This window comes from Eublepharis macularius, chromosome 5 (genome assembly GCF_028583425.1).
Source record: "Eublepharis macularius isolate TG4126 chromosome 5, MPM_Emac_v1.0, whole genome shotgun sequence".
Lineage (NCBI taxonomy): Eukaryota > Metazoa > Chordata > Lepidosauria > Squamata > Eublepharidae > Eublepharis > Eublepharis macularius.
The window spans coordinates 95920342-95992430 of record NC_072794.1 but is presented as its reverse complement, the minus strand read 5'-3'; the positions used below and the strand labels follow the sequence as shown (position 1 = coordinate 95992430).

Genomic DNA, 72089 nt, shown 5'->3' with positions numbered 1-72089 from the left:
GCTCATAATTATTAAACACACTCGTAATTTCCTTTCCAAAGCCCAGAGACAAATTTGCATGCTGTCTCCTCAAAAGTCCTCTTTTTAGAAGCCTTTACCTCATGCCTCTGTGTTTTATTACTTGAATCAGTAGCACAGCTGTCCTGTTCTTAAGTTATGCTCAGTGGGCAAGGGAGAATTGCTCCTAAACCACCTTATGCTGGCACTATACACTGCTATTCTGTGAGAGGGGAGGAAAACTACACTGATGCCATTGTACCCTTGTTTTGGTGGGAGACAATTGCTAGCATAACCCTTACCAGTTCAAGGAGAGGGAAATGTGTGAAGTTTGGGGTTTAATGGAGGAGTAGAAATTAACTGGAATCCTATACATGTTCAGGGCCCATCTTTCCTGTGACTTAGGCATAACTTTATACGTGCAAAAGAGGTAGTATAAGAGGAAAATCTCACATTGGAATCAGTGCAGAACCCCAGGGAGCTAAGTCAGTCCTTCCTCTTCACTCCCATACTCTCTGGAGAGGTAGAGAGTGCCCTCAAGTCATAGCTGACTCATGGCGACCCCTGGCAGGGTTTTCATGGCAAGAGACTAACAGTGGTGGTTTGCCATTGCCTGCCTCTGCAACCCTGGTCTTCGTTGGAGGTCTCCCATTCAATTACTGACCATGGCTGACCCTGCTTAGCTTCTGAGATCTGATGAGATCAGGCTCACCTGGGCCCCATACTATATATGGAGGATTAAATTCTGATTGATTCTGTAGCTAAACAGCACACCACTGTGTGGTATGGACTACATCACTCTGATCTCCATTATTATATAACAAGGAGCACAAAAATGGTGATGATGTTGGGAACTTTGTTTTTTGTGCTAAAAGTACCTCATCACCATGGCAATGGGTGCATCATCAGAATACAAACGTCGCCATGAGAGGTGGTAGGTGATGGAGTGATGCTGAGAGTGTCTGTATGTGTTGCTATGTTATTTTCTATTTTCACACCTGTTCTTGTTAGGCTATTGATTCTGCTGCTGCTTGAGTTTAGGACTGTGGCTACTGTATGCTGGCAACTGCACTGTGACCATAGGACTGTTCTACCTTAAGATTGTACAGGAGCACAAAGCTAAAGTCCGCTTTGCTACAGCATGGTTCCTCTGTTTCTTGTTCTTCAGTCCATCACTTAGCTAACAATTTGTTCACCTCCCTTTCTCTTCCACAAGATGCCACAGAAGACCCACTTATCCTTTTCTAGCTAGATTTCCCTTCTCCCCTGCACCTCTTCCTACAGAGGAATATAATGTGATACTGGATTACTCCTTTCTTGAGTGTCTTCTTAACTTGTTCTCTGACACTGGCTCATTCCTCTAGTACAAGGAGCCTTTTTCTGACACAAGAGACTCTTCTGCCAGCCTAGTAGGTTCTTGCATTGGTGGATTGCCACTTGAGCAAAAGGAATGTGCTGGTGGAATAGATTCCTAAGATCCCATCTATGATGTTGCTCAGAAATGTAATATATCTGCCTCATTGCTAGAAAATAATCACTACAACAATTATTAGTTATGATAGCCTTAAATTTGCAGAAGACATTGCAGGGTCATCCCTTTCGGCTTTATCTCCTGTCACCTTCTCTTGAGGAATACCCTTCTAGTTAGTCAGAGGCTGCTACAGAAACAGATACTCTGTAGGAAAAGAAGCAGTTAGGTTGACTGGGCCAGGGAGCTTAGGGGCTCATATTACAATAGTTCCAAACAGCAACACATATATACTACCTATTCTACATTACCAGTTCAGACAGGATGGGCAGATACTTGAGTAGGCAATTTCTAGACTGGGCATTTACTTGCTGGTGCTTGCTAGGTTTGCATCCCAAGCAGATTAACTTTGATTTTTGTATTATCTTTCTCTTTTGAAAAGGAAATTTGGGTCAATGAAAAAGCTAAAGGCAACAACATTATCATAATATTTATTTTTAAGTGCCTGTAACAACTGGGCTCAGATCAAAATTATTAAAAATGAAGGCCAGGCCAGAAGTCTTACAGTATAATAAATAACAAAAACCAAATATAAAAAGGAAAGAGAAAAGGGGGGGAAAGAGAGAGAGAATCTGGGAAAGTCAGTTATTTGACTATCTGAAGGTGCTCTGCCATGATACAACCACAGTACAAGCATCAAGGAGGTTATCTGAAGCATGTCAGTCTGGTATGGAGAACTTTCCTACAAGGAAAGTTTGGAGAGTCTGGGATGTTTTAGTTTTGAAAAAAGGCGGATAAGGGGAGCCATGATAGAGGTTTGACAATTATACATAAACTGGAGAAAGCCAATACAGGGACATTTTCCCCATAATACTAGAACTTGGGAACACCCAATGAAGTTGATACACAATAGGTACAGGACAGGCAAAAGGAAATACTTCTTTACTCAATGAATAATTAAATTGTGGAATTTGCTCCCAGTGGATGTAGTGATGGCCATGAGTATAGATGGCTTTAGGGCTGCCAGGTCTCCAGCTACAGCGCCACTGACTACCTCTAATGTTCAGTAGGTCAGCAGTGGAAGAATGAAGGGAAAATCACCATTGCTGAGCTGGTGCAAACCTTGAAGTGATGTCATCACATTGGAGGTGATGCTCTAGTATTCCACTGAAACTCTATGGTAAAATCATAATGTTTCAGTGGAAGTCTAGAGCATCCTTCCTGACATGATGGTGTCAATTCCAGGTGCACAGTAGAAGCGCTGTCACACTGTTAGAGGGCTGGCAATTTGTATTTCTCTATCACCTCATCCTAGGGTCCTCTCTCATGGAGGCTGTGACCCTTACCTTGAGATGAGGCATGGTAAGGGCTGTGACACCAAACAAAAGCCTGCCATGGTGCAACAATCCTGCACATGAAGTTCAAATGCCCCATCAGGGACTGGAATTCTTCCTTGCTGTGGCTTCTTTCCCCACCAGTTCCCTTAAGGTAGTCAGTTTGTCGGGAGGACACTGTGATTGCTGAGCAGCTATATCTAGTCTGATGCCTAGGTAGAACAGCTTGGTTGTAGGCCCCTCCATCTTGTCTATAGCCAGTGGCATTTCAAGCTCAGTACACATGACCGGGAACATCTGCATGAGCTGTGTATACTGAAATGTTCCTGTGGGGCCTGCAAACAGGAAGCTATCCAACTACTGGTCCATGCAGAGCAACTGGGAGCATGGCCTGACTGCCCATGCTAACATAGTGTTAAACTGGACAAGATATGGAGCACCCCATTGGCAACAGATGCTGGTCAAAGAAGATGGAGCAAGCACCCACTTACCCTTATACAGCTTTCCCATGCCATACCTCTGATGCAGAGGCAACATAAAGCTCACCTGCTCTCCCCTTCTATGGCCACAGCAAATTCTGCCCCACCTACCCCCACTCTCAAAGGAGGGGTGTGTGGAATGGCATTGGTTGTGTGACAATTGCAAAGTCAGCTTGGAAGTTCTAGCTCTGGTCATGCAGCCAACTCAACCACTCTGGTTTATCCATGTATGTATCATGGGTGTAAAGGAGCTGTAAGGATTAGATTTAATGGCTAAAGTTCTTCATGGAGTTGAACGGACACCCTGGTAGTACTACTTGGGCAGCTTAACTATAGACAGCAAATTTTAGAAACATCAGTGAAGATGAAGATGACCAGAAGATCGGGCAATCAGACGATAAAGTGCAAAGCAGAAAATCTGCTTTAAAATTGTGTCACTCACTCAAAAATGGAGGTTGGTTAGAAGGTTTGACATGCGAAACAGTTCAGAGGTGTTTATGCCTGAAATGTCATGCAGAACATTATAGGGTCTTATCACTGTGGAATCTAAAACCACAGTCTCAGTTCCAATTCTGCTCAGCAGCATCAGGGTGTGCATGTTACTGAGAAATCCTGCCTTCATGAAAAAGGCTGATCCAGATAGCCTCTGTCTATGCAACATTCATGAAAGCTCCTGGAGCTCAAGGCCTAGTTGATGTAATGCTGCTTAAAGTGGGAGCAGGCAAATGTTTCCAAATGCCATCTCTGTCCCAAGGATATCATTGGTCTGGATGAAATTTGTTTCTAGAAATGTCAAGAAGAAAGTATGAGTCATGAGTGGCGTTTGGCCCCATTGTGTCTGAATGATGAGTCCAAGGCGTTTCCATTTATTTACCCTTTTCGCGACACCAAATATTACAGATGAGCTCATGATGACTCTGATGGACTCAGGCTTTATTTACATGATGAGTATAAATAAAAGACAGATAGGCATAAGGACTCCATGCATCTCATAGAGAGTTCTCCCCAGCAGACAAGCATGAAGAGTGAATAAACAACAACAGGAATGGCAAATTCAAGCTGCAATTTCCATTATCAGGAGCACTGATATATGCATTAAGAACTACTTGTAACATCATACAGACACAAGTAGGCTTTGAGCATGATCAGAAGTCTGATCTATGATGTAATTTCAACTGGAGCACATCACAAAGTCAAGCATCACTCACTGTAAGACTCTACACAGAAATTGTATTCCTTCTCACATACACCTTTGCATCCTAAAGTCTGTCAAGATGGCATTTGTGATTTGTTCACTGCATGAATGCCAAATGAGAAAGGAAGAAAGTGGACAAAGGAGGTAACTTGTAAAAATCAGATACCTCTTTCCCCCCATAATTCATTTATTTATGTTGTTTATAGTCTTCCTTTCTCACTGAGACTCAAGGGGGATTGCCCAATTCAAGTCAATACAACCAACAGGATGGGACATCCAATAAACAATGCAATGAAAACAAGAAGAAATCTGTAACAGAGTTGGAACAAAGATTAAGCAAAGCATAAGCATTAACACTACATGTTAAAACAGGCATTACATAGTATGAGCATAACTACTTCAACAGACAATACATAGTATACACAGTAGTATAGTCCACACAGCCTCTATCCTTTTACCAAAGCATCTCTGTGAACCATTTTGTTACCTTGATGTGACTACCTGAAGTGATTCTCCCTGGTAAGTAGTTCTTATGATCCACAAACCCTCTCTGTGGGTGAGAGATACAGAGGGCCTATGGTTCAGTGGCAGTGCATCTGCTATCCACACAGAAGGTTTATTTAATTTATCTATTTATTTTATTTTTAACCCGCCCTCCCCACAAGCGGGCTCAGGGCGAGGTACAACATTGATTAAAATACAACTTAAAATCAATCATAAAAACAGCAACAGATAGAATACTGTACCCCTTTCAGGGCAGCCAGCATGAGTAGACGCTCCATACCCCTTGTAGAGGGAGACCGGTGGAAGGACCAGCAATGATGGGCTAAAATTAGCCTCCATCATATGCCTGGTGGAACATCCCTGTCTTACAGACCCACCTAAATGATACAAGATCCTGGCGGGCCTGAGTGTCCTCAGACAGAGAGTTCTACCAGGTTGGGGCCAGGACCAAAAAGGCCCTGGCCCTGGTAGAGGCCAGCTGAGCCTCCCTAGGGCCAGGGACCACCAGTAGATGTTTTCCGGTTGAATGAAGTGCTCTCTGGGACACATACGGGGAGAGACGGTCCCTTAGGTATGCTGGTCCCAGTCCGTTTAGGGCTTTATAGGTCAAAACCAACACCTTGAACCAGATCTGGAATTCTACTGGAAGCCAGTGAAGCTGCTGCAAGATAGGTGTAATGTGTGTCCTACACGAAGCTCCAGTTAGGACACACGCAGCAGCATTCTGGACCCATTAAAGTCTCCAGATCAAGCCTAAGGGCAGCCCTGCATAGAGCGAGTTACAGTAGTCTAACCTGGAGGTGACCGTTGCATGGATCACTGTCATTAGGTCCTGGGCTGAGAGGTAGAGCACCAGTTGCTGGGCCTGCTGAAAGTGGAAAAAGGCTGCCCAAGTCACAGCCGCGATCTGGCCCTCCATAGACTAGGAGGAGTCCAGAATCACGCCCAAACTCCTAACCAATGGTTTGGGCACAAGTGATGCCCCCTCAAAGGTCAGGAGAAGGATCCCTGCCTCTGACAGCCCACGACCCAAGTACAGGACCTCCATCTTCGCGGCATTCAACTTCAGCCTGCTCTGTTCTACCCACCCAGGCACGGCCTCCAGAGCTCTCAACAGGATGTCAGGGGCAGAGTCAGGTCGGCCACGCATCAACAGGTAGAACTGGGTGTCATCTGCATATTGATGACAACCCAGTCCGAAACTCCGCACCAACTGGGCAAGGGGGCGCATATAAAAATTGAACAACAGGGGAGAGAGTATCGCCCCCTGTGGAACACTGCACTCCAAAGATTGGCATGCAAACGGTCGCTCCCCCAGCGCCACCCTCTGTCCCTGACTGTGGAGAAAAGAGACAAGCCACTGCAAGGCCATCCCATGAATCCCCACATTGGCGAGGCAGTGGACCAACAACTCATGGTTGACCGTGTCAAACGCTGCTGAAAGGTCTAACAAGATGAGCAGTGCCGACCCGCCCCGATCCAGGTGCCTATGGAGATTGTCCGTGAGTGCAACCAACACTGTCTCCATCCCATGACCCGAATGGAACCTGGACTGGTATGGGTCCAGGACAGAGATCTCTTCCAGGAACACCTATAGCTGATCCATCACCGACTGCTCAGTCACCTTTCCCAAGAACGAGAGGTTTGATACTGGGCGGTAACTGGACGGGTCAGTGGGGTCCATAGATGGTTTTTTTCAAGACGCTTCGCTACGGCTTCCTTTAGCACCCCAAGAAAACCCCCAGAGCTCAATGATATATTAATAATGACCTCCAATTGGGCCCCCAACCCATCGGCACTGGCTTTCACCATCCACAATGGGCAGGGGTTCAAGGAGCACGTAGTGGGCCTCACCAGCCGCAGGATCCTGGGAGACCAGGCTGAAGTGACCCAAAAATGGGCCGGAAGATGGCCAAGGGGCCTCCAGTTCCCTTACTGTATCCACGTTCAATCACGTGTATCTTCAGTTAAAAGAATCAAATAATAGGTCATATGAAAGATCTCTGCTTAAGACTCTGGAGAACTACTGCCAGTCCAAGTAGACAATACCAACCTTTATAAATACATGATCTGACTCAGTATAAAGCAGCCTGAGGATTGTTCAGACAGCCAATTGCCTTTGCTTCAATGCATAGCCACTCAGAAATTCCATATATTTCTGTGGCCATTTGGAAGGAATTAATGTATTCCAATGGCCTTCTCTATCATTCATCACATCATATGGCTAAACTTCTCTTCTGCTTTGGAAAAGATCTTTGTTCTTTTATTGCTTGTACTGATGATTATGTCTTTGGTGAACTGCCTTCCCTACTGGTGCTATACTGGCACTAGTCCCAAACTTGCATTAAGAGCTTAATAACTGTACATATGTAATGGGGAGGGGGGGTGTCTGTGGGAGACAAAGCCTAAATAAAGAGTGGTATGTGCTGATGCAGAGAAAGACATTATATATTTGGAAAATAGGTTGTAAAATTTAAAAAATTGAAATGATGGAGAATGGGGCCATATCAGTCATGTTTCCTCACAAAAATCTACATGAGTGCTCATATGGAATAGTAGTTGACTGGTTGGGCTGGAGCTACAGCTCAATGGCGCACTATGTACTTGACATGCAGAAGGTCCCAGGTTTTGTCCTGACATCTCCAGCTGAAAGGACATTCCAAGATCATCCTGCCTTCAGTTGCCAGAGGTATGTGAAAAATACACCTCAAGATATTTTGGCCTTAAGATGCCTAGAGAAGAAAAGGATCTAGTGTTAAATTAAAACAGATCCCTTAATCAAAGTAAGCACTGATTCCTGAATACTCTGGGAAAATATCAGTAAGACTTCTTTGTACCTCTAGAGCTCCTCGCACTTGTTTGTCATAAACAACTACTCAGGTTTGCAAGATAACAAACAAGTTCTTTAAATTTCCTTCACTAATACAATTCCTGGGTGGTACAACCATAAATCCAGGAAGGAACATTTGCCATTGGCAGAACTGTGTCAAGAAAGCCACTTTATTTAAATTAACCACCCTGCATCAAACCAATCTTATATTTATTCAGGTGCACCTTCTATCATAGGAGGCCTGCACCATCCTATCACTGCCTGGATCCTGGACTTGCACCAGTGAGGTTACAGATCCTAAAAGGGCACCAGTCAGAGCGCAACTCAGTGGGTAGCCAGATTGTGAGGTTTTGGCCTAATTCCATTGAGGATTCTAGTTCTGCATCAAGTTAGGGGGACTTTTTCCATTGGTACCTGGATAAATCCAGGTGCATAAGAAAACTCTCCATCTTTGTTAGTTCACCTCCAGAACTATCTTCAATTACCCTGCACATCATTATTTATTTATTTATTTATTTATATTTCGATTTATATACCGCCCATCCCCAGGGGCTTTGGGCTGTGAACAGTTAAAATCGATAAAAACAAGAACTAAAATCAATATACAAACAATAAAACAAATTAACAAAGTGCAGTGATGGGGAGAACCCTCCCCCACTCCAAAGGTGGGAGGCCGACATGGCACCGCCCCCTTCAATCATCGAATGCTTGGCAGAACAGCTCTGTCTTACAGGCCCGGTGGAACGATAATATGTCCTGCTGGGCCCGGGTTTCCATTGACAGAGCGTTCCACCAGGCTAGGGCCAGGACTGAAAAGGCCCTGGCCCTGGTTGAAGCGAGGCGGGCTTCCTTAGGGCTGGGGACCACAAGTAAACATTTATTCGCTGATCGAAGTGATCTCCGGGAAACGTACAGGGAGAGGCAGTCCCGAAGATATGCCAGTCCCAACCCGCTCAGGGCTTTAAAGGTAAGAACCAACACTTTGAACCTGATTCGGAATTCAACCAGAAGCCAGTACAGCTGGCGCAGGACAGGTGTGATGTGTGACTGGTAAGGTATACCAGTCAGGACCCGTGCCGCCGCATTCTGGACCAGTTGTAGTTTCCGGATCAGGCCCAGGGGTAGCCCAGCGTAGAGTGAGTTACAGTAATCTAGCCTGGAGGTGACCGTTGCATGGATCACTGTAGCCAGGTCCTGGGGCGTCAGGTAGGGAGCAAGTTGCCTGATCTGACGAAGATGGAAAAATGCAGACTTGGCAACCGCCGTGACCTGGGCCTCCATCAATAGGGAGGCATCCAGGAGCACACCCAGACTTTTTACCAATGGCAAAGTTGCCAGTGGTGTCCCATCCAGGGCAGGGAGCTGGATCCCAACATCTGGCAGCCCCCGTCCCAGCTGCAGGACCTCCGTCTTCACAGGGTTCAATTTCAGCCTGCTCTGTTTCAACCATGCCGTCACAGCCTCCAAAGCTCTGGCCAGATTGTCTGGGGCCGTGTCTGGCCGGCCATCCATCAACAGAAAAAGTTGGGTGTCATCCGCGTATTGATGACAACCCAGCCCAAACCTCCGCACGAACTGGGTGAGGGGGTACATATAGATGTTAAATAACATCGGGGAGAGTATCGCCCCTTGGGGAACCCCGCACACCAAAGGGTGACGGGGCGATAGATCTCCCCCGAGCGCCACCCTCTGTCCCCGACCCTGGAGAAAGGAGACCAGCCACTGTAAGGCTGTCCCCCTAATCCCCACGTCGACATGTTACTGGACTTTTCATCATCAAGGCAGGCAGACTGATTTCTTCTCTCCCATTCTACCTTCCATCCTGATATTAGCCTTATACATCTTTTTATCTATTTACCTTCTTTCACTCTCCATTTAGGACTGACTTGCCCTACTACCTGCAATTCTTCCCCATTACACCCTGGATATGGATTCCCTCCTTTCTACCATAAGTTCTGATCTTGTCTACTTTTTGTTTGTTTGTTTGTTTGTTTGTTTGTTTGTTTAAAACATCCTTTCCTAGCATGCAGGGACACAAAGTGGCTTACAATCTAGAGAAAAACAATCACAGACAAAAACAAAGTTTAAAAACAACACAGCTTAGGACTGCCAACAAACATAACAAGAGAGTTAATTAAAAGCAGTGCCAAATAAAAACATCTTCAGCGCCTTCCTGAAGATTGAGAGTGAAGGAGTCAGGTGCATAATCGTGGGACTGCCTCTGAAAAGGCCCCCTTTTGTGTACCCTCCAGGTGAGCTTCTGTAGCTGATGGGACAGTCAGGAGGGCCTCTCCCTGTGATCTTAATTCCCTGGCAGGAACATATGGGAGAAGATGGTCCTTCAGATACCCCAGTCCCAAGGATATGCAGGGTTTTAAAGGACAAAACCAACACCTTGAATTGTAGTTGGGAGTGCAAGTATAATTGCTGTAACATTGGGGTCACATGCTCCTGGCCCCAACCAGCACTCTAGCTGTAGCGTTCTGCACTACCTGCACTGCCTTCCAAACACTCTTTAAGGGTAGCCCCAAGTTGAGTGCATTGCAATAATCCAGACTTGATGTAACTGAGGCATGGATCACTGACTGAGCCAGGAATGGGTGCAGCTGATGCACCAACCAAAGAGGGGCAAAAGCACTCCAAACCACCACAGCCACCTGATTTTCCAAGGTGACTGCTGTGTCAAGCAGCATTCCCACACTGCAAACCTGACTTTTCAAGGGATGTATAACCCCTTCCAAGACAGGAGAGATGTCAGATTCCTGGTTTGTCTTTATACTAACCCAGAACCTACCTATTGTCTGGTCTCAATTCAGGCAACTCCTCATCTATCATCTCTGGACTAGCCATGTGGGAAGAACACAGTCTGGAGTAAAAATAACTTTAAACTGAGCCTCAGGCTTAAAGTAATACAGCCAAACATTAGGACTGTGCAAAGTGAAATAAAGTTACTGGTTAAGTGCTTGTCTCCCTTCCATCTTTTCTTTATTTGAGATTTATTGTGCCATGCTGGGAGACATGGATACAACAGAACTAAAAAGTCTACTGTGGCTTGTGTTTGGGGGTTTTCTTATGTAGGGGTCTCTCTCATGAGACAGGCCTGACATGGGGACTAATTTGGGTAGCAAAGTACTGTGTACTGGCATTTCAAGGTCAGGCTATGAGTACTATAAAATCCTGAAAATAATTTGGATTTTAATTTATATGCAGTGGAGGAAGAAGAAAAAGATATTTATTGACAGATGTAAGAGTCTCCCATGTCTTTAAAAAAAACCTCATGTTCTATATATAAAAATGTATATCTCAGTTCTCCAGCAGGCTGTGCAGACATGTTTAGATGTTAGACTCTGGTTATCATTTAAGTATCTGCAGGATTGATCACTTCGAAGAGACAAGGAAGAACCATAACCCTGATACTCGGGTTCTTTGTGAGAAGCTGTAACATTTAAACCAGTTTGAAACTAGGCTGTTTCAACCTAGATTAAATTTGTGCTCCTCAATAACTTTACTCAGTTTGATTGGCTTGTTAGTTCATACCTATGATCTTGCAAGAAAATCTTGCAAGGCTTTAACAAGGGCGAGAGTTAACTGCTCAGCCTGAGTCCAGCATTTTAATTCCCAACTAGCTTCTTCTTTAGCATCTATGACAACCACCGTCAAGTACAATGTCCTTAGATTAGAATCAATGCAAAATTTTGTTGCAATATGACAACCACTGTCAAGTACAATGTCCTTAGATTTTGGCCCCCACCCGGCTGGCAGCCAAGGGCTTGAGGCCGGGGGCCGCATTTGCCGCCACGGAGGAGAAGCAGCAGCGTTTCCCCAGCCTCTCAGGGTCACATGGGAAGGGGGCGGGGCTAAATGCCTTAACAGGACAGCCCTATGTCTGCATCAGCACTTGCTGCCTCGTGCTCGCACATCCCCATTGGTGGGGATATTAGGGGCCTGTCAGGATCGGCTGACATACTTGGCGGTGGCCAGTTGAGAGGGCAGGCTGCCTGGTGGGATCTCCTGGACAAGTCCTTCCCTCATGCTTCGTGGCGGAGGTGATTGGAGCTTTAAGGGGGAAACCATCCACCAGGCCGGCCAGATCCCAGCCATGCATGTGAATGGCTCGCATCCGGGGCAGCGGGTCTTGCCCAGACAGGTCAAGGCGGGGTCCAGGGGAGTGACCCCAGGGCTTGACCTGTTCCACTGGTTGGGCCCTTGCCAGGGTTTTTTTAGTTGTTGCAGTTCATGTTGTTGCCTAAATAAAAGTGGCCCTTTATTACCCAAGCCTTGTGTCTGCCTCTTATTTCGACTGGGGGGGCAATAGAATCAATGCAAAAATTTGTTACAATCCAGTTTAACAATATGAAGCATTGTACACATTTCTGATTTAGGAATATGATTCTAGCTTTGATGTCTTTACACTGAGTATGGGTGAAGTTGTGGGAACCTCAAGATCATAGCAAAGATCCTAAAACTGAGAGGAATCTCCAACATTATATAATATTCACAAAGGTAACTATGTGTTAGGATATCTCTGTAGGACGGTGTATCAGCACCAGCTGGAACTGTGCAAGGTCCTACAAGCCCAGATATGAAAGAAACAATGAGGACGCATAACTTTGCACAGAAACACTGTGAAAAATCAAAATAAAAGGCACCTATTTTGGAGAAAAGCATAATACTGAGGTTTAATTGTGGAAGGCTTGTCCAAATTAAAATGATGGACAACTCAGGACATTTGATACCCCTTTATCAACACCCTTTATCAGTAATCTAGAAGCAGAGCTCCAATCAGTGACAAGCCTTAGGAGGTGGACTTCATAATATTTTAATGTAACAAATGGGAAAAAAGCTGATGTCCTTCATAATGCTGGAGAAAAAGTGTTAGCTTTTGTAAGAATACAAACTTGTATTAGGATTGTCACATACATAAGGAGGTAAGTAAAAGCCCATCAGGCAGGGATTATGTGTTGGCTTTAATGCACAGGTTCATAAGTGCCAGAACACTCCCTCCGCCTCCCCGGCATGGAACAAATCAAACATGATTTTACTGTATTGTATTGTGGGCTTGCCTTTCCGTGTCTATCACCATATCTCTCTCACAGACTTTCTCTGCCTGGATACAGGAGCTATGTCAAAGTCAGTGGAATATCCCCTTGAAGATCAAAAGACAAAGGCCTGCCACAACCCTTCTTAATCCTTAAAGAGCTATGACCTAATTCTTGGGCATACAAGCCTGTTTCTAGGCAGACTGTTAGGTACTGCAAGAAAGAGGTCACTGTATAGATAAATAAACAGCAGATCGACTAACCTGCCTGACAATAGTCCTGATTGGCTACTTCCTATCCAGTATCAATGCTCAGCTCTGTATCTGGTGACAATATATTGGACTTTCATACTTCAGCCAGTGTTACACCAGCCATTTAAAGAATCAGTGGGTGATGCAAGTGGTTTCCGAGACACTTGGTTTTCAGTGTGAGGTCTATTACAGTTAACAAATGATCTCAGACTGGATTAAATGGGATTGTAGATTATGTTTTGTAATTATTTCTCTTTGTTGACATCTGGAAATAAACTACTAGATTGCTATGCAATGAAATATATTTGGGAGGAAAACTGATTGTCCAAAGGACAAGAGAGGAAATTGCATGCAAGCACTTTTCATCTCCTTCCTCTCCAATATTCTTTCTACAACTAGCAGAAACACAGTGATCAGCTGAACAGACATGCAGCGTTATCCAAGCATGCTCAGCGAAGGCTATGCCAGTGTCCAAGTCATGCAGCCACTCTTATCATCCACATATTTTGACAAAATTGATCATAATTAGGAATCTTAATCACAATGTAATAAAAAAATATGGAAAGCATCTTGGAGACACTACAGGGATCTTAAAATTAGATATAAAGAGACCAAACACAGAGGGCAATGGTACAACATGGGGAAGAAGAAATGCAGGATACCCTAAACAAAGTCTTAGTACTGGTCCAGAAGGCTGCAGAATATGGAAGCTGAAGGCAAGGCACAAAGCTCCTTGGTAAAATGAATAAACAAAGGGAGTTTCAACCAAGGTAAGTATAGCCAGCCAATAAGATAAGAACAACCCTCTAGAGATGTCATTCCAAAGCTTCAGCTTGGTGGGAAACCTGGCTGAGCTTCACCCTCAGTTTTTTGCAGCCAGAATGCATTCTAGAAAGGTGGAGTTGGATCCAGTGCAAAATTTCCACTTGCACAATAGCTTTAGTGTAAGTAGAAATGCAAGAATGACCTTTAAAGCCCTACACAGCCTGGGAATGAAGCATTGGTCTTCTTCTCCCATATGTTCCTGCCCAGGAATTAAGATCACAGGGAGAGGTCCTCCTGACTGGCCAGTCTTCTCACCTGGTGGGCGCATGACAGAGGGCCTTTTCAGTGGCAGTCCCGTGATTATGGAACAGCATCCCCAGGGAGGTACACTTGGCCCCCTCACTGCCAATCTTCAGGAGGCAGCTGAAGAGGTTTTTTTTAAATTTGGGACTGCTTTTTAATTAACGTTGTTTTTATTTTTTTGGCAGTCTTAAGCTGTGTTTTTAAATTTTGTTTTATTCAATTTATGATTGTTATTTTATTTATACTGTAAGCTGCTTTGAGTTCCTGCAAGGTAAAAAGGTGGTTAATAAATGTTTAAAATAAATAAATAAAAATACTTTGCTAGCTGCTTGTGCCAAGTCAAATTTCTTGTATCCCTACTTGTGTTTTTGCTTGCACAAAATCTTGGGTAACCAATTTCTGGGCACTATAATATATAGGAAGAAAAGCACTAAGTGTTGCACAAAATCTTCTGCAAGCAGAAGTGTGCCAAGTTCAGTTATTCAGGGCTTTTTCTTTTCTTTTTTTTAATTTTTATTGATGAGTATACTTTTCAAATTCAATACATACATTCCCTCAATATCTAATTAACCCTATCCCCCACCCTTTTCCTCCCCCCTCTCTATCGACTTCCAACAGCTTTCCAACCCTTAACCCCTCTTATTACTTAATAAATCTCTTACTCTAAGCACATTCTAATTTTTTTTCCAGGTGTTCTATCATATATATCAAATATCCTATCAATATAGTATACTTCTATCAATTATGCTATCAAATATTCTATCAGTATAATATACATCTATCAGTTATACTATCAATATAGTATAGATCTTATACCCCTCAATATAGCAGACCAGTATAATATAGTATAATATATAACAGAAGTCTTAATTTAAACATATTCTATTTCTTTTAAACATATATTCTATCAAATCTACTATCGTCGTTATAATATGTATTAAAACCCCTACTGTGTGCCCTGCCACCAATGTGGCACAGCATACAACACTGTACTACACATTCATTATATACAATCTGATCCACTAACATTATAGTATATATAATATGCCCCATCAGTATATTTATTTAACTATTCCCTTATTCATATACTCTAAAAAAGGTATTACTTATCCTAACCTCCCTATCTTATTCTTTACAAAATCAGTTCTAAGTTTCACCCCTTTTCTACTATATTATAATCCAAGCTTAGATTAAAATAGATATAAATTCTTAATGGTAAAGTCACTTCTCTCTTCTGTTTAAAATGTCTTATTTTAAAAGTTCCCAAACTGCCACAGTTCTCCTTTCACATCCCATTTTTTTTCCAAAAATAGTTTCAATTTCGCCCAGTCCGCCAAATACTGTCCCGGATCCAGGTCTTTGAGTTTTCTTGTCATTTTATCCATCTCTGCCATGTACAACAATTTGTAAATCCAGTCCTCTACAGTAGGTACTTCTTGCATTTTCCATTTCTGCGCATACAGTAATCTTGCTGCAGCTGTCATATAAAATAGCAATGTTCTATTTTGCACTGGAACATTCTCCATTCCCAAGTTTAGTAGCAGCAGTTCTGGGTTCTTATTTATTTGGGTTTGTAACACCTCATTAATTACTTCTATTATATCTCCCCAGTACTGCTTCGCTACTTCACAAGTCCACCACATGTGATATAATGATCCTTTGTGCTTTTTACATTTCCAGCACTTATCTGACATATTAGCATTCCCCAGCGCAATTTTCTTCGGTGTTAGGTACCATCTGTATATCATCTTGTATACATTTTCTCTAATATTCGTACATGTTGTAATCTTAATTGTATTCTTCCACAAGTGCTCCCATGCCTCCATTGCTATTTCTTTATGAAAATGTATTGCCCACTTCACCATCTGTACTTTCACTACTTCATCTTCAGTATACCATTTTAGAAGTATCTTGTAGATCTTTGAAATTTGTTTCTTATCTTCTTGTAGCATTACTTCTTCCAATTCTGAGTTTTCCATTCTTATTCCTCCTCTTGAACAGTCTGATTTGTAAAGATCTCTAATCTGTCTGTATTGAAACCAGTTATAACAAGGAGACAATTCTTCTTCTGATTTTATTTTTGGCATTAAATGTTGTATTTGTATTATCTCCTTGTAGGTTAAGCATTGCTGTTCGTTATCGACAGTTCTCAGGTCTATTACTTCATATGGGACCACCCAAGAGGGGATTTGATCTTCCAGATACATCTTATATTTCTTCCAAATTGTGAAGAGGCTTCTTCTAATATAATGATGCAGAAACAGAGAGTCCGCTTTTATTTTATCATACCATAGGTATGCATGCCATCCGAATATTTTCTTATAACCTTCCAATGCCAGAAGTTTGCGATTTTTCAACGCTATCCAATCCTTTATCCATGTCAAACAAATTGCTTCATAATACAGTCTTAAGTTGGGCAGTTGCAAGCCACCTCTTTCTTTCGCATCGTGTAACACTTTCATTTTAACACGTGGTTTCTTGCCTGCCCTCACAAAATTCGAAATTTTTCTTTGCCATTTTTCAAATTGTTTAGAGTCTCAGATAATCGGGATCGTTTGTAACAGAAACATCACACGAGGTAAAACATTCATTTTTATTGTCGCGATTCTGCCCAGCCATGATAAATTCAACTTGTTCCACTTTATCAAATCTCTCTCTATTTGTATCCACAACTTCTCATAGTTGTTCTTAAATAAGTCTATATTTTTTACAGTTAGTTCAATTCCCAAATATTTTACTTTGTTTGTTACCTCGCAGTCCGTTAATTCCATCAGTTCTTGTTGTTTCCGTTTAGTCATATTTTTGCAAAGTATCTTCGACTTCTTTTTATTTACAAAAAAACCAGCCAGATCTCCAAATTCCTTTATCTTCTTTATTACCTTTGGCATATTGTCAATTGGATCCTCTACAATCAACATTATATCATCCGCAAATGCTCTGACCTATTCAGGGCTTTTTCTGATGGTATGTGCTGGTAAACATTACTGGTATCTCTCTCTGCAGCACCTCTTTTGGAAAGCAGGCTTGGGCCCCCAAGGCAGCAAATATCATCATGAGTACTGGCACCTCTTTTTAAAGAAAAAAAGCACTGCATTTATATTTCCATTTGCACATTGCTGCAGCCTTGAAGTCCTACACAACTTCTTAAAGTTACTTCAGATAGTCACAATTGTGGAATGCTAAAAGTACTTTCAGCCCTATGTTTTTGAGGGCAAGGTAACATTTGATCATTCAGAGCTTCCTAGATCAAAACAGAGCTCAGTGCAAGAGCTCAACTCCTTTGCAAGCCAATTAGTGTCACAATCCTATCTTCAGGTCATCTATCCATGCAGCTTGATGAGGACAGGATCAGTAGTAAATCCTTTTGTGTTAGTGGAACAAAATGTCATGGTAGCATTCCACGGTGATACCACTGAGGATGATATAACCCTTACACCAGCAGACTCCCATCATAACAAGGACCAAAAATGGCTTAGCTGAACTAACACAGAGCTTACATTTATGCTTACTCAAAGGCTGACTCTACCTCTAAAAAGTGGTAATGTAAATACAAATACTGTAAAAGGAGCCAGTAGAGAACTCAGGACTACTTCCCCTTCTCTGCACTCCCTGTAAAGAAACAGGAGTGCTTGGCCAGAGTCTGTATGAATTTGGGGTGATACCTCTGTGAGAGTGAATCCATAGAAGCTTGTTCTGCTATCACCGAAGCTTCTAAACTTTGAGGCAAGGCTGAGCATTCCAATCAATTAAACTTATCTGACTCAGCAGCGATTCCCAGTAGGCTTGTTTCCCCTACCTGCTGCCCCCAGCCCCACTTACCTGATTGGTGGAGGGAAAAGGCATGGGGGGGGGGGGAGAAGCACATTCCCATACTCCCCCATTGCACTGAAAAATGATGCCATTTTTCATCATGGTGAAGGAGCTGCAGGATGAGCTAAAGCCCAGATCAGTAAAAATTGTATTCGTAGGGGTGGTGTTAGCTGAACTCATCTCTGTCACACTGGAAAATGATGTCATTTTCCAGTGTGACAGGGGAGCAAGGAGCAGGCACATGCTTTGCGCATGTGCAGAAATTAAGCAGTAATAATAATTACAGTGTGCTTATATACTGTACTTCTGGACAGATCAGTGCCCCACTCAAAGCAGTGAACAAAGTCTGTGTTATTATTATCCCCACAATACATCTGGGGAGCTGGGGCTGAGAGGAGTGGCTTACCCAAGGTTATCTGCTGAGCTCACAGCAGTAGGGGGATTCAAACCAGCAGAGTGCTGATTTGCAACCCAACCACAACCATTATGTTACAGCTGCCCCCCTCCCCCAAGTCCCCTGCACTTGGGCCCCTGGGCCCCTGACCACCCTCTTCCCAAGAGAAGATCCCCATAAGGGGATCTCCAACAGAGTATGCAGGCTATGTTAACCCCAAAAGGATCCGTGCCCAATCACAAACTGCCATTAAAGTTCTGACAGCATAAATAAACCAACACAAGATACCCAACAGGCATGCATGCAAGAACTCCACAGAGGAAGGGAGGGCTCAGTGGGAACACAGACTCTTAAAGAAGCATGCAGCGGTGTGTGTGTGGGGGGGGGGGGAAGGCAAGCATTAAAGGCCCAAGGCCTGCCCTTCCCAGATGGGCCCACTGCCCCAATTGGCCAGTAGGGCTCTGGCCCTGTGATAGGCCCCCACTAGCCCATGTGGGTGGGCAGGGGCTGACCCAGGCCCAGTCAGAGAGAGCTGACACAGTCCACCACTGCGAGCCTTCACCTGCTGCCCTCTCCCATGGCCCCGCAAACTGGCCTGCTGGTAAGTCAGCAAGCCACAGCTTTTCCTGGTCACGGAAGTAAGACTTGGCTGGAGAAACTATCGGGATGTGATATGATTCCAAATTATTCAGGAGTGAATTACTTGTGTTCTCAGAATTTGGCCTCAGGACTCCTGACAGAAATACACTCTAGGAGCTTCAACCCCATTCCTGAAATTGGTTCTGCAAGAATAAGATGATCCACACAAGTAAGCAAGGTAAAGTCCTCAAGACATAATAACTGAACATACTTTCTCTTTCCCAAAAACTCAAGATTAGCTGACCTCTTGAATGCCCAAGCCACAAAGTTAGCCCTCTTTCCTGCCTTGTCTTCCCACTGCATAGCAATGCACTCTGCCACCTAGTCTTTCATTGTTCCTTCAGAATCCTATTTATTCAAACAAGGCAATGGAAGCCAATTCTCACACTAAATTTTAGGGCTTCATCTAATATTTCAAAGGGTGTGCTTAAAAACATAAAATGAGGTTTGCATCCCCGTTTGTCAATATGAGTGTTGGACACATATTTGTTAGGAAGTTGTGATGTGCTGCAACTCCTCTTGAGCGCATATTTGAAGGTAAGTTTGAGTTTGCCTCTGCACAATATACACCAGTTTCCATGATACTTCCATACAGCTGGCTGGTCAATATTGCTATATATTTGCAAATATTAAAAATGAAAAATAAATATAAACTTATTTCAAAGTTAACTGATGTGAGATTCTTGCATTGTATGCAGGAAGGGGAAAGTAGGATGGAGTTACTTTGCAAGTAGATTCGTGTGTGTGTGTGTGTGTGTGTGTGTGTGTGTGTGTGTGTGAGAGAGAGAGAGAGAGAGAGAGAAAGGTACATAATATCATCCGAATTTGTACATATTCTCTCCCTCCCAAGGCTAAGAGTGAGTCAGCTTTGCAGAAGCATTCTAAGAGGATCACCTTTGCCCCGTAAATACCACTAATCTTTTGTTTATGCTATCTGTTTGAACTTCTGAAAAGATTCCCTTGTTAAACTGTCTTTTCTGTTTCCTTGCAATAGTACGTTACTTTGTGTTCAATTGCATCTTTATGGTATGCCATATGGCTAGACACATGTATGTGCTCATGTGTACATGCTTACTTCACCATCTTTTCCCATAGACAATAGCAATGAAATAAACTGCTGAATGTGCACCAGTAATTAATTCTCCTCTGGGAAATGTGTTGTGGTTACAGTGCCAATTATTCTTTCGATTTCCCCTCTCCAACATCCAATCACCCTCCACATTTAAGTGAGTATCAAGTCCAAGACAGTAAATTTAGCAACCTAGTTCACATTACAGTTTGGAGATTATAGAATTGTCAGTACACACAACAGCATTTTCACACACACACATCAATCAGTTTCTGAAACTTGTAACTTTCTTCTTCTAGTGCTTGTTTATACAGGGATTTAAGTTAAATATTAAGAACTCTCATTGAACTACAAGAAATGGAAGAAAACAAGCAGGAACTAGTGAAAAATAGTTGGCCAGTCATCCCCAAAGAAGAAAAGGAGATGGGGTTAAGATAATTTTTTCACCCTCGTCCATTACTGCCATTTGCTGGATCAAGAACTATAGGGCTGACTTGGCCATGCATCCAAATACTTGTGGATCCAAATGTGTGGATGCTGTCAACAATGTGATTGTGCGGCTTTCAATGGAATGCAAACCTAATTGCACAGTATATGCCCCACACCAGGCAATCTGGCCTGAGACCAACTAAGCAGTAATGATTAAAGCAACTTTTAGAGATACTTCAGAGTCATGTATAAACTGATAAAGACAGATATAAGCCATGGATCCAATACACCTGAGAATCCCTTTCTGACATGGGTCTGGAATCCAAATGTGTACCAGTTTTAGCAAAGCAACGGGGCTAGAAATGACCCACAAAAGAGAAACTCTACATGCAAGAAAGCCTCAAGATGGGAATGCAGGTTTCTCAAGATGCTTCCAAACAAAGAGTTCTATGAATGACCCACATGCTCATTCAGCAGGATTCAGCACCCCTGACAAATACTACCCACACAAGGACTCAATCAGAGGGATCATTTAAGGAGAGCTGAGTCCCTCTCTTTCCCCTGTATTTCAGACAGTGGGAGATTATTCTTTGAAAGTACATATATCTCTGGTTATGATTTTTTTTAAAAAAAAGAAGCCATGACAAATGCTCTTAAAATAACGGCTGCTTTGCACTCCAAGAATAGCTTTTGAACTCATTTTGAGACTAGCATCCCTGGGTATTCTTGCTCCTCCTACTAAAACCACAAATGGTGCCCCAGGGCTCTCTCAATTGTGGGCTGCAAATCCTATAAGGCTAGTAAGAGGGCTCAGGTGTGGTACAAAGCTAGCAACTGGGATCCTAAATCTCATCCTAAATAAGCCTCACCCTGGAGGCATTGCTTTCCTTCCATTTGATGTTACCATCCCTGTAGGAGGCAGCCATCTGGATGTGCTCCGTTAGGATAAGGGTCAGTGGTGTCGAAAAGTGATGGACCAAGTCCAGCACTGTGGCAAGAAGGATTAAGTGGGGACAGACATGCTGCTAGCCAGGAAATCAGTAAAAGGTGGAAAATTGTATCCCTCCAACCTACTTAAAAGCTATAGTTGTCAGAGATTCCTAACACATTCACCTTTTGCCAAGGTAAGAGAGAAAGAGCTCAGAGTTTATTTTAGCTTAGCTCTCCCTTATGAAATGAGGAGTGTGGTGAAGGTGGCAGTCAACAAATGAAGACAGGAGGGACCCTGGGATCTGTCTCTAAGACAGCTTGTGCAATTATTCCAGGGAAGTGACACTTAACTTGTGCAAATGTCTGTCCATGCACAGGAGTTAACTAGCTCTGTCTGGAGTGGTGTGAAAATGAATGAAATCTGCAGTGTTTTGAGGATAGGTAGAGTATCAATGCATTTAAAAAGTCTCTTTCCCTTTACCACAATTAAATCAACAGGCTCAAATTTGCAAAAAATCCATGTGCCAGTGTTTCAATATGCAAATCAAATCTAATGTAACATATTTAACAAAAGCAAAAGAGGGTTGTGGCAAGGTCCCCCCCCCCCCTAGCTTGGCATTCAGATTAGATGTTGAATTCTCTGCACATACATAGCCCTGAGAGGCTGCTTAGGTAGATCTGAGTCTTCATCCCAAAATATCATCTGTTGCCTAGCGCTCTGATTGGATGCTGGAGCAAGAATTTGTTGGTGGGGAATGTAGGAGGAAGGGGAGGGGAGAGCACACTGAAGATGATGGGTGTCTGTTCGTGCAGTGCCTGTGTATGCAGATATGTGCATGCTTTTACACTGGCATTTGTGCTGATGAATTCATCTGTTTTTTGAAGCATATCTATACTTGTCAAGATGTTTCTATGAATACACACTTGAAAATCCAGAGAATTAAAAAATACATACTTTCAAAGGTTTATACATTTGCATGATTTCCTATGTCCCTATTATACACAAATGCATACCGTCACAATTACTTCCAAGCAGCTCATATGTATGTTTGCTTGTGTAGCCAATTTCATAATCCCTTCTATATTGGTTTATGAAACTGCAGAAGTCCCACCGTCCTAAAAAATGTTGTGCGCCTCTGTACTATAGTATATAGAGTGACACTGAAGAAAATAGCTATTTAAAAACATGAGCCAATAAGTGTAGTCCAACTGGGACTCTGGTTGGTGGGCAGTTTTGTTGGTGCTTACAGAGAAAAGCAGAGGAGCAGTTCTGTCCGGTAGGCAAAGATGTTTGGTCTGTATGACAGATCAGCATAATAAGAATACTGACTGTCTCCCCACTGCCCTGAGATGAACTAGCACAAATTTTGCATGAAAGTAGCCAAAGCCAGGAAGCAAGCTGGAATAGACGGTTCTCATTCTGTTCCATTTCATGCATGATAGCCAGTTTGACTGAAAGTAAGGCATACAGCCCCAATTAGCACATACAAGAGCATCAATGTGTCCAGGTTCATTCATCAAAGGACATACCTACCCTCCTGAAATTACACTGCCAACATGCTATAACTTTGTTGGCTGTGGATTTAATAGCTCACTGTGAGCCTTCTTGAGAGTTGATGACACAAGAAAGGATTTCTTCCCATTTACACATTTGGCTCCAATATGCTAGCTTCGTCAACTTTCTTTGGGAGAGCAGTAAGGCTTCATGAAATTTCTGGGGTATTTTGTCATTGGGAGTTTTCATACAGATATATTAGTTAAGGATCTTTGTGGACTTGAATGCAAAAAGCAGATTTTTTTTAACCTGCTGCTGCAACCCACATCAAGTTGACCCTGTTCCTGAGTATCACAAGATTCCTCTCTGCACTGATTGAGAAACAGCATCAAATGCCTGATAAATGGTCTGTCTGTAGAAAAGGAGCTGAAGAGTAAATTACTGTAATAGAGAACGGCTTAAGTAGCAGTGTACGGTTCAACTCCTTTTACTGCAAAATCCATAGCACTAATTGCTTATTGACTCTCCAGCACAATGACATCACTATCAGCCAACCAAAACTGCCTATGCAAATGAAATAAGTGGTAAAAAGAGAAAGAAGCTGCACGGCTTTACACAAATCAGGTATCAGTGCTAAAGTGGGTGCCCAACAAGAGGGGATGATGGGAAGAGGATTTTTTTGAAAAATAATCAAGGTAAAGCAAGAAAGTGTTTGCTGAGGGCTTCAAGATCAATGTTCCCTGGTTTATTTTATCAGTGTTGGGGTCAGCAGAATTCTGGAGCTTGATCTCAGTGAAGTTGAAGGGCATTTTCATACTGACATTCGCCTTTTGATCAAGGACAGAATGTAGGTGTCAGCGACACAGAGAACAAGCTTTCACAGTACTTGAATTGGACTCCCAGACTGGAAAATGTGACCTCACTGGGAAGTATGAATTTTATTAGATGAGCAGCACACACAAATGCTGCGGTACTATGCGCCTTTCCACTTATGGTGCTAGGCAACATGGAGGGTGGGGTGTTCTCTTTCTCTGTCGGTTGCAAAGTGACAAAGATTGTCTTGGTCTGTCTCTAGTGATGGTACCAGGCCAAGGACGCCCAACTCAGATCACTCTGAGGTCCACTTTGACATTTTTTAAAATTCATTCAATAAGGTCATGCCAATATGTTAATGGAAAAGTATTCTGCTACAATTTTTACTCATTTGTAATCCTTCTTCTCTATGTATGAAGTGACTTTGTTTCTCTTCTCTCTCACCCATACTATAAAATTCATCCTTATCTCTTTTTTGAATTCCTCACTCATAGGCCATTGCATGTAGTAGCCCTAGAAGCCCAAGCTTGATCTTGTTAGAGCATAGAAGCATGGTTAGAGCATGGAGCATGGTTGGTACTTCGATGAGAGAATACCAAGAACGTTGGGCTGCTATGCAGGAGAAGGCAATTACAAACCGGCTCTGCTCATTTCTTGCCTTGAAAACTCCATGAAGTGGAACTTCACAGGGTCGCCATGAGTCATTCACAACTCGATAGCATACCATCTTTAGGTCATTCATACCCTGTCTTTCAGTTCCCTATTTTTCTTCTTTCAGTCTTTTGGGTTTGCTCTGTTCCTGTGGCCCCTACCCTTATGTCTACTGCTCCTCGCTGAATTCTCTGGTAACAAGCATGCAAGACTTTTACTTTCCCAGAAATTAACACTGTGATAAAGTCTCAGATGTAGGCAGGCCATACCATATGGCTTGCTGTAGTAGGTTGGAAAACTGCTGCAAACTCACCACTCATCTCTGAATCAAGGGAGAAGAGTCACCTGGTCTTTCCTGGCTTGGGTTCAAGATTGAACAACAAATACTTGTTTACATTGGGAGGTTGCCAGGTCAGACAGAGAGCTCTTAAAGTCAGAACATAGTCTTAAAATAGATCACATGGTTTTCAAATTCTCACGAAGCCAAAGGACCCAAAAGTGCATAAATACAGACAACAGCAAAATATGGTGCTTTTTAAACCAACCACCATACACTGCAAATGCTGAATTTTGTAGCTAGCAGTTAAAACATGAAATACTTACATTGTCATATACATAAGAAAAACATCTTACTTTTCTACATCAGGATTTGCCATATAGTTTCCTAAGTCCTATGGTAGAGTCTGTTACTCCTGATACACCAGAGAGAGAAGCCTCCGGCTATGCAGGGGCTGAAGATACCCTCTGCCTTACTTGCAACCAAGGACTGGGTAGCTGTACCTATACAGATTCATGATGAAATAATTGACTAGTGCCCCTAATGACGACTCCTATATAGATACAATAGCACCACATGATCTTCCAAGTTCGTTGTTACCAGTATACAGAAGAGCCCCCCCAGTGGCATCAAAGCCATCTAGACTGTCCATCTCATTTGTATTTACAGAGCAGCTAAGCCTGTGGAAGCAAGAGAGACAGTAACACAGTCCCTACTGTGTCAGCAGCAGGATTATATGTATTCTGGAATTTGGTACAAACATACCTCTACCATCCATAGTTGCAAAGAAAGATTTGAACTAAGGCAAGCAGTACCTGATGAACTGAAAGAGATGCCCACCGGGTTTTCCAGCAGAGAAGGAACTGGATTTCCATGACCCACATAGCCCCTTTCCCAATCTATGAATTTCAAACATGCTTTTTTTTTTAGAGGTGTCTTGGATTTCTAAAAGGATGCAAAAGATAGCAACTGTTTGGCTTGATTACTGCAATGTTATGTATGTGGAATTGCAGACTACATCATTTCTGTTCCACAGGAAGCTTCCAGACCCAACTCAAAATTGTCTTTAGCCTTGAAAAATGCAAATAGTGAGGGCAAATGCCCCTGCCCATTTGAGCCTACCTGCCATCTTACATGCCAGATGGGGCCTTGCTCATCTGTGGGAGAAAGGGCTTTTCATGATAACTTGGGTGACCTGCAGTAACTGTCCAGCAACTATCTGACTCTGCCAACAGGGGCAGACTAGTCTTTTAATTTACCAGGGAAATTCCTTGTGAACTGCTGCCCTGAAAGGCCCATCACTGCAGCCAAGAGCAAGCTGGCAACACAACAGAGGCCCCTGGGCTCAGCTTGCCCCAGGGCTGTTTTAACATGTCAATCAGCTCCTGTATGCCAGCCATTAGGGGTATTCTGAAGGCAAATGAAGATTCTCTCTCCAATTTTGGCATGCTGATTATGCATTCTCTGTCCACGTGTATGTGTGTTTAATGAGTTGTCTGAGGTTATATACACACACATTTCTTGTTTACGTTTGGAGGAAGCCCAGGTAGAACTTCAGCAAATGAAAATACTAGCTTGTACTTAAAATAAATGCACATATTCTATAGACAAATTAGTAGCAATAATGAACTCTGAAATCTTGCAATATTCAGCTTTTAAATGCAAAGTAGGTGGAATGATAATTCCCATGGGAAGTCCCAGAAAGCTACATGCTGCCTTTTCCAGGATTTGTACTTTGTCATCCATAAGTTTCCTGTCTTACAGTGCAATCCTAAACAGAGTTACTTCAGTCTAAGCCCATTGAAATCAACTCTGCTTAGGATTGCACTGCTACTCTGGAGTTACTATTGAATGCAAGTCACAGAGAACAATGGCTATAAATCAGCTGATAAGAGCAAAACTGGAAAGGTTGTGTTTTGCTTGAGATGGATCAAATAATTTCTCAGGGTTTCTTCAGCCACCACCTCATGTAATGGCACCACCTCATAATTGTCTTTGGCGGCTGACCGAGCAGCTCCACTTATAGCAAAGACAATGAGGAATCACAAGGCAAACAGTATTTAAATGAAAACCAATTGCAAGAAGATTATCTCTTTTCGGGAGCATATTTCAGGGTGGAGAAAAGTGTCACAAAGATAGATTCCTTCTGCTGCTACTGAGGTAGAAATTAAACTCCCAAAGACAAGGGAAATGGGAAAAGGAACACATTTTAAATAATACTAAGTATTTGCCATTAGTAAGTGACCGTCAGGATGTAGAAACTCTGTTTAATAACAATAACAATAGTAATCTTCCACTGTAGTAGTATAGGGCTTTCAAAAGAATATGATTTAAAGCAACATGACACAGCCGAATCATTTCCCTGAATGTATAGTGAAGATGAATCAGTATCAGAAATAATTCACCAAGCTCCTTTGGGATATCTCTCTTTTAATTAATCTGTCCACAGTCCATGAGCCAGCAAAGACTGGTTTGTGATGGTTTTATTATCATTGTGCATTCAAAAAACGGTGCTGAACCCTAACATTTGGCTTGTGGCATATATAATAGGAACAACCTTAACAAGACAAGCCAAATGGACAATCAGTCCCAAGGAACTATAACCAATATCTCCAAGGACAGAATGTGCCCCAAATCACCAGCCAACAGTGAACTGCTTCCCCATGGCTAAATGCAAATGGTACTTCTGGTTATATTTACTCTAAAGAGTCAGGAAATATCAAAAGGCCATCACTAATGTGCAGAAGTTTCTCTATCTTGTCCTTGGAGAAGATTTGCCACAGGTTTTGACATATCTGATTTTCTATCACATTAATTTTAAATTAAACTATTTTAAAACAGTCTCCCATTTTCTGGGTTAGAGAGTGGTTCCACGGATAGAACAATTTCTATCTGCAGTGCACAGATTTCACGCCTTCCTCTAGTAGCAACTCCTGGGGGATAGGGGACCCCCACAACAGCATTTCGAGGAGGGAGAGGACTCAAAAGTTGTGCTCTGCAGGTGAGAATTATTCCATTCATAGAAACACTGTGCTGGATCCAAGGTTTTAGTTTTCTGAAAAATCATAAGCTACAGCTCCTGCTTTCTTTCAAAAGATCCCTACAAGGCTTGTTAACTGTGGGATACTATATGAAAATGTCTTTGCTGGCAAGCCAACTCACTACTATCACCATAATAAAAGGTAACTTAACCAGCTACCGTGAAGTGATGGGTGATGCCACCGGAACAATGTTGGTTGACTGCTGCATTGACACAATGTAAAGACAATGTTTGAAGGTAAAGACAGTGTACTGCTTATTCGCAGTTACTCATCTGAAACTATTTGCTTACCCTTTAGTGCCAGAAACACACATTCTTACAAGGCTAGCTGGGAAATTTCAAAAAACAAATAAAAAGAGCTCAACAAATCAAGGAGAGCTCTTGAAACTGAACCAAAAACTGACAGCTCTCCAGTTGTTTCTTCTCATGTGATTCTGAGAACAACCTTGCCCAACTGCCACAGAAGGTAAAGCAATCAATCTGCATCTTTTGTACCCCTTTTAGTCTCTTATGTGGTATTTCAAGGCTTCACCTAAAATGCCATTTCAGGGCAATCCTAAGAAGAATTGCCCCCTTCTAAATCCACTGGAGACAATGGAATTAAAAGGATATAACTCTTCTTAAGATGGCAGTTATTCTCAGAGTTAGAAACTGGACATTTTCTGAGTTTGACAAAGCTACTCCACTTCTGTCTGCTCAGAAGTTTGTTATCCGTAAATTATTCCTTCCATTGTCCAAAAATATTATAGGCTTTTGGAAAATTCAGTTATATCTTCTGCATCAGTTATACCTGAGAGCTAGCAACTCTACGACATTTCTTATTCTGGAGAAGAACAGATTCTTTTTTCTAAAACAGGAAGTTAGTTTCCAGTACATTGCTGAAATTCCAATGCTCCAAGCAACAGCTCACTTGAGCTGCAAAGAATCACTGCTTGGTTCATCCAGAGACATGCAAAGAAAATTCACAGTATCTCTGGGATTTAGCTTAAAAACATAATACTAAATTAGCTTGAAAAAGTATATACGGGAGTTTCTAAAAGAAATAATTTACTGCTTGAAAAGGACAGACTTGAAAAAGTGATGAACATTTTCCCCATATTCCCATGTGGGAACAGAGTGTTGCATCTTTTGTCTTTAGCAAGGTTCTGTGTCCAATTTTGCTGAAATTCAAGAATGAGGAAAAAGGGCCTTTGTGGAAAATCAAGGACCACGGGCAAAAAAAGGCTGGATGAACTGACTCCAAAAGCTTGAAGTGAGAGACGGAGGGCGGGGGGATTGTCAGATTATGGGGAGCAGCCAGCAGGTGAGGAGGACTGCTTACAGGCTTCCTGTGTCATCTGACTAGACAATCTTGGAAGCAGGATGCTGTACTAGATGGTCTGAACCATCATGGCTAAGCTTCTGTTCTTACATCTACTTAACTGGAGAGTTGTTAGGAGAAAAGTCTGGTGCAGAACCAAGAGCGTAGCAATAGAATTTCTAATTTAGAGATATACTCTTATATTTAATAGTGTTACAATAACAGAAATTTGAGGAGATGCCCTAAGATCATATGACCCCCAAATTAAAAGGCCTGAAGACTGCTGATGTTTTAGAGAGCCATCCTAAGTTACTTTCTAAGCCCACTGACTTCAACAAACTTAAAAGGGTGTCACTCTGTGGGATGTCACTGTTAGTTGTTCTTCATATTAAAATGTTTTAAGGCATTCCTCATTTCTTTAGTCTCTGTCTGTGGACCCAGAAAGATTACAAAGAGAAAGTGGCCTGTGATGAACAGGTTTGAATTTGAAGATTTAGACTAGTCATGGGGCCACCCTAGTATCAGTACCATACCCTCTCAGAGAACTAGAGAACTTCTTTCAATAAACAAGCAGATGTTTCAAACAAAAAGGGAATCTTTATTGAAAATAACAAAAATCAGTAGCACACAACACATTCGCACACCATGCAGCACACATTCAAGGCTAATTAGGAAAGGGAGTAAAAGTCAGGGGATAGTTCCCATCCAGACGTCTGAGAGAGGGGAAGATCATTGAGTGGCTAGTGCTTCAAGGTGGGAGGGCTTGAACGGAGTTTGAGGGTGGAATGCTGGATCCAAGCATGCACACAGTTTGGGGCAGAGGGTCAATCTCTTTTATATCATGGATCCTTCTTTGGGGCAAGATTGCATCTTCTATGCCAAAAACAAAGGCTTGAGTGGTTGGTCTCAGGGTGGGACAAAGGATTGCAAAGTTGTCTCCGGGACAAGACAAAGAGCTGGCAAATTGTTCCCAGAGTGGGACAATAAGCTGGTAAACCGTCTCCAGGGTATAACAAAGAACTAGGAAGGTTTGATTAAGTCTTCCCGGGTGACACTAAAGTTATCAAATTATGATTGACAACCTGGGAGGTGGATGGGTGAGGCTATCAGTTCTCTGAACTGCTTAAGAATAGGAAAGTGGTTAAGGTGAGATCAGTGGGGGAGGGGTTGCATTGATTAATTCAGGAACTCTGGGAAGGCCTCTTTGTATCAGGATCCTTAGTGTGCCTCCAGGGCAAGGGGGGGGGGGTGGGTTGAGCTGGTCTCGCCTGTTTCTTCCCATGTTTGCACGTTCCATTTCCTGGGCGGGATCTGGCTTCCTGCTTGGGCAGCAGCTTCCATGTTTTATGCCTGCTTGGGCAGTAGTTTTAGTGCTGGAAGCACATTCAGAGAAGGGGTTCATGGCATATTCATAATAACCATACACCTAATATTATGGGGGAGGTTCTAACCACTAACATTAGGGTGCCTCCTAAGTTTTGTTGCCTGTTAGATTTGACTCAGAGTTGGTGCATAGAAGTGTCTGTAAATCGGGAAGACAAAATAGCTCAAGGTGCTCAACAGTTTATGAAGACAAAGCATAGAAGCAAAGATGGCAAAGATGGCACTGCCCTTCCACGTCTGGGCAGGAACATATGAGCGTGCCTGCGAGGGGTTTATCTGGATGAGATAATTTCTCTCATCCAGGTCCCACTAATTGTAAGGCAGTGGTACACATTCAATGGCTCAAGAGCCACATTTTACTCTTTTACATACCACCTCCAGCTCTTCTTCATATTTTGGCTTCTGCATGTGCTGCATGTATCAAGTAAGTTAATAGAATTTAGTTTCATTGCATTATAGTTAAAAATGTAATATTATTGGATGGGTATGTGTAGTGGGGTGGTATGCAGGTGATACATGTGACTCTTTTGGTTGATGATGATTAAAAATGTGGCTTTCTGCAAGTCATGGAGTGAGAGTACCATGGCTGAAAAGGGCTTATCTTTGCTGATTCCCACAGTTGCTTCAATGGCATATCAACAAACTTGACATAACAGTGCAAATCCACATTATGGAAAAGATGTTAAATCATCCTGGAAACCTCCAAAATGTTACCTCCTCCCTCCTGGTGTTTCTTTCCACACTTTCAAATTGAATGCTAACACTGAATGCCCACATGCAACTATTTGCATAGTTGGCTAGTTGCATTGCAACCATAAGCTGTTCCATGTGGCAAGCTGCATGCCAAAAACTGTTAGCTTAGCTATTAGGTTATGACAACTTCACCCAGAAAGAGGGTATGCAAATGTATGCTTCAAAACACCACACAAACATTGAACATGCAAAAGAAGTGCCATGAAAGGAGGAGTCTGGAAAGAAAGTAAACCTCTGTGAATAATAGGAAGTTCCCCAGTCTCTCCTCTGCACTTAACACTGGATGGGTATCCAGTCTATTCAGCCTGGCTCAATTAAAATGCCCACAAATGTGTGGCTGGGGAAAGGTCAAGAAGGAAATCTTTGTCTTTTTGCTTGTGCCTATTTTGCAAAATGAGACTCTCACTTTAAGAACTGTGGTTGGCTAAATGGTGCATTGTCCCTGGCCTGCCTGGAAGTTCTTGCTTTAATTGCACTCACTGAGTTTACTGTGGTATTATACTGTACTGTGGGCTAACTTTTGTATCTAAAAGCAACCTGAGAGCATCTTATTAAATTGCTTATGTTTGAAAAAAATGAGCTGCTTATCTCCAAGTGGGGAAGAGAGACTGTATTTATAGACAACATGCTGATGAAGTCAGCTCTTGTTGTACCCCCAAGAGGCAATGATGCTTTCAACCTGGAGCATTCAGTTAATTTTATGCTACATCTCTGCTTGCTTGCCTCTGGAAACCATTGCTCACTCATTAAAGCCTTCACTTCCTCCAGGACTTCCATCTGATATTCTGCAAGCTCCCCAGCTCCGAGACCATGTCATAGGCTGCAGAGCTTTTTGTCCCTATGATGTAAGGTTAGATGCCATCTCTTAGCATACTGATATGTATGGGCTCCAGAATTCTGCAAGGAGGGGGGGGGCGGGATCTAGCATTAACAATTTTGTCTTTTCTAGTTGAAAAAAAAGTTTTATTTGCTAAACTAAGATGATTTTTGTCAGACTGTTGTGATGGTGGATACAGGCAAAAGATGTATAAAAGGAGAATGGGTGTTCCGGAGTCTCATTAGCTTTTTCACCAACTCTTACAGCTCCCACATGTTTTTTTAAAAACTGTATAGAGTAATCATGAGGTCTATGAATGTGTTCTTTACTTAACATTAACCAAGATCTCCAGGATTCCAAGAAGGCCACTAGACTGCAAGCTAGGAAGCCACTGTGCAATTTGCTAAAGTAATTATGGATTTCAAGCTTTTTGTCTGAAGTCCTTAATTACCAAACTGAGCGTTGATTTAACAAATTTTATGCTTTAAAACTATTGAATTTTCATTTTTTTCATTTTACTGATTCAACACATCTCAAACTAGTTAGGAAGCAGAAACAAATAATAACAACAATAACCACCACCACCACAATAACAATACAATGATAGATGTCTATAAAGTACAATCCTGTGCAGAACTACCCCAGTAAACCCATTGAATAGTGACATGCTATGTCAGATGAATAGTGAAACCCAGATGAATAGTGACATGGGTAGCACAATCCTGATGTCTGCCAAGGTAGAAGCAGGCAGCTGCCAACACAAGAGCAGCGTTGCTGGTCGTTCGCTAAAAGGAATCCTCATATGACAAGGACTAGACAAATGCCCCGGCAGTGGGCTGCAAACACACTGGCACCCCCAGCAACCATGCTGTCATGGCCACAAGATATTACAGGGGCATGACAGCATGGCTATGACAAACAAGGGGAACCCACCCATCGCAGAGCAGCAGCCACGGGGACCCTGCCCCGGGAGCACAGGAGCAGAAAGGAGGGGACAGGCAGGGCCCTGCTCCACCTGGCCGCACCCATGGCACACACCCCACTCCCTTAAATGCACAACTGCCTGGGCCAAACAGACTGGAGGCAGAACCATAAACAAAAAAGGAAAAGGGGCCCCCACCACTTCATGCACCAGAAATGAGCCCAAGTGGGTCCACCCCTGTGAAACCAAGTGTCATGGGGAAAGCCACCACCCGCTCAAGGTGGGAGGAGATCCTTCAGTGGGCTGTGCAGGAGGGCTGCTTTTTCTAGACCCCATGGGCTCCTAAGTGCTATACCATGAGTTTTGTTGGCTTAATTTTCCACCTGTTCCAGGGAGCATTCCTGAGCTGGAACCCAACTAACTCTTGCTATGCTTCTGAGCCTGCACCCCCCCACCCCCACCAGTGCAGGTGGTAGGGGTGCAGCAGTGCCATATGGGCACTTGGCACCAGCACAGTGGCACTGGGGTGCTGCATCAGGTTACAGTGATGTATCTCAGAGCTACCTGATGTGGCAGCCAGTCAGGTAGCACTCCCTGAGCACTCCCCCCCCCCCGATTGTGTTGAAAATCAACCATAACACCCATTTTGCAAGCTGAAGAGTATCTTCAGTTTCTCGTCCTGGGAAAATTGAATTATTTATAAAGATGTTAAATTAAGATGATGACTATAATTTGACCAAAGACCTGTGCACTCCGCTCAACAACATATGATGATCAGACACAGGATGCCACTGCTCCACTGGAGAGATTCTCAGTCCAGAAACAAATGGAGGCAAGCTAGTGTGAGTCATGTTTTGTCCCTACAACACAGAAAAGATAGAGTAAAAGTGAAGGCTGGACATAGATGAAAGAACAACAAAGAAAGCTTTCTGTTATTTGTGGATCCAAAATTCAATGGTTGGCTAATCTTTCAGTTGAAGACCTGCAATATCTCTGTGGTTGTTCACACACAATTCAGCTCCATTGAACATATTTAGTTTATTTAATGAGATCAGATCCACCCCACGGCATGTTGGAGTGAATCTTAGTGGTTACATACATCCCAGTCCAATAGCTCTGGTGTGCATAAATAGGCTGACCTAAGAGATATTCACACTAAAAACCTTTATAGCTTTAATGCTAGTTGAATTATGTTGCCTTTCCCTAAAGAATCATGGGAGTCATTGTATGAATAAAGAGTGAAGGGAACATTCTGTTTAAAAGATTTCTAGCCACTTTCTAAAAGGCATCATTTTTAAGATTCTCAGCAAGGAGGGAATAGTAGTAAAATTAGTTTAAAGCCACATTACCTAAGTAACACAGAATGCACTGAACTCTGCATCAGGTACCTATGGCTCTATAGATCATACTCCCAAACTAACATTTTGGGAGGATATAACTTAAATAAAAATACATCAAGGTTTTTTGTTTTTGTTTTTTTAATTATGGTCAGACCTGTTAAAAAGGCAATAAAGTGTCTAACCCCCCCCCCCGCCCTTCCAAAGAACTTCAAGTCTTACCAATATGTGCCTTTGAGATCTGGAATGTTAGATGCAGAGATACCTGCTCCCTTGTGTGAGGCGCTGAGTGAGAGTCTGCTGCTCCTTCTTGCCCATCCCACTCAGTGCCTCTGCCCTGCCTCTGAACAACCACACAGAGGCTTTAATATCCCATTCTGGTACAATACCTACAAGCACTGTGGTTGATTTCCCCAAATGAATCCAGGAATCAACCACATTATCTACCCTCATACAACCCAGTGCAAGAGTTAAGCCACATTATGGGTGTCTAGAGATGGGGAAGCATGTCAGGCATGTCCTCATTACCCATCACATAGGGAAGAGCAGATCACTTTGTATCCAGCCGACAGCACACTCCTCAGGTTTTACTTTATTCATTATGTTGATATCCCACTTTCTTCCATCCTGGAACCTGACATGGCACACACAAGGTCCCCACGAGGTCTCCCATCTACGTCTGGATCAGGCCCAGATCTGCTCAGCTTCAGCAAAGTTGCTGCATCTTTCCTATTGTACCTTGGAGGACCTTTAGTTTTGTACAGGAGGGTATACTGGTGCTTTCACTCACCTGCTGGCCTTTGTCAGAGCCTGGGCCCCATGAGCCTGGCCCAGCTTGAAAACTCTAGTGCAGTTTGGCCTGCAGATGAGATCAGACGACCTTTGCCTGTGCTTCACTATCTGCAGAATGTGAGAATGTTTTGCTGCTACTTCCATGTGCCTCGCTGCAGAGAATGAGGTATCTTGGGACTTGGTTTCTTAGTTCTGCTGAGGATGGATGAGCTCATGTTTCTTTATATAGACATCCCGTCAGATTCCTCTCCATAGCAACCTATCCTGGCATGACAGCCTCTGGGCTTGTGCTGTCAGAGAGCCTGTCTGCTTGAGCTTGACACTGCATCCTCCACATCATTGCAAACAGCATCCACTCAAAGGCAACAGGGCAGAGAGGAACCAGCACAGGTAAGAGGAGGGAGGATCTGCCGACTGTTCCAAGGCACCCTACTGCCTGTCACAGTCAGCCTAGAAAACAGCTAACTGCCGTGCTACCTGATACCACAGTGCCACCTTCTGGCCAAAGTTTTAAAATTGCTTCCTTAAAAACAGCTGCTTGCTTTAAAAATCTAGGCAAAAATTATACCACATAGCGGTGAGATATTCAAGGGTCAAAAATCAAAAGAATTTTAGAAAGAGACTATAAAGAATATGTACATAACAGGATAAATCATGATGGGGAAAAGGAACCCAAGATGTCTTGCTGATCGGAGCTGTTGTGTCCTTGAGAATATAATACAATGCAGAAGTCTTAATAAAAATCTACTACAAACTAGTGTGAAAAGTCAAAGTCCCCACTATGCAATTAAGATTCTACACTTCATTTCCTATTCTTTGAAACTTCGTATTATTCAAACTATGGATTTTTGTAAACTACTATGTGGACTCATTGGGTCAATATTTTAGCATGTTCCCTTCTGCTTGATCTCCCCAGTTCATCCACTAGCTCCAATCCAATTCAAGTAGTGAGATAACTCATCTTTAATATAGCCATGGGGCAGTAAGCTGTAAGGAGACATCCAAGTTGCTGCTTGTAATTGTATCTGTTTTTTTAAATGTTAATTTATAAAGCAGGATTTGACATATGCTAGGTACTGGTTTTGTACCATGAGAAGACATTCCAACCAGTAAAAAAAAAAAGTATAAAATGTCAAGTAAATGTAAAGGAGGGGCCCAGCTTCCCTTTCAACTTATAAGCTGGTGATGGATTCATACCATCCTATATGGACATGTTATAAAACCATATTGGGAGTTTAAATCTCAGTCCCTTTCCTGATTACCCTTAGCATGGAATTTGCCTTTTTAAAATCACCACTGTACACCCAACCGATATTTTCAGCAACCAAACATCCAGACTCCTAAGGTCTTTTTATTGGTCTGCCACTGGAGTTCACTGGATTGTATATGTGAAAATATTTTGCCCTGATGTACAACACTTTGCACTTAGCAGATGAAACTAAATGTAAGTATTTTTATGCATAACTTTATTCAGAAACATTTGGTGAGTCACCATGTCAAACACCTTTTTGGAAATCCCAGCATACAGTGTCTACCAGGTCACTCTTGTCTACATGTTGACACCCCCAACAAATGCTAAGAAGACAGTGACTTACCTTGTGTGCTATCTGCCCCAACTCCATTTAGGTTCAATTTGCCTTGGCAGCCATTTTAGGTACTTGCAATGCCTTGCTTTGGAGAAGGTGAGGACATGGTTCTCCTGAGTCAGGCTATGCTAACAAGTGGCTCAAACCTTGGGAAGGAGACTGATTCACTGACGGGACAGCTGCATGCCTATCCATTGCTATGGGGGCTTTCAGAGCTGGGTACCCACTTTGGTGTATTAATGTAATTTCATCAGCAAATGCAAGACTTCCTGAGTGCAAAATCTTATTACCATCAAAATCTTATTACCATCAAACATCAAACTAGATTACCTTTTACTGATATTGCCTGACTGTCTTCTACCACCTTGCCAGTTCTTTAGTCTACCCTGCCTGGATACAATCACATTTTACTACCTTTCTGGGAAGTTCCCCCTTTAACTCAGTCACAGCCAGGAAATCCATAGATTTTCATCCTGGACTCACCCAGAATCCCTGGACTTTACAGTTCTTTCTGTGATACTCTTTTGTGCTGGCTCCTGTAACTATCACTGCTCTGCCAGTCAAAACTTTGCAGTCTAATCCCCGCTGCTGACTCAGAGGCTGCCAACTCTGCTCTTTTCTTTCAGAACCAACAAATTTTATTTCCTGGGACTTTTGGACTCTACTCAGCTTAGCAGACTGAGGATCCTTCTTTGTTTGGTCCCTTTCTCTTAAAAACTCCCTCACTCCTCTTCATAGCTGTTCCCTGATGCAGACTTCTCACTCAGCCAGAGTCTTGGCTCTCTCTCTCAGGGCTGGTGCTATATTTTTTGGGGAGGAGGCCTGAGAAGAGAGTGCCTAGGGGCCCCCATGCCCACTACCAGTCCCCCCCACACCCAAGTTCATGTTCACACCACTTGCACCCTTGATGTTGCTGGGCAGTGGGTACAGCTGGAAGTGCCATTGACATGGCCACCAGGTGCATTGTTGCTGTGTGCACCATCAACATGCTGCATATGCAGCCAGCGGCATGGGTGACAAAGCACTTGCAAGCACACAGGGGAAAGGTGTGAGTGTGGGCATCAAGAGATGTATGGGTGAGGAATCAGCAGCAGTGGGTCCCACCGGAAGCCCTGAGCACCAGCAGCTGCCTGCTTTAAAGTATGCTGATGCCAGCTCTGTTCTTTCCTCTCAGGTAACTCTTCATAGGTCTGTCCTTCTGAACATAACAATTCCACTGTTCTTATGCTTGAGTACCTTTCTAATGCCTGTACCTCTGTATTTCTCTCAATAAATTCTAAACTTTGTTTTGGAAAAGATCTGGTTGTTCCATGGTTACTGGTGGCCTCTTAGAGGCACTTTGAGTTTGCCTGCACACTATCCAGTTAAAGATTCCTAAACCTAACTCTCATATTCTGCTTCCCCTAACTGGTAAGTATGTCAGTTTTCCAAGTTACACTATAAACAAAGGAGGAAATTCCTAAGAGACCACTAATACAATAATGAAGATTGTCTCAGTATAAATAAATACAATTTATAGGTCAAACCAAGTGTAGCAATATTTTGGTCAAAACATATGTAATCATGTAATATCCTTCTACTACAATTGAGCAATGGTTTGTCCATATCACAACCAGAGCCTGTGGAGAAATCACATTACTAGTCAATTATCACAATGTCCCTTTCAGGTAAGTATCAATCATCTGTTGATTTCAATAATTGGCTCTTTGATATGTTTTTCTGTTTTTAGGCAGGATTTCCACTGATATCCAACGATGGGTATGTTCCAGGAGGAAAAATTCCCAAATCTCCTGGGCAGTTGTTGCAACTATTTTTCCTCCTGGAGCATACTCACCCATCGTTGGATATCAGCAGAAATCCTGCCTAAAAACAGAAAAACATATCAAAGAGACAATTATTGAAATCAACAGATGATTGATACTTACCTGAAAGGGACATTGTGATAATTGACTAGTTTCTCCACAGGCTCTGGTTGTGATATGAACAAACCATTGCTCAATTGTAGTAGAAAGATATTATATTATTACATATGTTTTGACCAAAATATTGCTACACTTGGTTTGACCTATAAATTGTATTTATTTATATTGAGACAATCTTCATTATTGTATTAGTGGTCTCTTAGGAATTTCCTCCTTTGTTTAGTGTGTATTGGGGACCACTTTCCCTCATTGTTATTATACTTAGTTTTCCAAGATAGCCAGGCTGTGAAAGCAGGAAGAAGTTTCCTCTCACACTGAACTTAATTCCCCCAAACTGGTTGTAGTTCTGGGTGAATGTCCCAAACATAAGTCTGAGAGTCAACATGTGTCTAAGGATATATGTGAAAGGGAGCATATGTGGAAACAATAGTTCTTGTGGCACCTTCCCTCTCCAATTTCTTTTTTAAAATTGGCAAGGAACGGAGCTTTCTCCAGTCTTCCGGTACAAAAGATGATACTAATGACAAATTCCATACTTTTATTTAGTCAACTATTTCTTTTTTGGGTTCTTTAAGAAATTAATGTATGTAATCTCCCCGCCCCCCCCGCCCCCATCATGTTGCAGTTGATTTATGGCAACCCCACGGGGTTTTCAAGGCAAGAGATGTTCAGAGGTGTTTTTCCATTGCCTGTTTCTGACTAGTGACTCTAGACTTCCTTGGTGGTCTCCCATCCAAGCATCTGAGATCTGACAAGATTGGGCTACATTTTCACACATGCTGAATAATATACTTCCAGTGCACTTTAGTCATTGTTTGCAAGTGGCTTTTACCATTTCACACAATAAAATCCAGTTTCAGAGTGCATTGTTCAGCATGTGTGAAAAATATATCTAGACTTGGTGATATGGATCCTATCAACTCATCTGGACAGAGATCCTCAACCTAGCTTTGTTTTCCTCTCCCTGTACTTTTAATAGTTTGTTGCTCATTCTTAAAACCCATTACTTTAAACAGAAAAAAATGCTATAAACAGTCTTCAAAAAAAGAAGAAGAAGCAAAATGTTCTTGAAATAGTTAGAGCATGCATTTATGTCCTGTTTTTTGTTTACTGCTATTGCATGAGGACCTTAGAAACATACTAAGGAAGCACTCAATATCAAAAAAAATTCTTAAAAATTAAAAACAAAAGTTCACCAACCTGTCTACTGTGTATATGCATTATGGACTGCACATTATTGATATTACTCTTACTACCCAGTTACTACCAATGATAATAGTACAATCAGATGCTTTATACTTATCTGATCCATGACTGCTGCTGACTGAATATATTTGTTTATTGTGAACTACCTTGCAAGCTCATTGGGCAAAAAGAAATACACATATTTTAAAAATAAAGAAATAAATCAGAAATCCAGCAATCCTTAGAATTATTTTAGTTTTGTAATCTTCAAACAATCCTGTCATGCATATTAGATTAGATCCTATAATTCATATTAGATCCTACAACTACTAGGTGAAGAACTTTCCTTTGAAGAAACAAGGTTTGACACAGTAAACTTTCCCTGGGCTATTGAGTGAGTATCATGTTTGCGCAGAAACGTTTGAAGAACCAAGCCCGTTTTGGTCAAAGGTTTCTATATGGGCTCCGGAAAAATAACAGACCCTGGAGAGAGGGGGTGGGTGGGATTCATTTTAAGACTGATCTTTGTGTGCGTGTGCTCCCACCCCCAGCACGATGATGTCACTTTTGGGGCCACGCAGGTCCCAGCCTCCAATTCTCTCAGCAGCATGGCCATGTAGCCAGGGGTAGGCACTGGGGAGCTGGCCTGTATTTTCAGGACATTTCCCCCAGACAATCCAAGAAAATACCTGACTGTCCAGGTAAAAACTGGACACCTGGCAACCTTAGTCTGGGCCCATGACATGTTAAAATGTTATGCCTTCCTGGCCGGAGTCTAAAGTCTTCTAAGAAAGCACTGGTTAAAAGAATCAACTAATTTCCAGAGACATCTCGAAGCCTGATTTCTCTCTCACAGGTGTGAGGCTACCTTGAAACTGCTAAGAAGGGGAGCTGAGGCCCCCAAGGCTGGCAAGGCCAATTGGATCTCAAGGAACTAGTGCTCTAATAAGTTGGCACGACTCAGCTGAAGAGGGCCATCTTCACGTGTCACTGCCAAGCCTGGATTGGCCCATCAAGTCACTACCTGTTGCTGGACGGCAATATAATGAGGGAATGGTCTTTAAAACACAATGCCAAAGAAGGGGGGAACCAATCAACCCAAGAAGACCATACAATATACTCAATCACATAAGTTCTTATTGTCAATCGATATACAATTAAAGAGTTCAGTCCATCAAACAGTAAACCACAACACTTATGGTCATGTTATTTTCATTACTTTTCACAGGCACAGAACCTCCATAGCCACAAAAAACATTTATATGTGGCAACGCTGTTTCTAACCACTGTACTGCCCCCGAGGGAGCTCCCAGTGGGAGAGTGGCAATGGGTAAGCTGGCTTCGATGGTTCCCCCTTTCGCTGTACCCTGCTTCTTCACCAGCCTTTATAGTATGCAGTATAGTGTTCCATTTCTCAACTCTAGCTTGGATCTAGCTCTAGACCCAAGGCCAATTGGATCTCAGGGAACTAGTGCTCTAATAAGTTGGCATGACAGCTGAAGAGGGCCATCTTCACGTGTCACTGCCAAGCCTGGATCGGCCCATCAAGTCACTACCTGTTGCTGGCCAAAATGGGATAAAAATGGTTCAGTCAGTTATTCCTTTGTCCTGAGTTGGAGTCTAGATATGACTCCTTGCTCTTGGCCTCTTGGACTTACTATCATGCTCTGATTCCTGGAAACTCTGATGCTGAATTCCGTTATACTGACAATTTGATTCCGTCAGGTATGTTTAGATTTCAGGTTAACTAGTCTTTGTTATTTTATTTATCCATCTATGGACACTTCCTAGATTTAGTGTTTTACTGACTTTATAATAAACAAAAATATATATTTTACATCTGTGTGGTGATTCATTGGTTGGTGGTTTCAATCCCGTATAGTCCCTTGACCTACTTGGGTCACATGCGACCTATGTAACTTTTTGGTTGGAATTCAGCATAGCTGATTTCCCAGGTACAGCCTGGGGCTTTGGTTCCCAGCTCCAGTGCTAGGATTTAGTGGGAACCTGGCGGTGGGGCAAGTAGACCCTGGACAGGCTCCCCCTGAACCTGTGGACTCTGGAGTCCTTGACAGCTTGAATCTGGATCTCCCCAGTGGGACACTCCCATGCGGCTCTCTTCCCTCCTGGAGCTCTGCAATACTCTTTTTCTTGGTTGTTGTGGGTTTTCCGGGCTGTATTGCCGTGGTCTTGGCATTGTAGTTCCTGACGTTTCGCCAGCAGCTGTGGCTGGCATCTTCAGAGGTGTAGCACCAAAAGACAGAGATCTCTACACCTCTGAAGATGCCAGCCACAGCTGCTGGTGAAACGTCAGGAACTACAATGCCAAGACCACGGCAATACAGCCCGGAAAACCCACAACAACCATCGTTCTCCGGCCATGAAAGCCTTCGACAATACACTCTTTTTCTTTCTTCAAAGCTCCGACTAGAACCATGACACTAATTTAAAACAACCAGATCTCCCTAGGCATTTCCCTACCTGGAACTGGCAACCCTAATAGATACAGATATTCATATTTAGGTAATGGTTGCGGTTCTGGATGAATCATGCACAGCTATGGGACTACTTGCAAAAAAAGACTTCCAAATGCCTGAAACTTGTCTCAAAGTATCTCATGGAGCTCCATATCCAGATCTTACCTCTCAGAAGTGTCTGCTTGAGTTGAGGGTTACAAAAGGAACTGGGAGAGGATCTGTAAAGTGCTTCATTATCTAATCCTGTAAAAACAAAAGATTAAGGCAAAAATCAGCATGACATTTATCATAAAGTGCAAGACCCAAGGCCTAACTGCATGTTATAGGTAAGCACTTGCATTGACTCCTCCCCCCACCCCTTTTCAGGGAAGTGGTTTCAGGAGGAAGCAATGTGAAGCAGAGGAATAGCAGGTGCGTGTAAGTGGGATACTTAATTTTTTACCTTTCCAAACCTGCTGCTCTTTGCTGCAAATTACCTCCTTCCAAGCTTCTCAGTTTTATATCACCCCTGCCAAAGCATTGGGGGTCTACTATTTGCATTTACTTGTAGGACACATGCTGTGGTTGCCACATGCTAAAGTGTGGTAAAAGATGCATTAGTAGCATGATTATAAGATGGTATGGAGGATCAGAAGAGGAGAAACAGTGAAAAAGCTTACTATAACAGACACATCAGGGGACTGTCTAAAAGTCATAAATGGCAGTCCACTACTCTACTTGTCCTTTACTGAGGCCATTGTCATGCAAATAACAGGAATGATACCCACCACTGGGTGGGGGCAAAGGTCAGTTTTAGGTGCTGGTAAAACTGGCTGAAAATATCAGGGCCATTTTCCTGTTAACCTTACCAATTTTTGAAAAGTAAAATAATCGGCCTGCTTTGCAGTAGCCATAACTGACAATTCTGAATCATTACCTTCAGAAGCTGGTGATGTCATGATGGTCCACTGACATTATGCACTAATGGTATTTTAAAATTGGGGGATGGAGTATCCAAATATTACCTTTAAAATTGATGATATCCTTGCAGAAGTTAGTAGGATGGATCTCATATAGATTTCCAGAGGCATGTCATTGATTCCCCCCTCCTGTGATCTAAATCCCCCCGATCCTGCTACAGGAGTGTCAGGGACCCTCAGGAATATTTTGAGATGAAATCAGAGCTCTCCTGAGAGAGACTGGGAAAACTGCCCCCTCTCCTTGTGTCTGGGGAAATCTACATGGGATCTAAGTATATGTGTGCACGTTTAGAAGAAGAATTCAGGTTTTATATTTTTACAAGTCCAAAAATAAAACCACCCAAATCACCAAACTATTCTCTGATAATTTGACTGGAGAGTCAATAATGGTAACTCTCACTTTAGCAAGCTTGAGAAAAACTGCAAGTATTGTGGGAAAATTATACTTTGGGGCTTCTATTTTCATACCCATGCTATCAGTGAATAATATTCTAGGCATTAGGCTTGGCCTGCTTGGAGAACTCAGGAAACTTCTTTCCATTCAACATCTTTCAGAACTAGGAAGACTCTTTTCAGGGTCTTAAGAGTAGACTGCCATTCTTTCCACCCATACTTGTTAATGGATCTAGCCATCTATTGAGTGCCTTGTAGCTACAGGTTATTATTTTATGACTAATGATCAGGCTTGGCTATCAATTGTACCTACAGTAGCTGATAAAATATTTTACTTTGGAACTTGCTGCTGTGGATACCAAATGTTTAAATTTGGGAGCTCTGTGGAAGGAATTATTTGATTCTTTGAACCCATAGTCTCCAATCTATCAATGTATCAGTTACAGGAGGCATCCCCAACCTTTTTGAGCCTACAATCATTTTTGGAATTTTAACATAGTGTGGCTGAGCCTGGCAACTGGCAGGACAGCTGGGTGAGGGCAGGGACAAGGGGTCATACATGTGATGTCAGCAGTGTTGCCAATGTAAGTGTCCCTAATATGGCAAGCCTAGTGTGGTGGGTTCAGCCATAAAATGGCTGCCACAGAAGGTGGAGCCAGCCACAAAATGGCTGCTGCAGCTTACCTTCAGTAACATAGTGAAGATCCTTCTGCTGTGGTGGCAGCTGCTACTAAAGAAACATTTTTAAAAACCTGCACAGCCAATCAGTTCTCCAATGGCCAATCAGAAACTTGCTGGGCAAAAGCCCCATCTGGCCCCATCCACTTTCTAAAAACACTTGGCAGGCAACAGGTAAGATGTCCACGGATGCCACAGCACCCATGAGCACCATGATGGCGACCCCTGAGCCATAGTTTCAGCTTTGGGAGAATTGTGTTCATAAGAGGCACAGCAGCATACCAGAATAGAAGCTATACCCCATAAGCAAACAACAAAGTTGCACCAGTATGATCTAGTGATTAGAGTATTAGACTTAGACTAGGGTACATTTCACACTCATGGGTGAACATGCCATTTCCAAGGTGTCAACACAATCGCAACAGATTTGGCTTGGCATCTGTGCATTTCACACTGTCCAAGAAGTTTCGAATTGGTGTCCTGCATTTTGTTTCACACTTGGTTTGAAGCCCTGGTTTTGTTGCAGATTTTGTAGGCTTTGGAATTCATGCCACCCTTTTAAATAAAAGTTTGTGTATGTGTTGTAACGTTGTGACATTACCACTTGAAACCCCACCCCTTCCTATGCACATCAATACTGTGCAGCCATTTTTGCACCCTAATTTTTCACATTTGAAAATAGCGTCAAGGGGTGTTGAGAGCTGATTGTTCCCACCCAGCAAATTTTCCAGCCACCATTGGTCTCACATGATCACATGAACCCTGAATAGCTGAGGTGTGGTGATCTTTTTGCAGAAAGACTCCCCACGTTTGTTCAAATGCCATTTTTAAGGCCATCATTATCATTTATATTGAGCATTAAAAATAAAAAGGGAAATGTGTGGTTCTTTGCAGAGCCAGAAAGCATATCTACTGGTGATGATTTCCCATGGCACTTTCCCCCCTAACAGCGGTAATGTAAGAGCATTGCTTTCTATCCATTGATTTTAAAAAAGATGTACAACACTGAAATGTTACTGGCCTTTAGAAATACAAAAAAAAAATTAAGTGGACGGGGTGCTGAGGAGGGTGGATTTTATTAGATCCACACAGACTAATCAGCTCAAGGAAAAGGAGAGGGCAGTGAAGAGAAGCAAACAGCTCAAATGTAATGAGGACGCTTAAGAGGAAGCTGCAGCAGCAGGATGTGGGGTGGGGGTGGGACACAAGGATGGGAGCCAGAAGAGAGGAGAGGCTGAGCGGAGGCCTTGCCAGAGAGAGAGAGAGTTCCCAATGCCCCTTGCTCATTCCCAGCAGCATTCTCCCCTCCTTTGCTCCGGGCCAAAGATAATCCCCAGTTCACAAACTCGCCAGCACTTGGCAAGGACAAGAGGCAGCTGAGCAAAAATTAAAGTCAGCTCAGCCCAGACCATGCACCGAGTGCCTTGTGTGCTGTGCGGCCAAAGTGCCCCCCCCCCCAGCCAGGGCTGTCTGCTAAGCCAAGCCCAAGTTTTTCAAGGGTGTCACTCAGACAGAGGCACCAGGGCGCAGAGGGTGAGTGCGTGCACTTCCACTTCGCAACCCTGGGTCTGCCCGCCTCCCTCTCTGCGCTCTGCTTTCTCTGCTCGGGACAGGCCAGGCAGGCACCTAGCTCCCTGCTGCCAGCTAGCTGGGTGGGCCAGGGATGCTTTGCCGCACTGCCACTAAATGCTGAAACATTAAAATAAGGGGTGGACAAAGCGGTTTGGGAGTTGAGGAGAGTGGGTGTGGTCAGATCTGCACAGACCAATAAGCTCCTGAGGAAAAGGAGAAGGGGGGAGAGAAGCAAAAAGAGGAAAAAGTGTTCACACTGGCATTAATCGGGCCAGCCGCGAGTCAGCAGCGGATTCAAAATAACATTGCGGTATATCCGCAGCAGGAAAAATCAGGGATACCGCAGACTAAGCGTGGCACTGCATCCCATGACTAGCTTGCAAGTGTGAAACCACTGCAAACATGGGATGCAAAACAGGTGCGGAAACTCTGTAAAGTACAAGTGTGAAAGGTACCTAGAACTGGCAGACCCAGGTTGAAAGACCCACTTTACCTTGAATCTCACCGGGTGACTTTCGGCCAGTCATACTGTTGCAGTCTAACCTTCCTCATAGGACTGTTGGAGGTTAAAAGGCAGGAACATAAGCATATACACCACCCTGATCTCTTGGGAGGAAGGAAAGGATTCCAACAAATAAATAAATCCTCTGCAATGCTACCAAGTACAACTGTTAGTTTCGGTGTATTGCCACCAATGCCAAAAATAGCATGAAAGTCTAGCAATGGCACTGCTGGCAATGTGTGTGAGCTCCACAGTGAGTAGGTAAAGTTAGTCCCCTGTGCAAGCACCGAGTCATTACTGACCCATGGAGGGAGGTTGCATCATGATGTTTTCTTGGCAGACTTTTTGTTACAGGGTGGTTTGCCAGTCATCTACACTTTACCCCCAGGAAAATATGTACTCACTTTACCAACCTTGGAAGGATGGAAGGCTGAGTCAACCTTGAGCTGGTTACCTGAACCTGGCTTCTGCCAGGATCGAACTCAGGTTGTGAGCAGAGCTTGGGCTGCAGTACTGCAGCTTACCAATCTGTGCCATGGGGTAGACATAAACAAAACCTTCTGAGTATCATTCTAGCCACTGGCTTCTCCTCTGCCCTTCCTTTGCACCTCCCCCTCCTCTAAATACTGATTTCCAGAATGGTCATAAGGTATGTGAATCCCTGTTCAACTAAGTGTACCAGTTCCCCTCCATTAAATATTGGATATACTTGGTGTGCCTTGAACAGAGCTATTAGCTGGATACACACAACATATCCGTGTAAAGTCCAAAGTGCACTGAAGGGAATCTGAAGGAGGCTGCTACCCATGCCCTTCACTGATGGCCTCCTTCACCACTGATGGCCCACCCCACATCCACACACACATTGGATGTTCCATGAATGTCTTATGTATTGGGCTGGGATGATTTTATAATATATACTGAGACATGGTTTAGAATGCAGAACCTGAAGAAAACTCTAACGTGAGATACCTTCTTTTTCTAAAGCATCAACAAGTCTCTTTACAACCAGCAGTGCTTGTTCTGGAAGATTTAACCGATCGACAACCTCCATCTGCCCAGCTGGTCCTGTTAGGAGGAGAAACAAATATAATTTAACTCTCAAGTTTCTCATTTCAGCAGATTCATAGCTGTGACAGTTAAGTCGCTCAGTAAATGTCTCTTGTGGGTCTTCATTGGCTAGGAGATGTCTGGTCTAGCCAACCTGGTATATTCTCTATGGAATTGGTTTTATTGCAGTTTTCAGCTACCAATATAGCCTTTGAAAACTAACAGGTAATTTTAGAAGAAAATCTTTGTGATTTAATTCAAAGAGAATATTAGCGATTCAAAGAGAGAAAGAAGGTTAATTCCATGTCTAGAGGATGTTCAAGCTACAATCTAGAAACTTTTCTGATTGTGGAACATCACTGGAATGTTATGGCCTGCAACTGCTATCATGATGTATACAAGAAGAGAATTCAGGATGCCAGGAGGCCTCAGTATGGTTGCCAGGTGTCTGGTTTTCCCTTGGAAAGTCAATTTTTTTCTGGGACTGTCTAGAGGAAATGTGGTTAAAATACCAAATATCAAAAATGTCCAGTATGTTTGAACATGGGAGAGGAGGGGTGCCTGTATGGATCCCATTTCCCCAGTGGGAGGAGATCCCCCGCTTCCACCCTCCACCTCCCCACCACTTACCTGGCTGGTGGGGGGGGGGGTAATGTGGGAATGGACCTCTTGGGCACACTTCCAGGGTAGCGCAACAACATCACTTCCTGGAAATGATGTCATCACAGAGGTGTGGGGGCATGCATGCGAAGTGAACAATGGGAACAGCAAAAAGGTAAGCACTCGGTCCCCCATCCCTAGGTTGCCAGGTCCCTCTACCCTCCTGCTGGGAGGGTAGAGTCCCTGGCACTTACCTTGTGTTGGGCATGAGGTCCTTACAGGCCCAGCACGAGGTCCTTACAGGTGTGATGATCTCACTTCTGGAAGTGACGTCACCCACATCAGCTGCGTGAGCACTCCCGCACTCTGCATGGGGCCCAAATTGGCCCCAAACAAAGCACAGGAATACTCCTGCAGCCGGCACAATGACGTCACTTCCAGAAGTGACATCACCACGCTTGTTGGGAGTGTGCATGCTTCACATTCCTGAGGTGCCTGCCGGTGATGGGCAACCTCCGGGAGCTTGCTACCTCCCACCGATCGCTGGGCGATCAGCAGATGAGGGGGCAAATCCCTGGGAGTTTGCCTGCCACTGGAGAGCACCTGGAAACCCTCCCTCTCCCGTCAGGAGGGTCAAGGGGATCTGGCAACCCTAGGCAGTTGGTCACGGGTATCCATGAGCTGGCAGCATTACTGGCAGGCCTTTCTGCTCAACCTCTGCCTCCACCCCTCTTCTGTACTTCCAGCACCCGACCTTTTCCTGCATGCCTGGGAAGCGGCAGGACCACCTGCCAGTCCAAGTACCAGAGGAACAATGAGCTGGCTCAGCCTCCTCCTGTATGCCTGGGAAGCAGCAGGCCCACTCACCTGCCTGACCTCCTGAGCACTGGCCAGCGATGACATTGCTCCAGAGTGATATCATCACACCAGGTTTGGAAGTGCGCATGCACTTTGCATGTGAACAATAAACTCCAGGGTCTGGTTTATGTTTTATGAAATTTGGCAACCCTAGACTAGCTTACCCGAAGCAGGGAAAAAATTCAGAATTATGGTATTTTACTGGCTTCGGTAAAGCAAGTGCACTGATTTCTGTTTCTGTATGCAAAAGTACCTTGAATGACTTTGTTGGTCATATCCAGCAATTGTTCCCCTATAGTTCTAGCTATATCCATGACAATTTCTTAGAATCTGGGAGCAATGCAAGGTTAGCTATGGTCAGTACTTGGATGGGAGACCACTAAGACAGACTGGGTTGCTATATGGAAGAAGGCAACGGCAAACCACTTTTGCTCATCTCTTGCCTTGAATACCCTGTAGATTGGTTCACCATAAGTCACTTGTGATGCAATAATACATTATTCTTTCAAAATACCATTTTATAGTGTTGGTTTGAACTGAAGGAACTTTTCTTAGGAAATCCTCTCTGTCAAACAAACAAATAAACCCTTCCACTAATCCCATTTTATGAAGAACTGAGGTTCATATACATTGAGACGTTAGGTTCCTATTCCTTTAATAAATACTTTTAAGAAGGAATTTTGGCAACTATAGATAATCATTAAGGATGCTACGAATTCCAACAGAAATCTGACCGCAAGGCAACCTTATATTGACTGAACACCTGGCTTACATGAAAGGTAATTGGATCACCTCAATGTTTTTGTTTGGAGCTTGTCTCACACACTGTTCTTAATAGCTTTGTGCCTGCACAGTAGCCAAGTGCCACAGGGTGAGAGCCATGTTATGCCTTGATAAATATGTAAAAAAGCAGCTTGCAGCCACTTTTGATTCCGCACAGTCCATGAACTATAATTTCTCTGTCACCAGTGAAGAGGCATGTATCTCCTGAAGACATGGCTGATTTATTAAAATGAACTACTCATTGAGCTCAAAATCATCACAGTTCACACCCCTCTCTGCACATGTGCAGTTGGATGCATATTTTAAATTTATTTATCTAACATATTTGCATGCTGCTTGTCTCCTAAAATACAGGATTCAAAGGAGCTTACAAAGGCACACAAAATTCAAGATGAGCACACAATCACTTAAAATTCGAACATACCAGAACACATCCTGCTTACTCTCCTGCCCACCATAAAATTCAAAATTGAAAAAAAAAAACAATACACCAGCAAGAAACCACCCACAAAAACAAAAAGCTATAAAACACAAAATGTTAAAACAAGACCAACCTCATTATTAAATGTGGATTATAAAATTTTTACAACAATAATGGCAGCAAGATTAAGAAAATTTCCAGATATAATTCATGAAGATCAAACAGGATTTTGTTTCAAAGAGATATATGAGAGATAACATTATATATCTATACAATGTAATTGAAAACTCAAGGAGAAAAAACAGCATTTATGTTTTTGGATGCAGAGAAAGCTTTTGATAATGTGTCTTGGTTATTTTTGATGAAAGTACTATAAAATATGAACTGTGGGACTGAATTTTTAAACTGAATGCAAAGTATCTACATAGATCAACAAGCCAGAATTTTAGTAAGTGGTTCCCTAATGGCACTTTGAGACAGCAGGCACTGCAAACAAGGAATTGCAAAGGCATTTTCCAGCAAGAAGCAAAGTTACATCGCAACCTTAAAAACTCCCTTTCCTGCTGGCAGGTAGACCCTTTGTCCCAATTTGCTCATGTGTTTTGGAGCATGAAAGTTAATTCCCTAGCTTCTGGTTTGCTGAAACACTATGCACAAGTTAATGTGACAGCAGCAGAACAGAAATTTAAACAAGTCAACCAAGAAGATAGCAGTCCAGTAAATCTGAAATTGGGATTTCCCCACCCAGGAAATGGAGGAAAACTTCAGTGGTACCACAAGGATGACCAATTGTTCCTGTCCATCTTAGCAAAACGCTTATTATCGCAACTATGTCCTCTCCCGCCCCCACCCACCCACCTACCTACCTCCCACCAGTCTTTCCTTGGTTTTAACATGAAGGTTTGATTTCAGCCACACATAGCCAGGAATTGCTGTTAAGTCTGACATTTCAATCTGCCCTAAAATCAGAGAAAGCCAAAGAAAATGAATAGCACTGAAGTTGGCCAAGGCATTAAACTGATCCAGATTTTACTCTTGGCAGGGAGTAATCTGCAGTATAATTGGCAGACTAGATGACTGTGCACAGCTCTTATTATTTTAAGAAAAAGACTTCAGGAATACAAAGGAGACTAAGGATATCAGCAGCTACTAATCAACAAGAACAACATATATAACCCTGTAATTAAGGGATCCTACAATCTCATATTAAGCTTGCAGCAGTACAAACACTCAAACTGGTTTAAGCATATGCACATCAGAGCACAATCAACTTGGAAACATGCTGTGTGTGTAATTCTAAGGATTGCTAGCCCTGTGTCAGTGTGGAAAATATTCCACCCCCAGCCTGTAACATCCTGTGCCCCCCACCCCCACTCAGCTGTCTGGCTTGTTGGGGAAGGAATGAGGGAGACTTACCAACAGACTCTTCCGGCTGACTCTGTGACATTACCAGTGATGCAACCATGTCACTTCCTTTATGCCCAGAAATGATATCATCATGTTGTTAGTGAAGCTCTGATATTTCAGCCAAACCACAGTTTTTCCCCAAATACCAGAGCAGTTCCAGCATGATGACAACATTACCTGTAATGACATCATAGTGTCACCCATGTATTTGACAAATATTTGCATCATGTATGACTGGCTGCTGCAGAATTACCACAACTGAAAGCTAAATTCTAAGGAGATGTGGGGTTTGTCCTCAGGCAAAACCTCTGAGGGATGGAGCCATACAATACCTGGAAGCATCTTCTAGTTAACTTTTTACACCCGATCGAAAATCTAAGCACAGAGCAATCATGGCCAGAGTTTAATTTCATCATTCCAGTAAAGTTGATCAACTGCTGGCTAGGTCAGTCAGCAAGTCTTTTCATGTCCACTTAGGGCACAACTACATGCACTGACTTTAAAAATTTTTTACACAGTCCTGCCACCGGAACTCTGTTTTAAGAAGACAGACTAGTAGCAATAGAGAAAGGGTTATTTTAATCCTTTCTGAACCACTGTCCTCTTTCCCAAGATTCTTTTGGCTTTGATGGGGAAAATATAGGGGAAAGAACAGCTTGATAATTTTCAGTGAACAAACAGGACAAGGATGAATGGTTCAACTGCATCACTTGCAACAAGGAAGAAAAAAGGGGGGTGGGGGGGAAACCCCACAAACTCAACCCAAACAAGCAGGGGAACAAAAGGGGTTAAGTAACAACTTAAAAGTATATATATATAGTAAATATTAAAAAGTATTTATTATCCTCACCCACGTTCCTGCCCTCGCTGAGAATACCAGCGCACTCCTCTTTGGCCTGGTGGGTGGGCACATGGGGAGGTGCCTCTGGTGAGCGGCCAGACCCCCTGCCCCCTGAGGGGAGGTGGCTCGCCACTGCCTCCCTGTGCCCGCCAGGCCCGGCGGCCGCCGCCAGCACCCACTTTCTGTACATTGGGCCAACGTCAACTGGTGGCTCTAATTGTATCGAGTGGGAGTTTCCTGGGGGCCTTGGATTGGAGAGGGTATAACTCCAAGATCCCTTTTGTAATTTTGTCCAAACTTGGGTGATGGCTGTAGGAGAGCCTGCAAAACACTCCCCAGGAATATGGGCTCTCTAAGCGCCACGGGGGCCGTTCTGGTGCCCACGAACAGCGAACCACGAACCGGTTCGGCAACGGAAAATGTTTGTTGCAGTTCGCGACCTCGGGATCGTCATCGGCACTGAACCATGAACCGCAGAGTTGTTAAATTTTTTTGGTTCGTGCCCATGTTTAATAATGACCCTTTGGAACCCACCTGCATGGGACATAGGAAAGAGCAGAATAATATCATTATAATTCTCACCAAACTTTAAAGTCATAGTACCGCCTATGGCAGTACGACAAAGAGTGACAGCATAGTGTTGTGGTTAGAGTGTTGGACTAGGATCTGAGAGGTTTGAATACTCATTCTGTCATGGAAGCTCACTGAGTGACCTTGGGCCAGCCATTCACACTGTCTCAGCATAAAATATATGAGACAGAAGGGTCAAGCTAACATTAAAAATATACCAAAATTATATCTCACAAGGTTGTTGTTGTAGGAATAAAATGAAGACAGGCAGAATATTAGTTGCTTTGGGTCCCCATTTGGGAGAATAGCAGAGTATAAATATCTAAATAAATAAATATAAATATACTCGAGATTAAACTACAAAATAATGTGTGTCTAAGGCCATATAATATTATTATAATAATTCTTTTCATCCTCCCTCATTGCAGCATAAATTTCACTCAGAGCACTACATCACTTCAACTCCCTCCTTCTCTCCCTCACAGCCCAATCTCAACTGTCCAAACTGCATCTCCAACTGTCAAACTCCTGACAGCACCCAGCCACCAACATGTACAAGCACAAAGAAAAGAAAAGGAAGAATGACTGCGCTGTGAGAAAACAGGTCAGCAGACTTTATTTCAACTGGGTATCAGCGTCTATGTGAATATTGAAAGTGTAAATGATAGTATAAGCTCTGCTTCCCAAACTGCCTGTGAATTTGACATGGAGATAGATGCTGATCTGACAAATGCTCTTTCCATGAAGGTGAAATTGTTCATGAACCAGAACCAGTGGTCAAGAGTGAAAGACTCAGTCCACCTGACACAAGCCTGCCTAGTCAGGATACCCACAGGTACATCCTCCTTATGACTATATTACAGAATGTGATCTTGGGTTGTGGCCAACTGTAAACGAGGAGATGCAGGCTTACTGGTCTAGGAAAGGGAGTGATGAGTGCCACAATGAAAATGATACTATCATAAATAGGGGTGTGCGCTTCGGGAATCCGATTTGGGTAAAATCCAGAAAGCTTCAGCATGCTGGCCCCAATTTGGAAATCCCGAAGCAAAGCTCCCCAAAGCATTTGGAATGCTTCGGGAAGCTTCGGGGGACCCGGAGGGTTAGGGTTAAAGGGCCCTTTCGCAAGCGGCAGGGCCCTTTAAACCTAACAATTCCCTCCCACCCTTTCCTCCCCACCCACCTCACTTACCTGGCACCAGCAGAAGGGAAGGCTGGCCCTCTCTGCCGGCCAGCGGCAGGAGAGAAGGCCCTGTTTCATTGATTCATTGATTTATAAATTTCATTTTGTATAATTGATGTAGAACTTCTACATGTCCTAACAGAACAAATACATAAGAATTTTGTTTCACTTCCTATTTTATTTTATTTTTCTAATTAACACCCCCCCACACACAAATTACAATTAATTTATTCTCTTATATAACCTCTATTAATAAGATCAGGACTTTTTTTGAGGGGGAACGATCCGGAATGCCGTTCCAGCAGCTCTAGAATCTGCCCACATGATTCCTTCCTCCTTCAGCCCTGCGGGCTCTGCAGAGGAGGCTTAGTTGCTTTGAGTTCATTCTGCTTTTTTTCCATTCCTCTCTCTCTCTCTCTCTCTCTCTCTCTCTCTCTCTCTCTCTCTCTGTGAGTGCAAGCAGAGCTGCTGGGGCCAGCTCTGCTGAGGAGGGTAAGCTGCTTGGAGTTCATTCTGCTTTCATTGCATTCAGGGGTTTCTGTGTATGTGTGTGCTGCTTTGAGTTCATTCTGTTTTATTTTCATTGGGGAGTAGGTGGGTGGGGCTGTGTGTGTATGTGTGCTGCTGTGCTGGAATGCAGGCAGGGAATCTGCCACAAGCTTCACTAAGAGTCTGGAGTTCGACTAAGCCAACCGCAGAACAAGCAGGGAGCGTAGTCCAGGGAGCCAAAACCGAAGGTTAGAGCCAAAAGAGCAGTTAGAGCAGAGCTGGGTCGCAGTAGAACCGAGCAGGTCTGTGCGCAGGTGCTTCTGCAATGAGGGAAAGGGTGTCCTGGCTTAAGAGCAATCACCTCTAAGGCAGTGCTGCATCCTGCTAGGACTCAAGGTCACTACGCCGCTGTTTGAGTGCCTGAAGCCATGCACTTTGTCTCCTTTCCTGTGCAACAAAACGCTGCCGCACCCTACGCTGCATTTCAGGTTCAGGGGAGCTTGGTGGGGATGTTGCCCTGGTCTCAACAACCTGCTGGTGCAGGTAAGGAAACAGCCTCTGTCTCTGATTCTGCCCTGGATTCCTCAGCCTGCTGTGGCAAGGGTTCCTGCTGTTCCACTCCCTGCTGGTCTTCCAAGCAGCTGACTCTGGAGGGGCTTGGAATACTCTCTCCCCTGTCATCCTCCATGAGGTCTTCATCCTCTGAGGACTCAGAGCCCACAACAGCTGCTTTGAGTTCATTCTGTTTTATTTTCATTCGGGGGTGGGGCTGTGTGTGTGTGTGTATGCGCGTGCTGCTTTGAGTTCATTCTCCTTACTTTTCAGGGGGTGGGGCTGTATGTGTGTGCTACCTTGAGATTATTCTGCTTTTTTCCATTCCCCCCCCTCTCTCTCTCTCTCTCTCTGTGTGTGTGTGTGTGTGTGTGTGTGTGTGTGTGTGTGTGTGTGAGAGAGAGAGAGAGAGAGAGAGAGAGAGAGAGAGAGAGAGAGAGATGGGGTCCAGCACGGACTCTCCAGAGGAGGCTTAGCTGCTTTGAGTTAATTCTGCTCTTTTTTCATTCATGAGTGAGAGACAGAGTGCAAGCAGAGCTGCTGGGGCTGGCTCTGCAGAGGAGGATAAGCGGCTTTGAGTTCATTCTGCTTTCATTTCAATCAGGGGTTTCTGTGTATGTGTGTGCTGCTTTGAGTTCATTCTATTTTATTTTCATTGGGGGAGTGGGGCTGTGTGTGTATGTGTGCTGCTTTGAGTTCATTCTGTTTTATTTCCATTTGGGGGTGGGGCTGTGTGTGTGTGAGTGCATGCTGCTTTGAGTTCATTCTGCTTTCTTTTCAGGGGGCTGGGGGCTGTGTGGGGCTGTGTGTGTGTGCTGCTTTGAGTTCATTCTGCATTCTTTTCATGGGGGTGGGTGGGGCTGTGCGTGTGTGCGTGTGTGTGTTGCTTTCATTCTTTTGTTGACTGAAGTTGACATTGTTATGGTTCCCACAGCTTTTGAATGCAGATTGGTTCTGTGTTAGTTAAATATATCAGTTATGTTTATTTGTATTAGTTAAAATATAAGTTATGGTTATTCCAGTTTTATGCTAGGGATGGATAGCTGTGTCCAAGTCACAGAAGGCTTTCATCAATATATCCATCAGCATATAAATGTTCTTATGTCTTAATAGCTGTAACTTAAATGGTTCTCCCCACCCTCAGCTGATTAACATCACTGAAATTGCAGTGGACATATGGATGTTATGGAAGTTTTAATGAATATTATTTGTCTGGGACATTGGAATATTTATGAGCATTTCACAATGTCACAATGTCTTAGCCATTGGTAAGGTAGAGTTGGCAAGCAACAAAAAAAAGCCATTTTAAACTAAGTATAAATCTAACACAGCTAAAGTTGAGTATCTAATTTTGAATTGCTCTAGAAAAGCAAAACCCTCCCTGAAAATCAGAAAATTCAATATTCATTAGATTAGGAATTTCAGACTCTGGAATTTTGAGACAGAATGTTGGATTTTTTCCCCTGTCACTGTCAGAGGGAAACTGTTAGAATTTAGATTTGTGAGATGGGTTTTGGATTTTTAGAGCCCCCTTCCTTCTTGAATATTTTAAGCCATATTTTATTTGATTCCAAATAAATGAAATGTTTGGGAAAGGGAATGGAAGATTTCACTTTTTGTAGAGGATACAGAAAGGAAAAGCTTATTTATCTTGTCGTAATGCATTTATCTCATCGTAATGCATTGTGCTGGGTTCTGGGAAGCGGCATCACTTCTGGGAGTGACATCACTTCTGGAAGTGACGTCATCACACATTTCTGGGAGCGTGCACATGCGTGCTTTGTGTGCGCACATGTGATAATAAAAAGTTCCACCACCTCTTTTCCCAGAAAAAAAGCTCTGAATGAGACAATTAATTGCTTCCTTATTGCAGTAAAACAAATCAAGAAGGCTTTGGCATCATATTCCCCATTTCTAAAACAGGCAAAAGTTTTCCAGAAAGCCTTCTAAATACTTGATTGTTCTGCCACACTTTCTTAAGGTATCTGCTCTGCATGTAGGTAATTTTTTTGGTTTCTGATTATGACATAGATGTTATCTGGATTAGACTCTCTGTGGGAGCCTGAGATAATCTTTGAATGGTATTTGTTGGTAATAGGCAAACTTGTTAAGTTATACAATAGCAGAATGATAGATGAATAGATCTGGCAACCAGAGGAGATTGCAGGAGGTGAGGACTAGTCCTTTTTGGCATCAAATTATGCCATGACATCGCATCAGGCATGACCCGGAACTGATGTCATCCTATCAGAGCAACACATTTGCATTTGCCCAATAGAGTTTGAGGCAAATGCTACAGTCTCATCAAACATGATGATGTCACTTCCAGGTCATAGTGTTGGTGCACTGTTGATCCTTCTCCCATTTCCTCCTGTATTTTCCCACCACCACCCAGTTGAGCAGTGGTAACAGAATGGATGGAGGTCTCCTTCTGTGTCTTGACTTATCAGACGTTGTCTCTTCTTGAGGCCCTTTTTAACTGCTGGATGGATACATCCATAACACCTATTTTTGAGAGCCAGCTGTTCCTTACAAGGATGATTAGTGAAATAATTCTACAGTATCTGCAAATGTAATAATTCTTGGCAAGCACCTTCACTGCAATTTCCAGTAAGGCAGAAAGCAAACATGCTCAAGAATTGCTTCTTAACCAGGTTTAGTAAATGTACCTTTGAACAGAGTAGAAAGGACCCTAGAGATATACGAATTTTTTTTAAAGGACTAAACCAAAATTTTTAAAATGTTCACAAAATGGCATCTACAATAGGAGAACAGAAGATCTGCATGCTCATTAGTAATGTTATGTGTACCTCACTCCAAACTGCAACAGACACACGTACTGGGGGAGAATCACATTTTCTCAGTAACAAAGTATTTGGGTTTGAGTGCTGTGTGAATGCCATATCCATTGAACAAAAGTGCTCTCATCTGAGAAAAAATTGTGGAGAAGAAAAAAAAATGGGAAAGGCTCTTCAAGGGAAGCAGCCTTCTGGATGAAGTCTCCTCAAATATTACCTGGAGTGAAACAAAAGGTAAAGTGTTCAATTGTGTATCTCTTTTTAGAGATATTGTGACATGTCAAGATTTTGTTGGTGCTATTTCAAGGTACAGCACACACCCTAGAATACTGAACCCAACGCATACCTCAGTCTTGTGAGGCATCTTCACTTGCTTTGTGGGATGGCACAACTACATAAGCTGATGGCACTCTCTTTGACCACCAGGAATGAAATCAGCATTTCTTGGTTAGAGGGGGGAAATACAGCTTCTGCTTCCTAATGAACCTCTGCTATATCCTGTCTGCTTTTGTTGCTCTAACAGATGAGAGGGAAAATAAGACGTAAACCAAAGGGATGTTCAGAGCAGATTCTTTTTGGAAATGGTATGCTCCTCCTCTTAGATTATGCCAATAGCAGAGGAATTAGAGAAGCCAGGTGGACTGAAGGTTTCTCCTGTCTGCAGAGGCAGACTCAAAAGCAGCAAACTGTAAATGCTCTGTTGGTAAAGGAGGAGACAGATGCATTAATCAGCAATGGGATGAGAAGAAGCAAGGAATTAGAGGCATGCAGCAGCACAAGCTGAAGCTGCAGATGGGGAAAAAATTATCTACATATTTTTTAAGACATCAAACTGTTCATCTGGCTACCACATGTTCCACTCTGGCAATAGCTCTGCAAAGAACAGAAAAAGTCTACTTTTAAATGTCTGAAGGACTTTAAAGAAGAACAGAATCCAAACATAAACTATTCTGTAGAGTCTCTGTTGAATGCTCTAGTCTATGCTTCATTTGCAACTGTCACAGTTTTGGCTGCAGTTAGGATTAGCTGGGTTAGGAACATCTGTAGCCAGTAAAGCACTGGAACGCCTTTTTCTTTGTGAGATTTTGAAATAATTAAAAAGGAAATCATTCCACTATCATGCCTCAATGTGGAAAGCATACTGGATCTATACCTTGAGGGGCGGAGCCACAGTGAAAATATATTCACTGCCTTTTATTCACACCTACAATTCTGACTGTTTGTAACAAGATAAAAACTACACATTAACCAGGGACTTGTGGCATCACAAACCCTCATCACTATTAATGCTTTTCAACTCTTTAAATATTAAGCACGGGTATTTTTTTTAAAAAGTACCAAACAAGTGTTAAATCTGATAAACCTGCAAACAGTTTTTTTTTTAAATTTACAAAGCCTATATGAAGCATGTGTGCATACACACAAGACAGATAATTCAGTAGGCACTTAATTCACTTATAAGCACATTTGTAAATTCATATTAGGGCTGGGGCAGGCTTTTTCCATGGCAGAAAAGGTGTGGATATTCTAAAATTATGTCTCTGTCCACCCACCCTATGCGATATAAAAGGAATTAAATACTTCAGTTTCCGGTAAATTTCAATTTGCCCTGGCAGCTGAATATGGGGTGTTGCGTCAATTGGAATGTGTTTCTTCCCTACATGCCATGGCTGAATTCTAGATTAGAATCTTGGCCTGTGGGAAGAAACAAATAGCAATTTGATCAAATCTTTGCATTAAGACATCAGGGAAAATCAGAACTTGACTGAAGGCTTCTGAAACTAGGATCCCTTCAATTGTGCCGCACTGGCAAGGGGAAGGAAGTGATTACGTGAGTATGGCAACAAGTTGAGATAATTTCTGTTATTGCAGACAAGGCTAGTCATCGAACCTTTTTTCAGGTATGATGGCCTCCTTAGCAAACCCATGGAATCTATTTAGCCACCTGACCCCTCATGTGAAACTGAAAATGTACGGATCTGTATACCCACAAACATATGTGTAAAAACTGCCCTTATAAAGAAAAAGAGTTCTAATTTAAACTGCAACGGATAGATGCCTGAATACATTCTCTATTTTAAGGTCTAGATTACACTCAGGGCTTTTTTTCTGGGAAAAGAGGTGGTGGAACTCATTGGGTTGCCCTCGGAGAAAATGGTCACATAGCTGGTGGCCCCGCCCCTGATCTCTAGACAGAGGGGAGTTTAGATTGCCCTCTGTGCCACAGCACGGAGGGCAATATAAATTCCCCTCTGTCTGGAGATCAGGGGGTGGGGCCACCAGCCATGTGAGCATTTTCAAGAGGTTCCGGAACTCCATTCCACCATGTTCCAGCTGAAAAAAGCCCTGATTACACTGCTTTCAAGAGTTTCATTGGAGAACAGGCTATCTGTGTAACTGATGTTCTTGCAAAATTTACTTGGGTGTTGTATCTTCAGAATTAGCATAATCATAAGTCCTTTATTTCACCAGTAATGGGCTGTTGTTGCCCATTCTTTATGCAGCACTGCAGGTAGAGTGAAGGGAGTCTCTACTTCCAAGTATATTTTTCATTGTGATATACTATAGGAATGAGGGATGTTCAACATATTAGTTATTCCCATAGCATCAGTGTTGGTTTTGCAATAGTCAGAAGAGGAGGAAATGCCATAAAAACCACTGGACAAAGGATACTCCTCCTCTTATTCTTCTGCTGAATTACACGCAATTAATGATATTGGGTGTACATGAAAGGTACTCATTTGAATATGTAAATGTCATCGCAGCTGACCATACCTAGATTATACTGTGTACTAGAGTTGCTTGCCATGAGATGAAGCAGCAGTTACTATTCACACAGAACACAAATCAGAAAACTATGTTTTAATACAGAGTTAAAAACCCAAAATGCACTTCACACCTAACTTTAACAGGATGTTTCCAGATAACACTGAGACAAATTTTCCTCATATCTCATTTTTCCTCCCCTCCCCCCCTGCTTTTGGGGGGGAGGGGAGAAAAGAAAAAAAGGAAAAAAGTTTTTCAGGAGCATCACCTAAAACACTTTCTTCTATGACTGTTTGCAGCCAATTTCCCCAGATCATTTCCCCTCTGTTCTACTACTCTTGTGTCCAGTTTTGTTCTCCTTTTCTTTCCTCATAAATGAAAAACTTCTTCATGTTAAGAGTAATGCAATAGTGGAATCAGCTGCCCCTGGGATATGGTGGGTTCCCCCTCATTGGTAGTCTTCAAGGAGTAGCTGGACAAATACTTGGTAGGCCAGGAGTTCCCACCATGGTGTCCATAGGCATTATTGCACCCATTAAGACCTTTCCTGGAGCCCGCCAGGTACAGTGCTCATGGGTCAGTGAGTCTATTCTGTCACATTGTTATGTTTTCAATTTGCTCTTATTATTTAAAAATTGAGACATTCATTAATATTCTTTCTCCTTGGTACAATTAATTAGTACTAATATCATATGAGAAGATGACATACTAACTGGTATAGTGGAAACGCCTGCCATTTGCTGAGCTGCATCAGAATGGCAGCCAGTATAGTGAAGTGCTTAGAACAGGGCTGAGGAGACCTGGATTCAAAGCCTCATGCTGCCATAAACCTCATAGGTATCCTGGGGCCAGTCACTCTCTCTCAGCCTAAGCTTCCTCCCAGGGTTGCTGTAAGAACCATGTACATTAACTTGAGCTCCTGGGAAGAAGGGTGACATAAAAAAAATGAATAAATACATCTGCATAGTGATAACACCCAGTCTTAAAGCTCTGGATATTTTTTTCTAAGTGGCTGCATATAAGTATTATATGGCATATGGGAGAGGACCAAATCCTGGGACACCCCACCTGTCTACTAGTGTTGTCAAAATCCAGGTGGAGCTTGGAAATTTCCCAGAATTACAGCTGGTCTTCAGAATACAGAGATCAGTTCCCTGGGAACAATGGCTGCTTTGGAGAGCAGATTCTATGACATTATACCTTGCTGAAGTCCCGCCCCTCCCCAAATCCCACCACTCCTCAGGCTCCACTTCCAAATCTCCAGGAATTTCCCAACCCAGAGTTCCCAACGTCAACTCACCAGAAGACTGACAAGTATGTATAGATGCAATCACTCTAAACTATGTGGATACCACACTTTTTCTTATCCTCCTATTGCTTTTAGTTCCACAAGAAAAAAATAATCACTAGTGCTATGACCATCTGCTCCTGTCTCTAGGACCCAGTTTCACAAGTTGGCCACTATAGACAATTGTTTTCATATCCCACATCCACCTCTCCCTTCTTCTTGGCTTTGATTCCTGGCCAGCAAGCTGATCCGGAACAAGCAATCAAAGAAAATATACATGACCTAATAGCTAAACTCCCTTTGATGTACTGTAGCTGGCAAAGGCTCCAGGCATCCGCACATACCTGAAAAGACCTTTTGCACCAAAAAAGATCAGTGTGCAAAGTTTATGCACACACAACCTCTTAATCTCATTCATCTCTCTTCAAAAGACACTGCTGCCCTTTCATTGTCTGGATGTCAGTGCTCTCAATGTCAGGGCACTGTAGTGCTTTGTCCAAACATCATTTTAACAAATGAGCTCACTTAACCTTTGAACCAGGAAACAACTTTCTTTGAACACTGCAGAATATTTCTTGGCATGTGCTCCCATCTTGTGGTACAGCTCAACTGCAAACTGATATGGATGACAAATACGAGGATACTGTCTTGTTATTATTAACAGTAAATATCAAATACCTAAATGCACTAGGTGATGTGCAGACAACCACATTGCTAAATGAGGAAAAGCAGTTCAACACCATAATTTCTGAAGGAGAATCCTGCATCTCCAATGACACAGGGGCAAATAGTGGCCTTGAGAGTCACAATGGGCAAGTTTTCAGACATGCTTCTCTCTTTAAGCGTTCAGCTTGGCGAAGTTCTGTGAGAAACAGGCACAGGATATATCTAATGTAGGAGTCATCCATAAGTGAGTTCGCCCACACTTAGTCTGGTCTGCAATGCATGGAAATTCTTGCTCCCTAATACTTACTCAAGGCCATTTCAATTCTGACCTAATTTCAAAATGCAGGTAGGAAATGGCTGGAAGTATCTTTATAACTTGAGAATAGCCAGATATAATTGCATATTGCTGTAGATTTATTGCTGATGGAGACTGCCAAAGAAGTTCAGGATTATGGTTGTTGGGGGTTTTCCGGGCTGTATTGCCGTGGTCTTGGCATTGTAGTTCCTGACGTTTCGGCAGCAGCTGTGGCTGGCGAAACGTCAGGAACTACAATGCCAAGACCACGGCAATACAGCCCGGAAAACCCCCAACAACCATCGTTCTCCGGCCGTGAAAGCCTTCGACAATACAAGTTCAGGATTGCTAGGCAGAGGCAGGCAATGGCAAACCTCCTCTGAAGTCTCTTCACCTGAAAAGCATATTTGGTCACCATAAGTTGTCTGTGACTTGACAGGACTTTACACACTTACACTGCTGGTGGCTTCCTGAGCCCAAATCTAAAACATGCTTTTGATAATTCCTCATATCCTCTAACTGCTTCCAAACATCTCTATACAACATATAGTGGGTAAAGGTTAGGATCCAGTGTGGTGTAATGGTTAGTGTCACACTAGGATCTTGGAGATCCAGATTTGAATCCCCACTCTGCCACAGAAGCTTTCTGGGTGACCCTGGGCCAGTCACAGAGGGCTGTTGTGAGTATAAGGTGAAGGAGAGCAATGTAAGTTGCTTTTGGTCCCCATTGGTGGAAAAGGTGAGATAAATGAGGTAAAGAAATAAATAATAACTTGAAAATTTGCGCTCAGAAGCTTTGCTTAGGGTCTTCCTTTTACGGCATTGTGCATTACTTCAAATACCAGAAAAAGTCATGTAGTGGCTGCAGAAATGCATTGCAAGCTGCATGGAACTCCAAGACAACAGTATCAAAAGCTCTGTATACCATTTTATAATCTTTGAAAGTTATATCAATATTTTGACCTTGCATGCTCTGCTTTCCAATGTGTTCAACAGATGTTCTTTTACTACTTCTAAACTGTTGTGTTGGAATAATATAGTACTAAGCCAAGCACTGCACCCTGATATCTTGAAGTGAAATTTGTACAAGTTAAGGAGAGCTAGAAAGTGTTAGGAGCTACTGCGTACAGGAAGTCTTCCCAGTGAAGTTCAAAAACATGGAAAATTGCACTACTTTTGCTAGACCTCTGGAATTTGTGACGAACAGGGAGCAATTGTTTACAAAATGACTGAGCTAATTAACTTCTGTCCTATATTATAGCCATGGGAAGCTCATATTTGAGAAATTGTCAAGACAATAACAACCTCCCTGTAATTAAGCATACTGTATCAGTCACTACAGTAAAAAAAAATTGTCATCACCATCCCTCTCAATCTTGAGCAGGGAGAATAAGGGAACCAACAGAGGGAATCCCATGATGGACAGCTTAATTGTTCCAGATGTTGCACTCACCCTCATCTCCAAGTTCCTATATCACCATATTGGCTTCGGTTCTCAGTTAGGCTGATTCTGCACATGTTGGATAATGCACTTTCAATTCACTTTATCAATCGTTTGAGGTGGATTTTTTGTTCCGCACACAAAAAAATCCGTTCCAAATGATCTATAAAGAGGATTGGAAGTGCATTATCCAATGTGTGCAGAATCAGCCTCCATCTCATCCACTTCACAATGCTACCGTCATTGTTGGAGAGGAGATGGCCACAGCCAATCACTTGTTAAACCACTGGGACTTCTTTTCCAGTGTATGACATGTTCAAAGAGCAAAATTGGCAAGTGTGATCATGTTCCATTATTCAAGAGGTAGGCTGACCATGCCCACTTATTCTCTGCTGCCTTGCATATGGACAGGTAGACTGCTCCAGCATTTTTCTTGGTGGTTGGAGGAAGTAGGTCTCAACTTCAACCCTACTTGCTGGCAATTATGATGAGTAGCCACTGAAAACTAAAATGGCATGATTTGCTTGTCGAAGGTGGCAAGTGGAGGATAGAAGGAAATTTTGCAGCCTGAGTACATTTCCATTTTTTTTGTAGGCTTGGGCGAGTGTTTATGATTGCATACTAGTAGAGCACCATTACTTAGTTCATGATCATAAATTATATTCTGTGATTAAGCCTTCACATTAAAAACCAATTCTGGTGTGAAGCGCAGATGAGGCCTGAATTAAGTCCCTTTTAGTGCTAGAGAATAAATATACTTTTGTACATATATTAGGTATAAGACACATTTCAACAGACTAAATTTATATTTGAATTTTGAATTGTACACAGCTCTTGGATTTAATGCAGGCAGCATTTCTAAAATATTTGTTCCAAAATAGAATAGTGCATGGAATAGTGCATGGATATTCATAAGGAACTCATGAAAGGAGGGCGGGATGAGGAAAAAATGCCTGTCTTCTTTCAAGCCTCTTCTCCTTTCAAATTCCTCACTTGATTGATGAGGAAGTTCTGAAATCAGGGCCAGCCTCCCCAAAGAACTCTGAGATGCACTAACTAGTCTTCCTTGTAGTACGTTCAACTCATAGATACTGGAAGCTGAGGAACTTGGCGACATCAGCATCATATCCAGATAATTCTCCAACTATCCAGATAATTCTGTCTCCTTATCTGGACCCATGGCACAGCCAGGGTACAATGAATGTGAGCTTGCTCCCTTTTCTTTTTCGGCTCAGGTTTATTGTACAGACTTTGCTTGGACTCAGATTACGAACACAGTAAACTGTATTAAACCCTGGAATCCATGGTTCTCTAATACCCACAACAGGCTTATGATTGAAAGGTGGGGAGAGGATAAACAAGGTGCCAACTTCAGAGCCAAATCATCAGAACTGTATTGTTGGGCCAAAGGGAAACAAAATAACAACCTGTTTGCTCTCTTCCAGTATCACTACCCACTCAAACTTCAAGCTAAGAGTTACACCAGTGCACTTTCTTTGGTGCCGGGCATTACCCTAACAGCATTAAATTACCATGCATTGCAGGTATATCCCCAGGGCTGGGCTGTGTGTGTTCTGACCACCTGCCATTCTGAGGAAACAACCAAGAGAGACCCTCACTGACCATACCTCACCCAATACGTAATTTCTACTTCTGAACATACAGAAAGTACATAGAAATGAGCAAAGCATTAACATTATTAAGCAAGAGATCAATGCAGTACACACTGATGATGTTTCATGCTCCACTATTTTAGCTTCTGAAGGAATAGGAAACTTCATAATCTATAATCTTAAAAAAATGGGTCAATTCCTATCACCCATTTCAGATCCTCTACAGTGGTTTAGCTATCCAAATCCCATCAAATAAAATGAGAAATCAATAGAACAGCCTTAAATGCCCAGGCTATCATAAAGCCAGTCACCTTTGGCTGCAATTTAGTTCTAGGGTAGGTGCAATCCAGCTACTATGGTACATACAAGGCAGACCTAAGATTGCTGTCTTTGTGAAGGTATTGGGGCAGCACCAGAATCAGCTGCTTGAAATGAAAAATATAGAAGTAGGTGAAGATTTTGCCATCAGTTTTATTTAGGGTTGCAATGCCAGCTCCAGGAAATTCCTGGAGATTTGGTGAGTAGAACCTGGAGAGAATGATGTTTGGGGGAAGGGCCTCCACAGGGTATAATGCCACATAGTCCACCCTCCAAATCAGCCATTTTCTCCAGCGGAACTGTTCTGTGTGGCCTGAAGATCAGTCGTGCTTCTGGGAGATCTCCAGCCACGACCTGGAGATTGGCAACCATAGTTTTATTTAATTTACTAGCAGTTCCTCTGAAATTTAGCAGTAAACCATGCATAGGAGAATGGCCAACAATGATACAGTCAACCCTAGATATTCTTCCCCTTTTAGCATCTGAAACTGTTCAAGCATCTGCTATCTAGAGAAGAGAACTTTGACTCATAAAATCACATACCCTGAAAATCTTGTTGGTCTCTAAGTTGCCAGTGGACTCAAATCCTGCTGTTCAGCTGCAGACCAAAACAGCTACCTACCTGAAACTGTGGTGGTGGAGAGAAGTGCCCTCAAGCCATAGTTTACCTAACAATTTGCACTGTATTTTCTTCATCATTGACAGGCAGCTTGAAGGCTGCAGTCATGCCATACTATGTGCATACTCGGTCTATTTTGCACAAAAAAAAGATTTTAGTGGATATATCATAACCCTATATAAAGTTTGAAGTGCACATACATTTCCTATCACTTCTCTCAGGTAAACTACAAACTCACATTACAGGGAACCACAACTGGCCTCAGATCCCTGAGTTCATGAAAGAGAGAAAAAAATATGCAAAATCTTCAAAATATTAGAGTTAGAGATGGGCAAACCCAGCTAATGTGTCTGCAAAAGGTCTGGTGAACTGAGACTGTTGCCCAGCTATCTGCAGACTTTATTGATACTAAATCATCCAGAAAATACAAAATATAGCTACGAGGGAGCCTGCACATCTACAGAAGTCAGGGCCAAATGCAGAATCAATGCAAAACATGAAATCCACACAACCATCTAAGCCCCCAACCAGTGCAAACAGATGCAGGATAGATCCCTACCACACTGCAAGTAGCAACATGTACTATGTGCACATAATTATCAAACAAATCCTCTGGTCCAGAGATGGACTGTCACTTTATTTATTGAACGATTACATTTTCCCCTTTTAGCCCAGGTCTGAGGATCTTGTTGTTTGGTGCCAAAGATACTGTTCTACTATGGTGTTCCCCATTACTAGGTATGGGTGTGAAAGCTGGACAACGAACAAAGCTGACTGGAAGAAAATTGATTTATTCAAAATGTGGTGCTGGAGGAGATTTTTATAGATACCATACTGCCAAAAAGACAAATAAATGGGTTCTAGATTAAATCAAGCCAGAATTCTCCCTAGAAGCCAAAATGACTAAACTGAGGCTATCGTACTTTGGTCACATCATGGGAAGACAGGACTCACTGGAAAATGTAATAATGCTAGAAAAAGTTGAAGGCAAAGAGGACACCACAACCTTCAGTTTGCAAGACCTGCGCAAGGCTGTCAATGATAGGACATTTTGGAGGTCATTAATTCATACAGTCACCATAACTTATAAGTTGGAAGTACATCACACACACACACAAACACATACAGTCGTACACATACAGTCCTATTGTTATAGCTGTATTTATATGGTGGTAATATATGTTTTAAATGAATGATATGTATTATTTATATTTTTAATGGCTACTGCTGATGAATTGTGTAGTGTGTTTAAATTGTTGTGATCCATCCTGAGCCCACCTGGCTGGGGAGGGTGGACTATAAATTTAAGTAAATAAATAAATAAATAAATTTTGTTCCCTCACATTAAATTTATTTGAGCAATAACTAAAGGTCAAGATTTACTTATTGAGGGGGGAACCTGAGAGCTGGGATACTCCTAAGAAAATAACAGCTTCGTACAACTATTGGGCTACCAATTTCCCAGCCTGTAAGCCTATGGGTCATGTATAGAAAACTGATTCCAAGAAAGCATAATTCTCCCAGACTCATACAGTGAGCGCAGGGTTGAGCTGAGAGCTGAGTGCAGCTCTCCCCAGACCGACTGGAAGAGTCTGTTTTCTAGCCAACAGCACTTGGCTATGAAGCAGTTCATGTCCATCACTTCCCACGTTATATCCTTCTAAGTGGCTCTCAAGTCTCTACAGACATTTCAAAAGAAATACAGCTGGGCCTTTTACTTAATTAATAACAAACTTTTCTTTATGCATGTCATATGGACAATTCAAAGAAAAGAAAGACTTTAAAATGTCAGCAGTAGCTTTCATAGAAATGAAAGCCAGAAATGGCCTAAAATTTCTCTCCCACCCCCAGCTCAGTGCAAACATGCATTCCCAACACACAGCCACATGTTCGGCTGACCATTGAGCTCTTGAAAGTAAATGATTACCCTGCGCTCAAAATCAAAGGAAGAGCTGGAACACTGGTTGTGGATGAATGTTCTGTTCCCACCCTTGTTTTACTCTTAGTTTGCCAGTGGTTTGCACTGTGTGAACATGACACTTTCAGCCACACAGTCTATAAACGGCACAATAATATGGCTTTCATGAAAGCCCCTCCCCTTTGGTAGAAAAGCTTACTTTTAGTGGGGAACCTTTGAAGAAAAACATATTCCTTTTTTTTTTAATGGGAAGGAGGTGCAGGTAGTGGGAGAAAAGGTTGAGAAAGTCCTATGAGGTATATGGCTAAAGGCCATTTAATTCAAGGATAATACCCTCCCTACTGCTGCACAAGGGCATTGTTGGAAATGCTAATATGTTGTTGGAAAGCTTATGTATTGCGTGTATTACACACAGCTTGTTTATTCGAAGAAGTACTCACCCCATCGGTGACTAGTAGGCATCCCAGTGGGTGTTGGTGGTAGCGGTCTGGGCCTAGGTCTTGCAGTGGAGGCCACAATCCTCACAGGGCCCAGGTACTCCACATAAGTGCCTGGGAAATCTCCCCATTCCTTGGTACGTTCATTGAAGCCATTCAGCCAGCCTTGGGGATTCCTCTCATCTCCCTCCTTAGAGTCCATGTAAAGAAGACATGCTTTGCTGACTGTGAGCAGGTCTCCAGGAGACAGAGCCAAGTCTTCCTCCCGGTCCTTCTTATATTCATAGAGAGCACGGTACTGTAATCCATCCACTAAAGCCATAACAAGAAATGTAGGGGTTCTCCCGAGCTATACCAAAAAATTTCCAACTTTGGACATCCTTACAGGCACTGAGAAAGAACAACTGGAGACTCGGACAGGATGGATGGATGAAAAGAAAAGCGGTTGAACACAGACACACACACACAAATCCTTTTCATTCTTCCCTGAAGGACATATTTTTTGCAAGGGAAAAGTATCAGAAACAATCCTTTGGGATCAATAGTCTGCAAAACTTACACTCGATCCATTGGGGATAAGGGGGTCATCCTGCAAGCCAGCACCACCCTCTGCTAGTTGAGCAACTCAGTACTACAGAGAAGGGGAAATCAGTGGATCTCCTCTTCTTCTCTGTCTGGGCAGCTGCAGATTCAGCATCTGGCATTGGCAGCTACTCTGTTGGCAATTCCTTTCACTGTAAGAATAAGACCATGTGTTATTCATTTCACAACAAGATAGGTTTGCCAAATTTTCAGCCACCCTCTGTAGCCATGCCTTTTACAGCAGCTTGACATGCAAACACAGGCAAGTGAAAAACTTCACCTGCTAATTTCAGCAGATGTTAAAGGCACAAGAGCAGGCCAGGCCAATTTCTTCCTGGCCAGATGGCGGCCCTACAAGGTTTCAAGACCACTTCCCAACCCACTTTCCCATCCTGCGAGCACTAGCAGGCTTGAGAAAACAACACACAATCATATATAAGTAAGCAGATGTTTACAAAATTTAAAAAGTCTAAGCCAGTCAATGTTCTAAATTGCTACACCCCATCAATATCTCCACTACTTTATATGGCTGCAGCACAAAATAAGCCCTGATCAAATAGCTGAAATGGTAAAACCCCTGTGCATTTCAAATCAGCACTTTAAAAAAGAGGCAGCAATGGTAGCAATAAATAAATATGCTGAAAGTCAAGTAAATGAGACTGCACACACCATGTTAATCCAAGAAATCACATCTGGATGAAATTCAGAGAATCATTCAGCAGAGGCAATTAAGCCCCTCCTCATTCTCCAAGGTAAAAATCTCACAGCCTTTGAGCAGCAGCACAGAAGTAACCGCATGGAAATGAAAGTATGGAAGGATATTCAGCCAGCCAGCACCACACAGGCAAATCTTTGCTGAAGTCTCCTATGAACAGACTCCTCCCTTGTCATCTGCCACAACTTGGCCACACTGCTGCAACCGGAAAAGGGGAGGGGGAAGAAGAATGGCAAAAAGCTCAGGCTTTTTCTTACCACTTAATGCAAGTGTGTTCCAGCCCCATCTCCTGTGCACAATCTCCAGAGCTTCCCTGCAAAAGCAGAAGGGGAGAGATGGGGGAGAGAAAGGTGGTGCTGAAAGTTGTCAGTGACCAGTTCCTCTTCAACTCCTCCTTTCTAAGCAATGCAATTCTAAGGCAGTTCAGTCAAATGGGCACTGTGCATTATCATCTGCTCCTCCTTCCCGTTTGCTTGCCTGGAACCACTTTACACTCCTGCACTGCTGTACAGGATTTATTTGGTGATGTCAGCAGACACACCTCCTGGAGGCCTGAAATATGTAAGTCTGGCAGCTCTGCAGTGGGAAAGAAACAGCAGGCTGGAAGGAGAAAAGTGGACACGGAAAAGGGGTTTGGATTGGAACAGTCTAGCAGAGGCAGTGGAATGAAAAAGAGGATAAAAAGAATGAGGGGGAGGATCCATCAGTCAGGTACACATTTTAACCACCATGAGTGTTGAGGCTAGGATAGCACAGAGGACTCTAAGTGGACACTGGCAGCGAGCTGCCTGCATCCCATTGAACCAAATTGCTTTGTTGAGTAGCATGGAAGAGGCAATCTATGAAGGACCATGAGATAAAGGGGGTGTGTGTCACTCTATTGCATTTTCATGTTCACTTGGAAGCAAGTGCAGCTATACATGCAATGTAGCATGCACAATTTCAGCACTTACACTGTTTTTTCCACAGCAGCAAGGTTGATATATATGTGCATGTACATCTAAGCCCACTGGTCACATCATACTCCTGTGTTTATTGAAATAGACAGCATACTTGAGTTGTTAAAAGCAGAGCTGGGAAACCAATTTCAAATAACAAAATCAAGAGGAAGTTGAAAGATTAAATCTCCCTCCCTTTCTTGCATAGCCCCATTGCAATCTGAGCCTGTACAAGCCTGCAATCTGCATTTTAAATGTGTGACCTTCCTCTCATCTGTTTGTTTGAGCCCTTAATGTGCCTAGGTCGTCTACTGTGCAGCAGGAAACACTGCTACAAATGCAGCCATGATTGTTGCTGTATACAATGTATAGCCCTCTTCTTGGATACACACCTTAACGTGGTGAGGGGGTTTGAGTGTGCCAGTGAGGCTGAGAGCAACACCGTTAGGAGCGCAGGCTTGATCAAGAGTCTCAACTTCAGGAAGAGTCACTCAAGGCGGAATGGTCAAAGCTGAGACACCAGACTAAGATGTATCCACCCCCTTCAAGAATCAATGGTCACATCGGCAGAAGAGAATTGAATGTTCCAATGGTGATGGGAGCAGCAGCAGTAGTGGAAGGTGATATTGGCAGAGGATCTTTCACAGACAA

General features: G+C 42.8%; 1 protein-coding gene across 3 annotated transcripts; it reads right to left on the bottom strand.

Moving 5' to 3' along the window:
• Positions 1–42026: 42026 nt before the first annotated feature.
• On the bottom strand, positions 42027–70966 carry LOC129331258 (phosphatidylinositol 3-kinase regulatory subunit beta-like). 3 transcript variants are annotated; one of them, XM_054981704.1, is made up of 5 exons: positions 70455–70604; positions 69207–69937; positions 47263–47358; positions 46282–46394; positions 42027–42429 (listed from the first exon to the last, which is right to left on the bottom strand). In XM_054981704.1, exons 2-4 carry the CDS (start codon positions 69523–69525, stop codon positions 46327–46329), a joined length of 483 nt encoding a protein of 160 aa, XP_054837679.1. In that variant the 5' UTR covers positions 69526–69937; positions 70455–70604; the 3' UTR covers positions 42027–42429; positions 46282–46326. The 3 variants fall into 3 exon arrangements, with proteins under 3 accessions (XP_054837679.1, XP_054837678.1, XP_054837677.1); XM_054981703.1 differs by lacking the exons at positions 46282–46394; positions 70455–70604 and adding an exon at positions 70758–70966; XM_054981702.1 differs by lacking the exon at positions 46282–46394.
• Between the last annotated feature and the right edge of the window lie 1123 nt (positions 70967–72089).

Bases quoted from the DNA above. Each gene is read 5' to 3' on its own strand.
- LOC129331258 (XM_054981703.1), bottom strand. From the start codon at position 69,525: ATGGCTTTAGTGGATGGATTACAGTACCGTGCTCTCTATGAATATAAG. The intron at 47,359-69,206 runs GTGAGTACTTCT...TCCTCCTAACAG, and splicing joins GCCTACTAGTCACCGATGGG to GACCAGCTGGGCAGATGGAG. The intron at 42,430-47,262 runs GTATCTCACGTT...TTGTTTTTACAG, and splicing joins TGATGCTTTAGAAAAAGAAG to GATTAGATAATGAAGCACTT.